Source organism: Myodes glareolus, chromosome 6, assembly GCF_982192425.1.
Source record: "Myodes glareolus chromosome 6, mMyoGla1.1, whole genome shotgun sequence".
Taxonomy (NCBI): domain Eukaryota; kingdom Metazoa; phylum Chordata; class Mammalia; order Rodentia; family Cricetidae; genus Myodes; species Myodes glareolus.
In genome coordinates, this window is record NC_142031.1 from 5804367 (window position 1) to 5875339 (window position 70973).

Below are 70973 nucleotides of genomic sequence, written 5' to 3' on the forward strand. Positions count from 1 at the left end.
GTCAATTCTAGAGTTTTGGAAGTTGCTTATAATGCACTTCCTGTTTACTTAGGTAATACTATATCCTTCTGGGGTCTTTGATGGAGTTGAGGACAGATAGTTACAGTTTTCCTTAGTTATGATAAAAGATAAAGTAGATACAAATATTGTAACTGTAATTCTTGCTTGACACCTATTGTGTTAAATGTAATTTTACTATGTTAAAAGTTAAAACCTTCCTTTTTATTTAGACAAAAAAGGGAGATAATGTGAGAAGTCCTTCTGTATATGTGTTGCTTTTAATTGGTTAATGAATAAAGAAGCTGCTTTGGCCTATGATAGGGCAGAGTAGAGCTAGGCAGGAAAACTAAGCTGACTGCTGGAAGAAAGAAGACAGAGTCAGGGAGACGCCATGTAGCCACTGGAGCAGACAGACGCTGGTAAGCCATAGTCACATGGTGATACACAGATTAATAGAAATGGGTTAATTTAAGATGTAAGAGTTAGCCAATAGAGCTAATAGACCAAGCAATCATTTAATTAATACAGTCTCTGCATGATTATTTCCGGAAAGTCAGGCTGGGAAGCAAATGAGCAGCCTCTGCCAACACTCAGTGACCATTCTGTGTTGGCTTCTGTCACATAGATCTTTCCTGTTAAAACTGGCTTGTTTTAAAGGTTGAGGGATAGTTTTCTTTTTATTCTAGAATACAGTGGGCACACCCTACATGAATGGTTTTAGGCCTTAGGAATAATTCTTGTACTGGATTGTTTTATGTCAACTTGACACAGGCTACAGTCATCAGTTAAGAGGGAGCCTCAATTGAGAAGATGCCCCCATAAAATCTAGCTGTAGACAAGCCTGTGGGGCATTTTCTTAATTAGCGATTGCTGGGGGAGGACCCAGCCCATTGTGGATGGTGCCAGCCCTGAGCTGGTAGTCCTGGGTTCTATAAGAAAGCAGGCTAAGCAAGACATGAGTTCAAACCAGCAAGCAGCTCCTCTCCATGACCTTTGCATCAGCTCCTGCCTCCAGGCTCCTGCCCTGTTTGAGTTTCTGCCCTGACTTCCTTCAATGTTGAATATGTTTGTGAAAGTGTAAGCCAAATCAACTGGTTCCTCCCCAGGTTGCTTTGGTCATGGAGTTTGATCACAGCAATAGTAACACTAACTGGACTGGCTTCTGTTTAGAAGCATGTAAACATCTGAGTGAAGACTTTTCACTAATGGCTCACAGAAGCTGTGCTTGTCCCCTAGGGGCTTCAGGTGCTGCTCACTGTCTTTGGGATCTGATGTCAGGGTGGTTGCTGCCAGAACACTAGGGGGCTATTTCAATAGAGGTATCTCTGGTCCAGGTCCATGAATGCTGATGTCATGATTTCTCAGGAGGCATTTAGATAGTCATAAACACTGACTGTCAGGGCAAGGCCCCGGGAGAGACCCCTTGGAAAGCATACAGCGGTCCCCACTCGCTCCACACCATCCATGTGTGTCCTGTCACTCACACCACACCCCAGCCTTTGCGCCACTTTCCATTGCGGGGACAGACCACATCCTCACTCCGCTCCCTTCCCATGGTGCCTTGTGCCCCACGCTGACTGCTTATCAGTCCCTGCAGGTCAGTTGAGCTGAGCTTTGACTACTAGGTGCCACCCTAGTTATGCTGCTGCTGGGGCCACGTGGCCCGGCAGTGGATGGCAAATGCAGCAGGGGCCTTGCCTGCTACTCCTTTGCCTTACATGCCACTGTCATTCACCTGGAACAGGTGCTTGTAAGGTCCGTGTTACAGTCATATAGTCTATCAAATAGTTTAGAAAAATAGCATTTTGGAAGAACACTGACTGATCACTTTATGATGTGATTTCCACCAAGAATACTCTTAGGTCATGAATTAAGGGTTCTGTAAGATTGGTTATGAGAACTTCAGCCTTTCTCCCTCAAAAACCAGAGTTCCTTACCTTTCTCAAGCTTCCCCTTGGGGTGGGAGTATCATCACTGGGATCTGGAAAACAGTTTGACAGTTTTTCTCTTTTTAAAGCAAGGACGCACTGTGCAGACCAAGCTGGCCTCACAGAGACCCACCTGTGGCGTTTGCCACCACACCCAGCAATCATGCTTATTTTAAAACCTACTAAATCTAAGATTCCAAGGCTGGGGAGGTGACCCATAGTGCCCTAGTTGCACAGGCTTGAGGACCAGACTCCAGGTCCCCAGAACCCATGTAATAGCTGGGTGAGCATGGAGGCTGCCTTGATCCCTTAAACACTTGGAAGGTAAAGACAGGGTCCCTGGGACAGGCTGGCTAGCCAACACAGCTGGAGTAAGCGGTCAGAACTCCGGTCGAGACCTGCTTCAGTAAATGAAGAGAGCTAGGGAAAACACCCAACTCTGCCCCCCCCCTTACTTGGGCCCACACAATACATGCACACCACACAGGCAAAGAAGAAAAACTACAACATTTCTAAATTATGTGTAGTTTCCAGCCCTGTCCATGCTGAGGCAATGTGAACTTGAACACAGACAAGGATTCTGACCTCAGCATTTTGTTTTTGTCATTAACCGTTCCTAGTTTGTCAGAAACACAGTTGGACTGCCCATCAGAGTGTCTCCTTAAAGACCTCCGTATTGTGCCCAGGCATGCTGAGCACTGGATCGGTGTGGAGAGAACGGTCGAATCTGTCATTGTTTCCATCAGGTGTTGTTTGTTGACTGGGGTCTCAGGCTGTCTGCAGACACATGGGCTCACAGTGTGAGTCACCACGTCTGGCCTTACTCATCGCTCTGACCTGCTAAACATTTTACTTGCATTTTTTTGCATTGATTTGTCAAAGTCACCCCAAGAAGTCAATTTTTTTTTTTTGCTGTTGTTGCTTTAGTTTGGGGTATATATCATATTATGTGGCCTAGACTTGTCTCAAACTCCCAATCCCGCCTCAGCCCCTAAGTGCTGAGATTACAGGTGTGTGTGCACCATCATGCCTGGTATAGACTGTCCTTACCATTCCTGTGTACTGATTCAGAAACTGAGATACAGAGAGATTAAATTGTTTGTAAAGTTGGTAGTAAGTGGGACACAAAGATTACCAGTTGGCCCCAGTGGCACTTAAACAGTCCATGTGCAAAGAGTTCTGCCCAGCCTGGGGAGCCTGGGCTTGCAAGCACTTGCTGAAGCTGGAGGGCTGGACAGAGGATAGTGGACAGATGATGGAGGATGACTAAGAAGGGTTTTAGGAAATTTCATACAGTTAGCTTTGCAGAGCTTTCCCTGATAGCTAAAATAGAAGGCAGTTTTCGTAGCTATGGAATCCACCCATACGCCCAAGAATGCCTTTACCTGCTTCTCTGAGGCCTCCACCTGCCTCTGTGCCCATTGTCTGTCGCAGCGTCTGCAGGAGGGCAACCCTCTCCAGCTCCTCCAGAGCCAGCCGAGCATCTTCTTCAAGCACTGTGGGGTAGAGACAGGCAAGTAGCCCACCCCGGCCTTCACATGACCATCTCTATTCCCCATCTTTGGTGAGTACCAGGACTGGGAGGTGGATGCTGGGACTCCAAGTGAGGAATTGGTGATCTGTCTTGGTGGCATTTAGCCGAAATAAAGGTGCTACCCAAGCCACAGGAGTCCAAAAGTGAGGAACATGTGGGCCACCCATCCCTGCCATCGTGGCCACCCTACCACCTGCCTTGAGCAGGAGGGGACCCCAAATGTCAGTTTGGCTCAGAAAGTCTGATTGGTCTCATCATCTCCATTTATCCCCTTACTTTTGAGGTACATGAGTGGGAGACAGAAAAGGAGGGTGGCGCCTCCCCTGCACCTCACAGCGGGGATTCACTTGAGGCTTCAGATGCTGCATTGTGACTTCTGTGTGAGGTGTGACTGACACCCAGCCTGTATAGGGTATGTATAAGTGAGGGAAACGTGGTACTACACAGACGTAAGGAATACATGGCAAGTATCTTTGGCGTATGTGCTATGTGCAAGCTGTGTGGGCAAGTGTGTGGTGTGAGGGCAAGTGCATGCAGCATGTGGCAAATGGGTGTGAGGAGTGAGAGCAGATATGAGGTGTGTGCTTTCTGTACAGGGTGTGTGGTAAATGCGCTGGTTGTGTGTGCTTTGTGTGTGCAGGATGTATGTGACCAGTAGAGGCTGGCAGTGGGACATGTCTTGGGCAGGTGCCAGCATGTTGAGCTGCTTGGGGAGTCTGACTGGAAAGTCACACACGACACTGGATGCTGCAGGCTGACTTCCTCTGCAACCTTGGTGGGAAGACAAGGAACAAAGCATTCTAACAGCAGCCGGTACACTCACGGAACTCCTTGAGAATGCCAATGGTCACCTTCAGACTTTGATAATATGCACGTGTCTGTGCTGCAGGGCATTTGCGGAGGGACGAACCCAAGGAAGCGTCCTGGCAAAAGTGCTAAATTTCCACCTGTTGGGACCCTGAGTAAGAGGCTGCCCTCATTCAGCTTTTTTATTGTAGACGTTTGAAGCGCTGTCAGCACCTGAACATCCTGATTTCTTTTTGCGGTGTGTGCTGGCCCTTTTAAAATAGCAGAATTGGTTCCTGCCTGGTTTTAAGCAGCAAGCTAAGTGCCAGTGTGGATCCAGTGACGCCAGCAGATGATTGGCAGACTGTGAGTGATGCTCAAAAACGATCAGAATGCTGGCGGGAGAGTGGCGCAGACTAGGGAGTGTGACAGCGCTGGCTTGGAAGAGCACCTACTTAAAGAAATGTCTGAACTCGCTGGCCCCATGGAGGACGGTATTACCACCAAGCCTTCCCACATACTAGAGAACCAGCTCCTTCAAATCCTCTGACTGCCTTGGTGTGTGCATGCACACATAATGAACATATAGGAAATTGTTTGGAGTAGCCAAACTAAGTATTAAATGCAGTTAAATATTTATGGAATATAATACACAACCTAATGCCAAATTAAGGGGTTGTGATAAAATTTCTAATTTAGTTTAACTTGGACTAAAGTAGAACATTAAGTCAAAAAGAAAACATAAACATGCTTGGCTGTCTATAAGGTCCCCAGCTTCAGCAGCCACTGTGTCTTTCATTGAGCCATTTTGCTTCATACAACACAGATAATGGCTCTCTAATTCTCATGACAGAATAAGGACCCTATTAGTCAGTCTGTAGCTGGAGAAACCACTCCGGCCCTCAACCAGTCCTCTCAAAATTGAAGGTAATGTTCTAAACTCGGTCCAATTTTTATAAACAAAAGCTGACCACTACGAAAGTTTGAGTTACATTTGTGACATAAAATAAGCAATGCTACCTGCCTGTGTTTAGAGAAGATGGTACCCATTGCTAGATCTCAGACACACAGTAAGAGCCCCCTGGTGCTCTCTTCAAAGCATTGCTACGCTTACAGAAGAGCCCTTTTAGCCGGAATCCCCTTCCTCCTCCTGAGTGCCACCTAGAACTGATAAACACAGTCACCTCACCTGGAAGCTGAGGAGCCTTCTCCCCAGTGTCAGGGACGGGAAGGGACAGGAGTGGGTTCAGGAGTCCCACGAAGAGCAGGCAGCAGAAGGCCAGCCTATCCATGACGATGGAGAGAAGTCCTGCCGGGCTTCTGCTCAGGAGAACTTCCGACTCTCCTCACTGAGGGATTGCCCGTTTTATCTATCATCCTGTGACCTCAGATGTCCCCTCCAAAAAAACAAAATGAATTTATTGGCTAGGGAGGCTAAAAGGCAATCACTTTGCATTGATGTAATTTTTCAGAGTAGCAATTCATAGACAATAAATTTACTGGCTTGTGGACTGGTGTACAAAGTGGGCATTCTGGAAGCCCTGCAAAGTTTATAAATCTGGCAACATAAGGAACTCAGCCATAAATCACAAGTGAAAGACAGGGGCAGACATGATGTGGCCAAGGCAGAAGGACGAAGATTTATGAGTTGTAGAAGAAGTGATGTGGGGGTATGACGGCGGCTTTCTTTATTTAAAAAAAAAAAATCTTCCACTTGTGAATTGATGAGTTGTCATGTTGTGTTAAACAGGTCTGAAACAGCATAGCAGGCACGGCTCAGCTCGAAACTCAAGTCCAGCGTATGGACTTGGCTTCCGGTAAGATCCCGAGCACTCACACTCGCGTCTTCAGAGCGAGATTTCCTTAGAGTGGGACGACATGATCAAGAAGGAAGTACATCTCCTTGCTGCCTGGCCAGGAGCAAAGTGGTGCTGTTAGCAGCTAGTTCACATCACCTCTGGTGTGTGTGTGTGTGTGTGTGTGTGTGTGTGTGTGTGTGTGTAAGAGAGAGAGTGAAGTAGCAGACAACTGTGGTCCAGCATGCCACAGGCTGAGGCAAGATAATCCTGAATTTAAGGCCAGTCTGGTCTACATCTCTGAGTCTTCATTCAACCTACAGTTACCAAATTTACACCCCAAGCCCCGGTTGAGTCTGTCAGTTAGTAGATGGTTAGAGAGTAGCTACCGGGAAATGAGGGTAGAAGACGGTCAACCCAAGATGTGCCCGATGGGGTCGGTATGGACTGTTATGAAGCTGAAAGTAGTTGTCTTGGGAAAATTTGATTTTCTTTTCCTAAAGCGCTGTGCCGCAGGCTAGGGGTGCACCTCATCTGGAGTGTTTTCATGAGGCCTGGGTTCAGTCTTCAGCATAAACCAGGTAGGTGGTGCGGTAATGCCAACACTTGGGAGATGGAGGCAGGGGCATCAGAAGTCTAAGGTTTGTACGTCTTTTTAAAAGTCTATGCTGGGGGGCTGGAGAGATGGCTCAGAGGTTAAGAGCATTGCCTGCTCTTCCAGAGGTCCTGAGTTCAATTCCCAGCAACCACATGGTTGGCTCACAACCATCTGAAATGAAATCTGATGCCCTCTTCTGGCCTGCAGGCAGACACACAGACAGAATATTGTATACATAATAAATTAATAAATAAGTAAATATTAAAAAAAATCTATGCTGGGATCAGGCATGGTGGCCCACACTTTTCATCCCAACACTCAGGAGGCTGAGGCAGGCAGATCTCTGAGTTCGAGGCCAGCCTGGTCTACAGAGCAAGTTCCAGGACAGCCAGGGCTACACAGAAAAACCCTGTCTTTAAAAAATAAAAACTAAACTAAAAGTCTATGATGGATGTGTTTGTGTGTATGACATCTGTGCTCATGTTCATGTATGTTTGCGTGTATGACATCAGTGTTCATGTTCATGTATGTTTGTGTGTATGACATCAGTGTTCATGTTCATGTATGTTTGTGTGTATGCCATCCATGTTCATGTTCATGTAAATCATTCATTTTCTGCCATTGCCAACAGGTGGGGAACAGGCCAACCAATCTAGGGGTCTTTGGTGACCCTTGAGGACAGTTGTGTGAGGAAGCTGTGAAGTCACCCTTTTCCCTCCCCCAGAGGCTGGTGGCTTGCCAAGCTTTGTCACCCCTGGTGACTCAGGGTCCTCCTGACAGTTTTACTGCTTGGCCTAATTAAGTTACTATGGAAGGCCTAGGCCTCAGTGAAAATTAGCATCCTTCCTCAGTAGGTTGTCAATGACGGTGCCACCTTGTCCCAGAAGTGCTCTGAGTTCTCACCCCCCACACACAGTTGGTGTGTGCCGGTGTAGAAAGCCCGATTGTAGATGCTGTCCTCTGAGCTTCAGAGCCTTCCTCAGAGACCCTTATCCCTCAAGAGTCACACAGAAAGTGGGGGTGACGTGGGAAAGGTCTCCAGACCTCGTCGAGATCCCGACCACTCGACCACTCGCCCTGCCCACCCCCACCAACTGCCCCCCCACCAGCTGACCGACTCTGGCCGCTGTGCACAGTCTCAGGAGGCCCTTAGCACCTAGAGCGCAGAGGTTAACGGGAGGACTCCACCTATCATGGGGTGAGTCTCGTCACTGATGGGGCTCCTGTTTGCCATCCCTCACTCATTCGCTGTAAGCCCAATATATTCATTGGTTTGCCAGGTTTAGCTTCTATGGAACCGCAGCTTTGGTCTGCGGTTGGCGGGAGCAGATGTTTGTCGGAACTTCCTCAGGAAGAGTTGGAAGTGCAGGAGTTGTGGCTCACGTGCGGTGGCACAAACCTGCAGTCCCAGCGTTGGGGAGATGGTGGCAGGGGACTCTGCCTCCTGGACCTCAAAGCAAGACCTTGCCGCAAAACAAAGTCATAGGCTGCTGACACACAGAGACTTTCAATGCATAACACCTAGGTAAGTCATTGTAGGGCTGTATTTCAGGTAGCTGGTTACTGGTTATTCCCTCTGCCCCAAATGCTGTCCCCCAGACAGCTCTATAGCTAACTCATTCCCCTACTTTAATGGGCAAACTTTATTTAAAATTGCAATCTGTGTTTCTCATCCTCGTGCTGTATGTGCGTGTTGCATGTCTGTGTATTCACATGTGAAGGGAGTTGTGCAGATGTCCCAGAGTGAACATGGAGAGGTCAGGGGCAACGTTAGGTACCATCCTCAACAGCTCTTCACCACTCTTCTGAGGAACTCAGCAATCACCTGGACTAACTGGCCAGCAAGCTCCAGGGATCCTCCTGTCTCCGCCTCCATTACCTCCTAATGTGATCTGCCCAGCATTGGGGTTATAGGTGTGGCAACTGCACCCAACTCTTTATGGGAATATGAACTCAGGACCTCATACTTGTCTTGTAAGCACTTTACCCACAGAGCCATCTCTCCAGCCCCAATTCTACATTCTTAATGGGAAAACATGCTCAAATTTGCAAGTTGGGATCTCCTGTGTTCTCACCTCCCTCCAAACGATTTCAGTTTGTCATGGTCACGGTTCATGTCATGTTCTGTTGTGTTTTGCTTCCTGGGGCTATGATCCACACAGATGATAGCTATCCCAGGTGCCTGCCCACTCCTCACACGCAGCAAGCGCCTAAGCACCGTTAGTGCCTGCTCCTGTAGCTCGCTAGCACAGTGCTTGGCTTCTGTGTGTCCCTTTCAGTTGAAACCTGTAGCCTGGTTAGAATGGCCCCGTGGACTCATCGTATACTTGAGTGTTTAGTTCCCAGCTAGTGGAACTACTTAGGACGTGATGTGGGATGTCCTTTTGTATAGTGTTGCTTTTACTGATTGATTTGGCCAATGGCTTAGCAGAGTAAATCCAGGCAGGAAATCTGAACAGAGACAGAGAGAGAGTAGGCAGAGTCAGGGAGACTCCATGTAACTGCCATAGGAGTAACATGCCAGCACCAGTAAGCCACAGCCTAGTGGCAATATGTAATAGATTAATAGAAACAGGTTAATTTAAGATATAAGAGCTAGTTAGAAATACACCCGAGCTATTGGCCAAACATACACACCTCTACCAGCAACTTAAGAGACCATATGTGAGCCTTCAGCTGCTGCTCCAGCACCATGCCTGCCTGCACACCCCCACGTTCCCCGCCATGGTGATCATGGACTCGTCTTCTGACTCTAAACCCCAGCCACAGACTATTGAAAGCCTATTGCTAACCTGAGGAAATGACCTCACTGCCCACTTGGAGGCTAGCCCAGGCTAGCCACTGAGCCTCCCTCCCCTTATATCTTATCCCCAGCAGTTTAAGCTGGAGAAGTCACAGGGCATCTTGAGACAGACTGAGGACAATACTTTTGAGGGCAAAGCGCAAGTTCACTGCCTTCTCTTGACCCAAGCCAGCCCGCAGGCCAGCCTCAACTCCAGGACTGACACGCTCTTCTGTAGGGCTGCTCTATCAGAGCCCCACTGATAGGGCCGTGGAGACAGATGAGGCCAACGTATTGTAGGGTTGCTTTCTGATGTTGGCAGGTAGTGTCTGCTTCCTGGTGTATGCTTCGATTGTCTTCTCCGCTTGTCCCTATTCTGCTCTCTTACATGCATGTGTGTATGCACATGTGGAGACCAGTGGTCAACCTCTGGTGTCATTCCTTAGGAGCCATGTTGTTTTTTGAGACAGTTTCTCACTGGCCTGGGCTTCACCAATTTGGCTGATAAGATGACCCATGAGCCCTAGAGGTCTGCCTGTGTCTACCCCCCCGCCCCGCCCAGTGCTAGGATTAGAAACACATTGCCAGGCCGGATGGTGGTGGCGCACGCCTTTAATCCCAGCACTTGGGAGGCAGAGGCAGGTGGATCTCTGTGAGTTCGAGGCCATCCTGGTCTACAAGAGCTAGTTCTAGGAGAAGCCCCAAAGCTACAGAAAAACCCTGTCTCAGAAAACAAACAGAAAGCAAAAACAAAAAAACAACCAAACAACAAAACAGGTCAGCAGGGTGCCATCCACCATGATTGAAGTCTGTGGATCCACCCTGAGCTTTGGCAGGAGGATGACTATAAGTGCACATGTGTGTGTGTGTCTGTCTGTCTGTCTGTCTGTCTGTCTGTCTGTCTATTCTTGTTTTGTTGAGTATGTGTGTGCCCATTTGTCTGTGTGCCATGTGCCTTCCAGTACCTGTAGAGGCCAGAAGAAGCCATTCGTTCCCCAGGACTGGAGTCACAAATCGTTGTGAGCTGTCATATGGGTGCTGGGAACTGAACCCAGGTCCTCTCCAAAAGCAGCCAGTGTTCTTCAACCACTGGGCCAACTCTCTAGCCCCACGCATCTCTTTATAAAAAGATTTTTTAAATGAATCTTTTAGGTTAGTAAACAAAATATTGTGTTTCATCATGGTGGCTTCATACATATGCATCATTGTTGTTTTTCTCATTATTCCTCTCCCTAGTGCCCTCCCTTATCTCCCCCCCCCCCCGCTTCCCACAATGTCTTACTGGGTTAGCACACAAGGGCTCAGTTCCAGTTGCCAGGCAAGCACAGACATAAGGGAGCCAAGTTAACAAGGGCATCCTTAGAGGACTCCCAATTTTACAGTCAAGCCCAGAGGCCCAGCCTGTCTTCCCCAATCTAGTCAGGATGTCCACGCCCCCACCACCCTGCTTGAGTGAAGCAGATGGCCTAGGCCATATTCAAGCTTTCCCTCTAAGCGGGGGAGTTTGGGCATTTCATGCCCCTGGGCTCTGAGCATAGCCTGCGTGTATGCCTGCTGAAACTTCCAGTGTAATGGGGGCCATGGGAGAAACAGTGTGAGATCAGATCAGGAGGCTGGGATTCTCAGAGGATGGCCGGTGCCCTCTTTTAAAAAGAGAGAGTCTTGAGACTTCTGTGCATGTAGAGATGTAGGAAAAGAAGTCTGCTGTCCGCAGAGCAGGGCCTGAGCCCTCTCAGGACTGACTGCATCGACGCTTTGGATCTGGTTATGCAGCTTCCAAGACAGGGAATGCTTGTCTGTGTGAAGTCCCTCAGGCTATCGTATGCTGTTCTGGGAGATGCAACAGGCTATAGCAAGCAACAAATGCCTCCTCCAGAGCCTAAGAGTGGGTGCAAAGCTGTGATAATATCCCTGCTTCTCAAGGGACAGATGCTGGCTCAGGCCGGGCAGGACCATTAGTTGTTCAGCTGACTTTGGCATGACCTTGACCATATTGGAAGGTAGAGGTGTGTACCCTTTCAAAGACAGGCCGTAGGCTCAGGGGCCCCTCCACTGCAGGGTACCCAGAAAGAGCAGCTTTGTGCTAGTAGACCAGGTGGCTCTAGCCGTCACCGAGAACAGCTGAGCACACAGGAGCAGACAGCCACGGTTCACGATCGGAGCTCTGTTTCACAGAGCCTAGCTCACATGCAGAGGTTGCTGAAAGTCTCTAGCACGCTCAGCCACCACAGGGTGCTTCAGGCAGAATATGTGAAGTGATGCTTCAAGTTGGGACATTTTTTTTTTTCAGGTGAGGTATCTATAGCTATCCTTGTGACCCAGAAGGCCACCTCACAAAGAACAGTGGGCTGCCAAAGGGACGGTGCCGCGTCTGGGCAGAATCCAGCATCGATGTGTCACCCACCCGCGTGACGGGGACAGGAAGGGTGACGAACTGTAAACATCCGCTCTAGTTATTGATTTGATTCATCCGATGACTCAAAATGTCACCTCACTGATGCTGGTACAGCTTCGCCAGTGCTTTGTCCTATTATCGATATTAAAGGAAACTGAGAGCCAGCTGGGGAGCTAAACGGAAATGAAAAGAATCAAAGCACAGCCGCACCACAAATAATACTCAGAGGAGTGTCGAGGCTCAGCCACCTGCATTGTTTACTTTCATGATTAGTGTGTGTGTATGATGTGTATGATGTGTGTACACACTCATATGGGTGTGTGTGCGTGTGTGGAGGGTAGAGGCCAGTGTTGGGCATGCTCCGCAATTGTTCAGCTCCTCGGTTTCGTTATAGTCTCTCTCTGAACCTGGCGCTCACTGGTTTGGCTAGATGATCTGGCCACTGTACTCCAGCCTGTCTCCTGTCCTCGACACTGGGATTCTAGGAGCGTGCCACCATGCCTGGCATTCACATGGGTGCTGGAAATCCACACTCAGACCCTCGTGTTTGCATGGCACCCACAGCACCCACTGAGCCATCTCTCTAGCCCCGTTTCATGATTTCTAACTATTTCCTGTCTATAACTCAATGAAATGGAAGGGTTGGGCTGAGATATATTTCCTAAAATCCATATGTTAAAACCCTAAAACCCAGACTCTTCTAAAAAAGATGTTGTTTGGAGACAGAGTCTTTGAGGAGGTGATTAAGCCAAAGCAGGCCTTTAAGGTGGACCCTGATCTGAGGCCATTAAGGTGGACCCTGACCCTGAACTAAGATGGATAGTGTTCTTGCAGGGAGATCAAGAGCCAGACAAGAGGGACAGCTGTGAGCGTACCCTGAGGAAGACCCTGTCGTCAAGCCACGGAGGCCTTTGGAGGCCTTACAAGGACCAACCGGCAGCATCTCACACTTCAGCCTCCAGAAGCTTCGCTTGGTTGCTATGAGAAGACAGATTTGTTGGTAAAGAGGCCCAGCCACTGGAGCCGACTTCAGTAGTCTAATGATAATTCTCCTGGGGTGGGGGAAGGAGCAGGGGTTGGAGTCCAGAGGACTGCTTTGGATATTGTTTCTCAGGTGCTGTCCAACTTGTTGTTTTTCTTTTTCCTTCTTTGTTTTCCTTCTTTCTTTTTTATTTTTTAAATTTTATTTATTTATTTACTTATTATGTTACAGTATTCTACCTGCATACCAGAAGAGGGCACCAGATCTCACTATAGATGGTTGTAAGCCACCATGTGGTTGCTGGGAATTGAACTCAGGACCTCTGGAAGAGCAGCCATCTCTCCAGCCCTCTTTCTTTCTTTTTTGAGACAGGATTTCTCTGTGTATCAGTTTTAACTGTCCTAGAACTTGCTTGTAGACAAGGCTAGCCTCGAACTCACAGAGATCCACCTACCTTGCCTCCAAAGTTCTTGGATTAAAGGCATCCACCATGCCTGGCTGCAACCTGTTTTCTTGGGTCAGGATCTGTCTCTGAATCTGGAACCCAGTGACTAGGCTGGTGTCAGGATTTGAATATGAAATGTTCCTCATAGGGTCATGTGTTTTCCCACCAGGTGGCGCTGTCTGGTTATGAAACCGTTGCTGGAGGAAGTGTGCCACTAGGGGTGGGTTATGAGGTTGCACGCCCTTGTCCCACTAACTGTTCCTTCACTCTTGCTTCCTGTGTGGATGAAATAGGACTTCACACATTCCTAACTGTGAGGTTGTTTCCCTCTCCTGCGGCCATGCCTTCCTCTAGCACAATAGATTCTATCCCTCTGGAACTGCAATGCCAAAACAAACCCTCTCTTCCCAAAGTTGCTTTACTCATTGTGTTCTGTCAGAGCAACTGAATTCGACTGGGCCAGCTACGCTAGCTGACCAGCACACCCTGGGCGCTACCTGTTTCAGCCTAGCGGCACTGGAATTACAGGTATGTACACTATGCCTGGAGTTTTACATGGCTTCTGGGGATCAAACTGAGGTCCCCACATTTTCATGGCAAGCACTTTGTCAACCCACCTATTTCCCCTACCTGACAATTCTGTTTAATTTCAAATCTCATCCTAATCAAAAGAACGAATCCTACCCAGTCCACCAAAGCAGCTGACTCAGAGACAGAATGCCCTTGGCCCTTGGGTAGGGTCGTTGTTTGGGTTTCTGTTGCTACGATGGAACACCATAACCAAAAGCAACCTGGGGAGGTTTATTTCCACAGTTCCATATAACAGTTCATCATCAAAGGGGGTGACGGGAGGAACCTGGAGGCAGGAGCTGAGCAGAGGCCATGGCGAGGTGCTGCTTACTGGCTTGTCCCCATGTCTTGCTCGGCCAGCTTTTTTATAGAACCCAGGACTATTCGCCCAGGCGTGGCCCCACCCTCAATGGGCTAGGCCTCCCACATCTATCACTAATTAAGAAAAGGCCCTCCAGCTTGGTGTAGTGGTACACACCTTTAGTTCCAACACGTGGGAGCCAGACACAGATGCATCTTTGTGAGTTCAAGGCCAGCCTGGTCTAGATGGTGAGTTCCAGGACAGCCAGAGCTACATAGTGAGACCCTGTCTCAGAAATTAAAAATAAAAGCCATACAGGCCTGCCTTCAGCCTGATGTAATGGAGGCATTTTCTCAGCCGAGGCTCGCTCCTGTCTGATGATTCTAGCTGTGTCAAGTTGGCATAAACTACAATCGCGGGTACAGCTGAAGCTTTAATTGTCAACCTCTTCCCTGTGGTTCTCGACTGTTCAGAATTCACCTGAATGCTGACGTCTACGGAAACATGTCTTCAAGTTTCTATACAACGCTGGGTCTTCTGTCTTGTTCATCTGTTTCTTCTTATTCCTTTCTTATCTTTAGCAGAAATCACTAGAAACGTATCTGTAGCCAAAGGAAATTGAGTTTCTGCCTCATTCACAAAACTGTGCATCATGGGATGTGAATAGGGGGTCATTCTTAAGAGACTTCGAAAGAGCTCATTGGACCTGCTGGGCTTGTGCTGGGTGAGTGAGGGGCATCCAGGAAGCAAGGCTGAGCTGAGGAGTGGATGCTGGGGGTGGAGCCACAGGAGTCAAATAGTCTATGAGAGATTTGGGAGTTTGTTTCTGTTTTTACATTTCATTTGTTCATTTGGGGGAGAAGCATGAACTTGCCCCAGTGCCACCGTGGTTCAAGGACGACTTCTAGGAAGATTCAGTTCTTTCCTCCCACCAAGTTGTTAGGCTTGGTGCCAAGTCCCTTTACCCGCTGTACCAGCCACTGGACCCAAGCCAGGGTGTCTGTGAGCATCAGTTTTAATTGTCAACGTGACACAACCTAGGTGCTCCTGGAAAGAGTGTCTCAGTGAGGGACTGTCTAGATCAGACCAGCCTGTGGGCTTTCCCTAAGGGACAGCCTTGGTTGCATTTGGTGGTGTAGGAAGGCCCCTCCTGAGTGTGGGAGGGCCCATTCCCCGGTTTGGGGCCCCAGCTGTGTAAGAAAAGCTGATGAGTAAGTACACGAGTGAGCATTGCTTGCTCTTAACTGTGGTCGTCGTGTGACCGGCCGCTGTGAGTTCCCTGAAGTGACGGACTGGAACCGCGAACTGAAGTAAAGCCTTGCTCCCCCACCTTGCTCTCCGGTGGGGTATTCACGTGTCGTCAGAAAGGAAATGGAGACAGTGCCTCATCGAGAAGCCAAGGTGAACCTTCTACAGCCCATTAGAGGCTAAAGCCAAAGAGAACCTTCCATAGCCTGTTAGAGGCTAAAGCTCTGGGTGGTAAAGAAGTTGTCATACATGGAGAGGCATTTCAAAAACATTTCCAAGACTTATTTTGAGTACATGTATGTATGTGCACCATGTGTGTACAGGAACCCAAGGAAGTCAGAAGAGGGTCAGATTCCAGGTCCCCTGGAACTGGAATTACAGATGGCTGTGAGCCGCCATGTGAGTCCTGGGAACTGAACCTGGGTCTTCTGTAAGAACAGAGAATGCTCTTAACTGCTGAGCCATCTCTTCAGCCCACAGGGAGTCATTTCTTCTGTTCAAACAGTCTCTTGTTTTTATCTAGTCAGGACAGGATCACAGGTGAAATGGTCTTGGTCTCTCTCTCTCTCTCTCTCTCTCTCTCTCTCTCTCTCTCTCTCTGTGTGTGTGTGTGTGTGTGTGTGTGTGTGTGTGTTTAGGCCAGTGGACAACTTCAACTTTGGGTGTCATTACTCAGGCACCATCTTTTTTTGGAGAGAAAAAGAAGGTCTGTTCTTGTCCTAAAACTTGCCAGGGCGGCTAGACGGCCAGCCAGAAGGCTCCAGGGATCCCCCTGTTTCTGTCTCCCCAGAACTGGGATCACGAGCACCCACTGCTGTTGCTGCTATTCCTGCTACTGTTTGGTTGGTTTTGTTGTAGTATGTGGTGCTGGGAATTGAACCCAGAACCTAAGCGCATGTTGAGGGCGTGCACTACCATCTAAACTACACTCTTCTTATTCCTCCATTGTCCCCTCCCCCCATTTTCTGGGACCATTTGAATGCTTTTTAGTGCCTTAGTTGATTTACTGTTACTATGCGTTTGTTTTTATTTACTATTAATGTGTGTATGAGTGGGTGTGTGTTGTGGCCCATGTGTGGAGGTCAGAGGTCAGCTCTGTAGCGTCAGGTTTTCCCCTCCACCTTGACATGGGTCCTGAGGATTGAACCCCGGTCCTTGGGCTCGCATCGTTGGGTGGCAGGCAAGCGCCTTCACCTGCTGAGCTGCCTTGCTGGCCAAGGTCTGTTTGCCTGGTGTCTGTACTGATAGAGCTGGTGAGCATGACCCAGATGGCTGGCCTGTCTTTCTGTTCTCCGCTGAGCTGCTTAAGGCTTATGTCTTTCAGTTTGGGAAGCATCCTGGCTAGTTTTATGTCAAATTGACACAAGCTTGAATCATCCAAAAGGAAGGAACCTCAATTGAGAAGACGCCTCTGTGGCCCCAAAGGGAGGGGCACTAATGGGAGGTGTGGCCTGGTTTGTTGGAGGAAGTGTGTCACTGTGGGGTGGGCTTTGAGGTCTTCTATGCTCCAGCCACGCCCAGTAAGGGAGACCACTTCCTGTGGCTTGCAAGCCAGGACGTAGGATGCTTCTCTAGCACCATGTCTGCCTGCACGTCACCATGTCGCACCATGATGATAATGGGCTGAACCTCTGAACTGTAAGTCACCCCAATTAAATGATTTGCTTTATAAGAGTTGCTGTAGTCATGGTGTCTCTCCACAGCAATGGAAACCCTAGCTAAGCCTCTGGAAGATCCAGCTGTGGGGAATTTTCTTAATTAGTGATTGACGGGAGAGGGTCCAGGGTCCAGCCCGTTGTGGGTGGTGCCATCCCTGGGCTGGTGGTCCTGAGTTTTATAAGCGGACTGAGAGGAGCCAGAGGAAGCAAGCCAGTAAGCAGCATCCTACCATGGCCTCTGCATCAGCTCCTCTCTCCAGGTTTCTGCCCCATTGGAGTTCCTGCCCTGATTTCCCTCAGTAACGGACTGTTAACCTGGAGGTGTACGCTAGCATAAACCCTTCCCTACCCAAGATGCTTTGGTCATGGTGTTCCATCAAAGCAACAGAAACCCTAACCAGGACGAGAAGCAGTCCATCATTATGTCTTCGTATTTTCTCCACTGTCACAGAATGAATGTGCCTTCCCCCAGAGAAATCACTCCGGCACTCAGAGATAAATAAGGAGGCTCTTGCATAGCACAAGCCTGCTTCTAGCGAATGCACAAAAGGGAACCAGCCCGAACAGAGACCCCATGGGCTTATTCAGCGTCGTGGCCCCAGCTTTGAGCAACTGAACTTTGAGCAACTGAACACTTTCACAGACAGAAATTCCAAGGTCGGCTGTTCGGACAAACGGACAGATTTACAGTGTACAATATTGTCAGTCACCCCTGAACAAACCAGAACTTCTGTCCCTAGACAGCCACTAGCCAGGGCTGTCCTGTCCGGCTGGCAGAGCTGCGCTCTTTCTAAGAGGAGAACTGGGGAGTACTCCTTTATCCAAATCCTACTTTGCGTAGTTTAGTGTTTCTAAGCCAGTCTAGTAGCGCTTTGGTAGCATCCGTTCATCACTCCCGGTTTGTCCAGATGAGAACCGGCGCCCTATCATTTCTACAGCTCCGAAAGCAGAACTGTCTAGATCTTTCTGTGGCCCTAGAGAGCTCTAAGATTTCTGTCTGACAGTTTTTGGTAATTTCTGATCTACTTTTCAAGTTGAAACTGTAATTTTGATTCCATCGCTTTTTTCCCCCTGTGTCGCCTGTTTCTGTCATGATGGTTCAGATACTGAATTTTCTATTTATAATGTTTCCATTCCTTTTCATATTTTCTGCTTTCTGTTAAAAACAGACCTTTCTGTTCATGGAGCGCCTTTTCCTCACCCTAAAGAGCCACGCCAAGGCCTTTGCCCCTCATCTAGGGCAGCTAGCGTTGGTATCGTCCATTTTCTTTTTCCTTGAGAAGGGCTCACATTTTCCCAGTTCTTCATGCATCAGATAACTTGATGCTTTGATGTTGCAGGACTCTGACTTCTTATGGCTCCCTAGAGTCTCTGAGCAGATCCATCCAAGTCCCATCTTGTCATTTCTGCCAGGTGTTCCTGTGTCACCCAAGCTGTTACAATCTGTCCTCGGCTCCTTTGGGTGTAGCCCTTGCGTGTGTCATTCAGAGCTTCGCCTGGGACCAAAGACGTTTCTGTCAAAACTTCAGCTCCTTCAGCCCTCATGTGCTGCTCTGGGCTTGAGCAGACACATTTTAGTTACTCTTCCTACTGCCGTGACCAAATGCCCGACCACAGCAAGGGAAGAAAGGAAAAAGGGTTCTTTTAGCTGATGGCGTAAGGGTTCAGTCCGTCCTGCAGGCAGGGTGGTGAGGCAGCTGCTCACACTGCGCCCACAGTCAGGAAGCAGAGGGAGGTGAACGCTGCAGTTCACACTCACCCTTTAATCCAGTTTGGGCTGCAGCCCGGCTAGGGCCCAGGCTCGTGGGACAGAGCAGTTCATACTGTCTGAGCTCCTGACCACAAACCCTATGAGCATTTTATTTATTTATTATTTGTTTGTTTGTTTTTATTTTGGCTTTTTGTGGCAGGGTTTCACTGTGTAGTCTTGGCTGTCCTGGAACTCTCTCTATAGACCTAGAACTCACAGAGATTCCCCTGCCTCTGCCTCCCCAGTGCTGGGATTAAAGGTGTGCACCACCACACCTGGCTCCATGAGCGTTATAAATGGTCACCCTGTACTTGTAACTGTTGGGGCTGTCTGCTACACAGCCTGGGACTGGGCTGTGGGTCAGCTTTCAGACCAAGACAGTACTACTGTCCCCCAAGACAGCCCAGGGCCACTTGCCATTGTCTGCGCTTCACTTTGGCACCCCCTTCCCTTTCCCTATCCCTTTAGATGTTCATTCCATTAGAGACAGTGGCCAGCCAGGTGGAGAGGCCAAACTCAGGGACAACATGGGCAACGTAGGAAAAGTCTGTCTTGAGATAAAAATCAAAGGTTCAAAGAAATGGATCCGTGCTCTTGCTGAGGACCTGAGTTCAGTTCCCAGCACCATTAAATGGCTCACCCCTTCCTGTAACACCAACTCCTGAGGAAACTGTTGCCCTCTTCTGGACTCTGTGGGCACTCACACACATGCTTGGCGCAATGCTGAGGTTAAGACTGTACCAGGCTCCAGGGGAATGGACGTGGTTCCCGGCACCCACCGGGCAGCTCACAGCCATCTGTAACTCCATCCTCTTCTGCCCTCCACAGGCAGGCATGCACGAAGTGCACAGACATAAATGCAGGCAGACACACATACACATAAAATAAATATAAGCAAATAAAATATTAACTGTCCTTAAAGAGCACAGCAGGCTGCGGGTGGGTGTCGCCCGAGGACCCACGTCACACTGGTTTGAGGTTAATCAGGATGGCTTTCTCCAGTTACTAAAAGTCACACCACGTCCCAAAGTCTCGGCTCTAAAGACGGTTGGCAGTGAGGAGAGTGGAGGCTTCCAGCTGCTGCAACATCAGGGCTCACAGCAGGAAGCATCCTCCCTCCTGCTCTCCTGCCTCTCCTGCCTTTCCTTCCGCCAGACCACGGTCAGCACACCCTGACATGCCTCGGACTATCATGTTGCTTGGGGTTTGTTCTTGGGCCGGGGGTTCAAAAAGTAATTTTCAAGAGAAGACTCAAATCTGGCTGTCCTTGTGGGGAGCCTATGTTCCTTTCTCTCTGCTCACTGCCCGTTCTTCACTGCCAAGCGGCATGGGATGGAATTTTGTGGGTATGACAGAGACAACGTTATAAAAATTGTCAGGCAGTTTCATACTATCCTCAAGAAGTTCCAAGTCAGAATGAAGTCACTGGAGGGGCCTTTCCCATCTGGGGTACCTGGAAGCAGCCTTCCATGCCAGGGACACCTTCATGGGTACCCAAAGGAACCCCGATGTGGCATGGAGCCAGAGAAGTGCTCATGAGGGGAACTGAGCAGAACTTGGAATGGAGGGAGTGGCTCTCCTGCATGATGAGGTGGACCACTTGCAGATCTGTGGCAACGAGCACACTGTAGGAAATGCTCCAGGCCTGGGGCATGGGCTCTGTTGGGAGTGCTGAGCTATCATGCATGGGGTCAAGGGTTCTGTTCCCACAATGGCAGAGACTGGGTACGGTGGTGCACACCTGGAATCCAGAACTAGGGAGGTCAGAGCAGGAAGATCAGAGGCTGAAGGGCATCTCATAGTCTCCCCCATCGTGTGTGTGTGTGTCTATGTGTGTGTGTGTGTGTGTGTGTGTGTGTGTGTGTGTGTGCAAAAGCACACTAGGAATGTATCTCAGTAGTAGAGTGCTTGCCTAGCATACATCAAGTCCTGGGTTTCAGTTCCAGCATGGCCACACATGCATGCATGCACACGCACACAAAAGTGCACACATACACCCCAAGAATTGAAAGTGGATTAAAAGTGAACTTGGGGCCAGTGATCATTATTTAAAAACGAAGCTTCTTCAGGGCTGTAGTGTAAATCTGTCTGGGAATGTGCCTAGCAAAGAGAGACTGAGTTCAATTCCCAGACCCAAAACTGAAGACAATGTTTTGACATTTGAAGAAATGTCACTTAGATGGCGGCATTGAGCTTCAGGCTCAGAGGGAAATGTGATCTCCCTACAGGAGAGCCAGGCCTCTTCCCAAGCCCCGTGTGTGTCTGCAGGAGAAGTATTACCCCTGCACTGCCTTAGCTGTTGCCTGAATGCACTAAGCGGGGATCAGCAGGAAGTGGCTCATGGGAGGGTTTCAGAGGCCGAGCACCAGCTTCTCATCTGGGCAGAGAGCAGAGTGACCCTCAGTCTAGGCAGGGTCCTTTCACTGTCCAACTGGGTCACTTTCCCTTCAAGCCTGCTTTTCCTTCTCTGCTTCCCTCTCCCACCTAAGCTGTTTCCAGCCACACACATCTTTCACTGGAACACCTTTTTCCTAAATGCAGCAGCTGCAAGTGGCTCTGCCACCATGCTGCCCCGCCTACCCTGCCTACCCCACCTGCCCCGCCTAACTTGCATACCCCGCCTGCCCCGCCTGCCCCGCCTGCCCCACCTGCCCCAGCTCCCCAGTGCCAACTGTGCTGCACCCAGGTTTGGACTCAGCCTCCGGTGTGTCACCGGTGAGTCATGGTTCTTATTCATTCTGTAGCAAGATTGGCATCCTGACTTGGACCAGAAGATGCCTGCAGTCTCTCCTCGTACTTGCTCCATCCGGGCATCAGCCCCATGCCATGATCTCCATCATCTTCAGGAGCTAGCCTGAGGACCCTGTCTCAAACAAACAAATCTTGATATGAGGGTAGATGGTATCCTAACTGTCCTTAAGATAATAATGGGCTGGAGAGACGACTCAGCGGTTAAGGATGCTTACTGACCTTGCAGAGAACCCAGGTTCATTGCCAACACCTACATAGCAGCCTACACTCCTGAACTATAGCACCATGGGGTCTCCTGCCCTCTTCTGGACTACACAGGCTTTTGCACACATTGTACACCTAAACACACACACGCACGCACGCACATTTTTAAAAATCTTAGTAATTGCAGGTCCTGATTTGGATTTGATTATGGCCTGAGATTTTACATTTCTAACTAATTCTTAAGGTGGAACCCATTTAAATATTAAATAGAATGTTCCTTTTTATTAAAAGATTTGTTTTTATTTATGTGCATGTCTAGATGTCTCTGTGTGTATGCCACGTGTGTGCAGGTGCCCACAGAGACCAGAAAAGGGTGCTGAGTCCCCAGGAGCTGGAATTACGGGAGTTGTGAGTTGTTGTACATGGGTTCTCTACAAGAGCAACACATGCCCTTAATTTCTGAGCCATCTCTCTAGCCCTGCCTCCTGCTTTGAAAAGGAACAGAAGAAGGAGAGAAGAAAAAAGAAAGGAGAGGAAGAGGAGGAGGGCTCTGCTATGTAGCCCAGGCCCAGGGGTGCAAGGCCTGTTGGAATCAAGAACTGCTCAATCATTAATCTGAAGATAACTACCATCTGACATGATTAAAACTGGCAAGTAGCTCTTTCAATAAGAGACAAGGGGTTGTATTGCCCAATCTGTTTCATTCAGAAGAATTCCTAGTTTGTTCAATAATTTCAGAACTGAGGGACTGGAGAGATGTCCCTCAGCATCACTGTCAGCAGTGATGACATCAGCATCAGATGTCAGCAGTTAAAACATTGGCTGCTCTTGCAGAGGACCCAGGTTCAAGACCCAGCATGCACACAGCAACTCACAATTGCCTGTAACCCTAGCTCCAGGGGGAAATCTTCTGCCCTCTTCTGGCCTCCTTGGGCACTGCACACAGGTGCACAGGGCAGACTCAGCAGTTATGGCAGTAAGTGGGCCACTTCCTCCACTTGCCAGGCCTGTGTCTGTGTCCCACAGAAGTCTGAACACATTGGAATACTCTGTTCTGTGACTGTGAAGGGCGAACTGGGCCTCTGGATTAGCTTGGCAAGGATTTTTACTTCTGCCTCAGTTTCCCCAACAGTGGTTTTATGCATGCATTTCCTGTCTTCTTGAGTCTGCTTTGGTCAATCGTGCTTTTCCTAGAACTTTAGTTGTTTTATCCTGGCAGGAATCTCGTCTTAGAAATCCTCGAGTGAGTGTGTGTGTGTGTGTGTGTGTGTGGTGTGTGTATCGTGTGTATTTACACACGTGTGTGTACAGACGAGTGTCTGTGGGGGCTGGAGGACAACATTGGGTCTCTTACTTCAGGAGCCATTCACTCTGATTCTCTGAGGCGAGGTCTCTCTTTGGCCCGGCGAACTCACTGAGTAGGGTAGGCTCTCTGGCCAGCAAGCACCATGTGTCCACTGGACCACTTGTCTCCACCTCCCCTGTGCTGGAACTACACCTGTATATCACCAGAGCGTCCTGGTTCCAGCTAACTGAGAACAAGTGAGCCTTTGTTGGACCCTGGCCAACAGTGTGATCTCAGTATGTCCCCGACTGTCTTTTTGTCCCCAGGAGAAAGGGTATGAACTAGGTGACCCCACGACTCCAGTTCATCCTGGAGTCCCCCATTCCCAGCTAGCTCCCACTCGCTGCTGGTGTCTACTGCCCTCTTGTGGTAGAGGTTCTTTCCAGTTCCCACCAGCCAGTGTGGCAGCATGTGGGTGTCAAATATTTATATTTGAGCGTCACACTTAAGTGACATCAGGGGAAAATGGGGGAGGGGAAGAAGGAGAGAGGGATCCAGAGCCTCCTGGAGACTGAACACATTTAAGCAAGATCCAGGAGGTCACTCAACAACCTGACACCTGTTTGTTGACGAAACCAAGTTTAGATCTCAGCAAAGAACTCCACGCATGACGTCCCCCACCAGAGAGAGGTTCTGTCCATGAGGATGAGACAAATATGGTGCTTGTGACTGCACATGGGCTCTTCTGGTTCTGTGATTCTTAAAACCTATGGAATCCTAGAGCGACTGTCTTCTGATGTTAATATCAGAATATATGCGTTACCACTTTTAAAACCTTTGAAATCTCAGAACGACTGTCTTCTGATATTTATATTGGAATATATGCATTACTACTTTTAAAACCTTTGGAATCCTAGAGCGACTGTCTTCTGATATTTCTATCGAAATATATGCATTACTACTTTTAAAACCTTTGGAATCTCAGAACGGCTGTCTTCTGATATTTATATCGGAATATACACATTACCACTTTTGTTGCTGTTCACATTTTACGGTTCTGGATTTCTTTTAATATTTTTCCCTTCTTTTCTGGTTTTATTTACTTATGCAAAAGCACACCCAGTGCAAGCAGGTGCCTGTAGAAGTCAGAAGAGAGTGTCAGATCCCCTGGAGCTGGAGTTACAGACAGATGAGCCACCAGACGGGGGTACTGGGAACTGAACTCAGCTCCTCTGCAAGAGCAGGATGCGGTCTCAGCCACAAAACCATCTCTCCAGCCACTCAGATGGTGGTTCTAGAGGAAATATTTCTAAATTATCATCATCATCATCGTTATTATTATTTGTATGGTGTTTTGACTGCTCGTGTGTATATACACTACATTCATACAGTGCCCAGGGTACCAGAAGTTGGCATCAGATCCCCTGAACTAGAACTAAGAGACAGTTATGAGCCATCATACAGATGCTGGGACTTGGGTCCTGAGCAAGAGCAGGAAGTGCTCCTAACGGCTGAGCTGCCTCTCCAGTCTCTACTGCAAACTTATTATGTTGGGTTTCTAAAAAAAAATTTTTTTTAAGTGAGAGTGTGAGTGCAGCCCCACCACCACCACATTTGGGGAAATCACAGGGGTCAGCACATCAAAGGGCAAATGGCGAGCTTCATTCTGGGAAACCACCTTGTGATCATGGTGTCCCCTGCCAGGCAAGTGTTGTGCTGGGTTTTGGTTTTACTTTATTTTTGTTTTTGTTTTTTGTTTTTTGAGACAGGGTTTCTCCCTGTAGCTTTGGAGCCTGTCCTGGAACTAGCTGTTGTAGACCAGGTTGGCCTCGAACTCACAGAGATCTGCCCACCTCTGTCTCCCGAAGGCACGCGCCACCACCGCCTGGTGTGTGCTAGCTTTTAACAACTGTGTCTAACTTTCACAGTTAAAGGTCACAGCGGGTGGTTTGTTTTCAGCACTTTTCATTTCATAGTGATTCTGATTCTTAAACGTGTCTGTCATGCAGCGTTATTAAAGCACAGAAAAAGAGTTTGGAGAAAAATCTACAGGGCTGAGATTGCGGTTCAACAGCTGAGCACTTTAGCCTGGTGCAGAGCTCAAATTCTACTCTAGATGTCGCTGTGGAGGCGTTTTTCCGATGCGTGTTGCAGAACGGGGGCGCTTACCCGGCCCCACGTCTCCCCGAGAACCTAAATGGGGGTAGGAGAACCCTTTTCCTCGGTGGTGTGGCAGCGCCTTTAAACATACCTAGTGGAGCCCGTTGAGTCATGCGTGGCGCATACACAAGGACACAAAAGAAAGTAGGGGGACTAGTTGGGACAGGAAGGGGATTCAAGGGACGGGGAGGAAGAAAAGAGCAAAGGGATTTGTGAACGTGTCAGAAAAACATTGCATACGTATAGATGGTATAATGAGCCCATTATTAGGGATAATTAATATACCCTAATAAAACATGAAAATAAAGTCATAGGGTAGTAAAGCAGAAGAGAGTGGGTCTCCTCCAGTCGATCAAGGGTCTCCAGAGAGTCTCCAGGGAGGGGGGACTTCTACCAGCCGTCCCGCAGACCGGAAGCTGGGACACAAGCTTCTCCCAGGGACACCCATCTTTCTCCTGTTTTTGAGGACAGGGAGCACACATATTGCGGGGTGCAGTCCTCTAGCCCCTCCGGACGCCGGCAATCATCTTTGAAGTGAGCTCCATTTCAGGAGCTTCATGATGTGAGCGGAGGGTGGCATCCTTGTCTGACCTAATGGAACACAGGATGGCCAGTCAGTGGTGACTAGGAGTTCAGTTGCCTCAGCTCGGGTGGAATTCAGAGAAGCATATCCGGCTCCTGGGTCTTAATCTGCCAGGGCACTTCCTGTTTTCTTAAATTTCGAAGAAGCATATCACAGTCGGTTGAACTGCCACACACAGATAGGAGGCGGCCACACCAACTTTCTGAACAGTCCCCAAGTATCTGCCTGAAGCTGGTACCTGCCCCTTCCTCAGACTCGGGGCTTAGTGGCAAGTGTCTACCTGCTGCTGACATTTCACCAGCTGTAGGATTTCCTCCGTGGCTTGCTTGCTTACCACTCCCATGAAGGAGGCAAGGGAACGTAGAAACTCTTCAAATTTCCCCACCTCAAACACAGCCTGGACAGAAATACTAAAGAAATATCAACACCAGGAACCAAATGCAACGCCAAGCCAATATGAACCCAGCACCAAAACCCTGGCTCCAATGCTCATGCCAAATCACACCAACACCCTAAACCCAATGCCAACCAATACCGACCCACTACTGACGTAGCGACCCCAGATCATATCAATGCCAGAAAAGGGCCTTAGCTCAGTAGGCTGATTGCCTAACATACACGATGCCCCAAGTTTCATCCTCAACTCTGCAAAGGAGCACACACCCGGAACCCCAGCACTTTTGAGGAAGGAGGATTAGTAGTTTGTCATCCTCAGGTACAGTGAGAGTTCAAACCCAGCCTGCGCCATGTGAGACCCTGTCTGGAACAAAAGGAGGGGAAGCTGGAGAGATGGCTCTGTGGTTAAAGACACTGGCTGCGCAGAAGATTGGCTCCCAGTGCCCACATAAGACTGGGTGGCTCATAACCACCTGTAACATAACCACCTGTAACTCCCTCTCCAGGGACCTGACACCCTCTTCTGGTCTCCTCAGACCCTGCACACACACACACACACACACACACACACACACACAGAGAGAGAGAGAGAGAGAGAGAGAGAGAGCGCTGGTTTAGCTCTGCCCAAGCGACCATCAGCCTGTCCATCCTCAAGAAAGAAGCAGTCATTTTATTGAAAATGACTTGTATAAATTAGGCTAAAAACATTATAGCCGAGGTACTTTCAAATTCTAGACATTAAACCTCTTAACTGTCTCCCAATCTGAGTGATCTGTGTGGACCTTGTGGGGCAATTCAAGTCTCAGGCTGGCTCTGTCTTTTTCTTCATCCATAGCCTTGTCAGAGGATTACCCAGAATGCTCCAGGAGGGAGAAAAATCTTTAGAAAAACACATCTAACACCTTAATCAACTGCTTCACTGGGTCAATAGAACTCAAACCCCCTGGGTCCTCACAGCCACGTTTCTTTCTTTGTTCAGACATTCCAGAATATACTATAAGAGATGGTGGCGGGCAGTCTTCCAAAATAACTTAGAGCTTAATTCAGGAGCTGCACCTCCTTCCCCCTGTAGTGTGTCTTACAGTGCCATTGAGGCTGACCAGTGACGCACATGAATAATCCCAGCACACAGGAGGCTAAAACAGAGGATCTGTCATATTGAAATAAGCGAGAACAGCAGCGATCAGCTGGGAAGAAAGCTGGCGTGTGATTCTTAATTCCCTTCAGGAGTGAGGTTTGTTGTGATCAAAGGGGCTCAGACCAAGATGGGGGCTCAAGCTGGAAAAGAGCGCCAGACAGAAGCAGCACTGTGTGTGGAGGACCAGCGCGGCAGCGGATCTCCTTCAGGCCTGGAGAGGAGCGTCATTTAAAGTGGGAAGGAGGGGGCTGGGGAGGTGGTCAGCTGTCAAGAACACTTGTTGCTCACAACCATCCATAACTCTAGTTTCAGGGGGCTCTTATACCCTCTCTGGCCTTTGCAGGCACTAGGCACACACATGGTGGGCATAAGTAATGCATGCAGGCAAACACTCACACACATGGTGGTGGGACACGGAGAGCCACTCGAGAATGTAATGTTAGACTTTCTGGCAGCAGAGAGGAACATTTCTGGGACCTGAACCTCAAACTGCCTTTCAGAAGCATATTTACTGATTGATACACAAGAGGTTGTATTTGGGGTACAGCAGGTTCCTTGTACTAAAGCCCCTTTGATCTCTCCTGTGCTCTCCGAAGGAAACCATTACAGCCTGCAGCCATTTGTGGCACCCAATAAGACAAGATGCTCCAAGAGACCAAAGACTTGCAGCAAGACAGCTGCCTGATTCAGGCTGTGGGATTTGACCTGCGTTCTAGAGTCTCCAGGTCAGGGCCAGCCTGAGCTGCATGTCAAGACCCATTTGAAAAAGCAAAAAAAAAAAAAAAAAAAAAAAAAAAAAAATCTCCTCTACTTACGGCAGCTTTAAAATGGTTGAAACATAAGGGATCTTTGGCATGTATGACGTGTCCAGGTCCCCTCCAGGGACTAGGAAGCCGCTCCTCACACAAAGGGCTTTAGGGTAATGAGGTGGGTAAAGTGAGAACCAGGAGAGGCGCCCAGGAGGGAAAAATGGATCCTCTACCAGGGCAGTCCCAGGGAGCCACCTTGCATGCACTGGAAAAGAGCCAGACTTTGTCAAGCCAGCTGGGGTATCGCCTTAGTCTGTTTGGACTGCGGTGCCCACTAGGGTTTTTGCCAACTTGACATAGGCTGTTGCCATCCGGGAAGAAGACCTCAACTGAGAAAATGCCTGCATCAGATTAGCCTGTGGGTCGGTCTATGGGGTGTTTTATTGACTGATGATTGATGGAGGAGGGAAGGTGGTGCCACCCTGAACAGGTGGTCCTGGGTTATATAAGAAAGCAGGCTAACTGAGCCATGGGGAGCAAACCAGTCAGCAGCACCCCTGTATGGCTCCTGCATCTGCTCCTGATTGAGTTCCTCCTGCCTGGGCTTGGTGGTGGACTTACACCCTGTAAGTCAAACCCCAACTTCTCCTAAGAGGTCTTTGGTTGATGTCAGATTCTCCTCTGTATGCTGCGATTGCCATTAATGAATAAAGAAAGCTGGCTTGAGCCTATAGCAGGGCAGACGAGAGGTAGGCAGTGAAAACTAAACTGAATGCTGGGAGAAAGTAGGCGGAGTCAGTGAGAAACCATGTAGCCCCTCCAGAGACAGACGCTGGGGATGAAACTTTACCCAGTAAGCCATAGCCACGTGGTGATACACAGATTAATGGAGACAGGTTAAACTAAGATGTAAAAGTTAGCCAGAAATACGCTTAAGCTATTGGCAGACAGTATTTGCAAATAGTATAGTTTCTGTGTGGTTATTTTGGATCTGAGCAGCCCGGAACAAACTATTGGCCTCCTACAACATTTGGTCAGTGTATTACCACAGCAATGGGAACCAAATGAAGACAATTGATACCAGGTTGCAGGGTGCTGTGGCGACAGACCTGACAACATTGTCTTGGGGAGGATTTTGGAAGTGTATAGAGCTATGGCTTGAAAAAGTTATTGAGTTCTCAGAACTGTTTTGTGGGATCTTGGAAGGAAAGAGGGTTGAGAGAATGAGGTGAAGGCGGCCTGGCTTGTGAGGTTCCAGAGGCAAGCAAAGGCTCTACCAGGGCCATTTGTGTGCTCAATTGGAATTAAGAATCTATGGTTTCTGGTCCGCTGCAGCCGGGACATCAGCTGGGATTAATAAGAGGCCAGCATCACTGAGGTGACCTCTCCAGGGAAGTTTCCTCAGGGTCAGCACACAGAAGCTGTGCCTCGGAGAGTGCCGAGGCTGCATCTCAACCTGGAAGTGAACTTGGTTACATGCAAGAGTCTCCTGTGGGCACGCGACTTGGTGGCACGAGGGGTCATGGAGAGTAGCTGAGGTTCGAACCTGTGCATCCAGGAGCAGTAATTGGTGATGATGGAGACTGCGGGTCTGAAGGGTCTGAAGTGGTCAAGGAGAGAGGCTGAGGCATCAGGGGGTAGGAAAGGCCACTGGTGAAGTACAACCTCAGATATGGTGAATATTTCTGCTTATTGGAGATCCTGGGACTGTGGGACAACCACCAAGGACAGTGGAGGACAGTGGCAGGTGTGGCATGAGCCAGCATGAGCCTATAAGACCAACGATGTATGTCGTGAATGGCAGAGCCAGCAGATCTGGAGTGGGGTAGGAGCTCATTTCGGGTTCTTAGACGGACACTTGTAGCTCTGTCCATTCAGACCCTTGAGGTGCTGCTGCTTCCATACCTGAAGGCTTCACCCTCAAGGCCTACTGGCCTTCTAATGCCGCCAACTTGGGATTAGATTGCAGCCTGTGACTTTGGACGGTGCATGGCAAACCACCCGCAGAAGGTGTTTTCTCAGAGGAGTGGCCTGCAGGGACACAAGATAGCTGCATTGCTGGATGTCGGCTTTTTGCTTTGATCTGTTATAACTGTGTCCTGCCTTTTTGGAATAATGAAGCGCATAAGTTATTTATTTTATGGGAGCCCACAGTTAGGAGACTCTGGACTTTTAAAAGAGATTCTGGGTATTTTAAAGACTGAACTTTAAAACTGAGTGTATTAAAGATCGTGGGACTTTTCAACATTGTTGTACCATGTTTTATATTGTGTTGGTAACGGAATGTTAGGGGTAAAACAGAGCCGGCTGGCCTCAAACAGAAGCAGATCTGCCTGCTTCTGTCTTCTGAGTGCTGGTATTAAAGTTGTGCACCACCACTCCTGACCAGGTTATAGTCTGATAGCAGTGTGTTTAGTGTGCTACATCAAAGGGTCAATTGTACCAGTTAGTTTTTAATACAAGTTAGGGTCATCTGGGAAGAGGGAACTTCAACTGAGAAAACGTCTCCATCCCACTATAAGCAAGTCTGTGGAATATTCTCTTGATGGATGATGGATGTGGGTACCATCCCTAGGCAATTGATCCTGAGCTGTGTGAGAAAGCAGACGGAGCAAGCCATGGGGAGGAAATAGGTAGCTGACGGCCAGCTTGAGTCTTACGCCAGAGACCAAATGAAGAGCAAACCTCAGTGCTGTCCCTGAGTCGCTTGCTCCCTTGCCTGTCCTTCCTGCACTCGACCGTAACCACTCTCAGAGGTGCCAGTGACCCGCTCTCCTCCACCCTCAGCTTACTTCTAGGGTGTCCGATGACTACCCCCGCCAGCTATCCCAGCCATGGCTACATTGTGATCCGCAGACAAAGCCCCCGGGCCCAGCTTCCATGTCCATCCTCGCAGTGGGCTCTCACACTGTCCCCTGGCATCGGTGCCTGCTTATGACTTTCTTGAATCCGTTTTTCTTACAGTTGAGGAGGTCGTTTTAAACTGTAAACCCCATCAGATTCCTCCCAGGGCTTCCAGAGCCGAACAGGTTAAGATCCCAGCTGCTGCCTTTAGTGTAGATGAAGCATGATGCCGACACCTGGTCCCTGCTCACGAGTTCTCTCCCCAGTCTCACCCTTCTTGCCTGACCTGGCAGTGCTCTGTGATATCCAACCCCAGCATACCTGAAGCTCCTCTCAGCTTGCTAGAAGGAGCTCCCTCTACCCTCAATCTGCAAACACCAGGCACAAAGCCACCGGCCAGCGTCCGTCGCCGCGTCAGGCTGCCCTGGGGCTGACTCACTGTCTGGTCCCAGCACCCAGGAGAGCCTCAGGAACACTGTGCACCACGAAGGGCCCTCCTAGAGGACTTGTGCCCTAGTGTGGCTCTGGTTGACCGTTCCAGTTCCCCTGGCTCATTTGCAAAGGAATTTGTCTTGGCGGCTCTTAAATCTTAGGGCAGTGCCATATGGGAAGCGGTTGCCTCTGTAGCCCTGACCGGATGCGGGAATCGACCTGGTTCACACCAGTTCTTTCTGTAAACGTGTCGGCATCGGCATTCTTTCATGTAGCGAAGAAGCTAGGTGTCGATGGAAAAAGAATCTAAAACATGAAGTGATTTTTTTTTTTTGAGGGGGGAAAGCTGAGAACAGGGTCTCACTTTGTGTCCCAGGCTGCCCTCTAATTCATGGGCCTCCTGCCTCAGCCCCTGACCCAAACTCTGGGACCCTAAGCACGCACCTTGCTTGGGTTCAGATCAGAATCTGTAAGATGGTACCAACAAGTCTCCAATATTTAGCAAGAATGGCATGTTGCTTCGTGATTCATCCTAGTGGGCAGATGTTGTACATGGCTTGGCATAGACCCGTGTGTTCCCTCAATATCACTCTCAGATTATCAGAAACAATGGATCCCATAAACTGGAATTTCCTCAGGAATCTCACCTGGGAAGAGGTAAAGATTGAAGCCTGGTGCGGGACCTTACCTTAGCAGAAACCGCTTAACTGTGCACATCCCTGGCCCTGTATGTGTTTCAGCCTCTCTATAGGACTCCTGAGGATGGCAGCATTTCTTTGTCCCTCTCCCCACTGCGGCTGCATTGAATTGCCTTTTCCTGCCTTTTTTTTTTAAGACAATCTCTCTGTGTAGCCCAGGCTGGTCTTGAACTCAGAGATTCACCTGCCTCTGCCTTCTGAGTGCTGGGTACACCACCAGTCCTGGTGTGATTTTTTTTAAACTTTGAATTTGGCTCCTTTAATTAGCTTTTCAAGGACAAATGACAAAACTAGGCCTCTTGGGGTACAGAGTGTGGCCTCAAGTTTGGGAATGTCGTTGCAATGATAAGACAAAGTTTTTTAACATATGTTGTCTTAAACTGGAGATATGGCTTAGTCAACTAAAGTGTGTGTGGTACAAGCACGCAAATCTGAGTCTGATTCCCCCTGCCCCCACAGAACAATCTGGGCACAGCTTCACACCTGAAATCCCAGTACTAGGAAGGGGTTCCTAAGGCTTGCTGGCTAGCTGGAGTAGCCAGTCAGTGAGCTCCAGGTACAGGGAGAGACCCTGTCTCAAAAACAAGGTGCAGTGCTATCAAGGAATACAGCTGGCTGTGAGCTGGCCTCCACATGTACTTACATGCACACATACCCACCCACCATGCACAACACTCTTTTTTAGCATTTGTTTTTCTTTAAAGATGATCTTAGGCTTCATGACAGCCTTTTTTGTAATGGCACCGATAATGATCACTGTTCCAACCCCAACACATGCAGAATGCTCTGGGATTCACTGGCCGTGGTCTGTGGTGCCTCCTACCCACAACGGAAACGTGTGAAGCACCCACTTGAGTATCCAGGCATCCCTGAGGTCTAAAGTTTCCATCAGAGTGCATCTTCTGCTAAGAACAAAATCAAAATCTGTTTCCGAAATAATGGGGGCTTGTTTTTAAGCACCTGAAAGCTTAAATGATTTCGTTTATTTGGGCCATTGAAATGTATATTTAGTCTATTAAAGCGAATCATTGGGTTGTCTAAACTACCTTCCAGACGGAACCATTTTCTCCCATCTCCGTTTTCCGTTGCTGTGATCTGCCGAGGGGACAGTGACACACATCCCAAGTTCCTGTGCTTTCCACTTACTCATATGCGATGCCAAAATACACTATGACAAGGGTGTCACCCAGTCTAGAAAGTGAACACTGTCTGCTGTGGGCTGAATCTGGAACGTTCCATACAGGCACATGTTCTGAGCACTTGGTCCACAGCTGGCGGTGCTGTTTCTGTAGATTATGGAACTTTGGGATGTGGGACACAGCTAGGAGATGCAGGCCATTCAGGGTGGGCCTGTGGAGCTTAGACCCATCAACAGGTGAGGAACCGTATAATATACTCCTGCCATGGCCAAAGACGGATCGCTCATGCTGCCATGCCTTCCCGGCCACAATAGAATCCGCAAACCTTCTCTCCCCTCAGTGTCTCTGAGGTGCTCTGTCTCGGGGATGGGAAAGGCAGCTAACACAGCCTCTATTTGATAAGCACAGGCTGTGTGTTTTCTGTGTTCCCAGTTGGGAACAAATGAGAGTCTACCTCAGTTACCCCAGATGCACCACACTGGAGAGGTCACATGTGGACAGTGGAGCACACAGACCAAGACCCCAAGTGCCCAAAGGCAAGAGGTGTCCCTTTAGAATTGGCAGGGTTCCAGGCAGGTGATTTATCTGTTGTCCCAGCTACTCAGAAAGCTAAGGCAGGAGAATCCTTTATCCCGGCAGTTCCAGCCTGGTAAAAACTGACAATCTGTGTAACAAAACAAAGAAATTGGTTAAGAAAAATAAGAACTGCCGAACTGTGGTGGTGCACACCTTTAATCCCAGCACTCAGGAGGCAGAGGCAGGCAGATCTCTGTGAGTTTGAGGCCAGCCAGGTCTACAGAACAAGTTCCGGGACAGCCAGGGCTACACGGATATGTAGCCTATCTCAAACAAACAAACAAACAAACAGAAAAGGAGGCACACACATTGGTAATCCCAGCCCGTGGGAAACTGAGGCAGGATGACCAAGATATCAACATCCTATTTTACTACTTACCAAGTTTAAGGCTAGCCTGGGCTATGTGGTCTCCTATTTCCTAAATGCCCCACCCCCTCAAAAAAGAAAAAGACAAAGATGAAGAAGAAAAAAATTCTCCGCACAAACCAAGAATGGGGAGTGTCCTAGCCTGCTCAAAGAATGTTCCCTTGTCTCTGTCAGAGCAGAAAAGACTATCCCACTGGAACAAGTCCTAGCGCTTCTGGAAAGAGTGAGAAATAATGGCCTAGAAAAGGAAGAAATTGCTGTCATTGTAGACAAATTGGCTGCCAATCAGGAAAGGAATGTTTCCCCTATCAGAAGTGATAAGAAAGGCCAAAGGCCTTCTGAGAGGTTGCTGGGCACTGCCTCCGACAACAAAACACACCATTCAAGAGCAACAGCAAAGCAAAAGTCTTAGAAATTTTTCTAAATTTCCAAGATTCTAAAGGGCCTGGATATGTCTCAGTGGATAACTTTATACTTATTCTACAGGGCATTTGGATCCGGGTGACTCACAACCAGCTGTAACTCTACCCCAGGGAATCTGATGCCCCCTTCAGGCCTCTGAGAGCAACTGCACCCACAGGCACATACCTGCACACAGACATACATAGACACGTACATTTTACACATAGTAAAACAACACAATAAATCTTCATCCTAACAAAACTGAGACCCAAAGTAGAGGACCCTGCTCTCCCTAGGGCATTTGACGGTGTAGTAAGTAAGTTCCAGAATATTGATGTTGCCCACAAAGTGTTTTTTCTTGAAATAACTTGAACTGTGTGAAACAAACCACTCAGCCATTGAGCTGGGGTGTCAGTTCCCTTCTGCCTGGCTGCCTCTAACAGGAAACCACCAGTCAAGAAAACACTTGGCAGACAACCAGACTGCCTCTAAGACAGCCCAGGTGTTCAAATCCTCCCCTCCCACTCTGAGGAACCCTTTACCCCAGCTGTAAGGACCCCTGCAGCTGAGTTCAGACTCACTCTCCAGGTGTGGCTCCAGGCCCTGCATTGGCCTTGGAAGACATACCCTAAGATTAGCCTCTGCAAACTGGAGGCCCAGCTCTCCCAGCAGCTATTTCTCAGCTATTTTCCTGCAGACCTGAGGGAGAACTGTCAACCCTGAGGGCTGTGATTGGTCTTTATGTAAAGCCTCTGATTGGTGGAAGCTTAGCACCTAACTAGCCAGTCGTACATTGTTCTGAAGTGACAAATCCCCCTTTGCCATAGATGTCCAACATTTTAAGTAGAAGCTGCTCCCTCACCCAGGTCCCAGAGACAGCTCACAGAGGACACAGGCATTGCTTATGGTGTTGCCAAAACAACAATCTGAGGAAAGAAAGGTTTGTTTGGGCTCATGATCTCAGGGGGATTTTGGTCTGTCACAGTGGAGAAGGCATGGTACCAGGAGCATATGGTGGCATTCATGGCAGCAGGAGCAGACATGGAAAGAAAGACCCTTCATGCTGAGTGGATCAGGACGCAGAGAAAGCAGGCTGGGACCAAGGGTATGTAGAACTCTCAAGGGGCTGCTCTGAGTCTCCCATCATCCAGGCTCATCTCCTAAAGGTTCCGCAGCCACCAGCTGGGAGCCAAGCGTTCAAACATGACCTCGTAGCAGACACAGAACCACAGCTAGAACGGGCCTGCAATCCCAGTAAGAGTCTGGGGGATGAGGGAGGTGCTTGGCCACCTAAGTGTTTGCTGTTCGAACACAAGAACCCAAATTCAGTGCTCAGAATGCATGTGAAGAAAATCAAGTGTGGTCACGCTTGCTTGCAATTTCAGCCCTGGGAGAAGTGGAACCCGGGAGAAACTTGGGGCTCCTGGACCAGCAGGCCAAGTCCTAGCTCAGTAAGAGATCTGAGGAACAGAAACTTGAGGTTGACCTCCAGCTCATACCACCACACACATTCCAAAGGAAATCTACCTCCACCTTGCTGGACTCCATTGGGATCTGTGGGGGTCGTTTGTTATTTCTGCATAACCTGGCCCATCCTAACTGATCAAGGCACCTGCTCAAAGACCCAGAAATTCTACTTTCAGGCTGTCTCTCTCGTGACTCTCCTCCCCAGGCAACAGTAAAAGAACATGGTAGCCGCACAGCGGCTGAAGAACCCGAAAGTAGCTCTGGAGAGGACAGACTTGTCAATGACGGTGGGCGGTCTCTGCAGAAGGGACGTCCTGGGTGCCACACACAACAGCAGGAGCTATAAATACAATTCTGATGACCACAGCAGCTCACAGCCGCCTCCACACAGCACAATAGGTACCACACCGGGAAGCTCAGAACACTCTGCACCGTTCCAGGGTACCTAACCACAGGAGAGGATTCTTGGAATCAAGAGAAAAATGAGAAAGAGGGAAGAGGCTCAAATTTTGCAAGATCCCCAATTTTTATATTTTTAAGTGGTTTCTAAAAATTGAAAGGCTAATGTGGCTAACACAGATAAGAATAATGGGCTAATATAAGTTGTAAGAGTTAATAAGAAGCCTGAGCTAATGGGCCAATTAGTCTATAGTTAAAAAAATTGAAAGGCTAGCTGGGTATGCTGATGCAGTTTTAGTTCCAGCACTTGGGAGGCAGAGGCAGGTGGATTTCTATGAGCTCCAGGCCAACCTGATCTATATAGTGAGTTCTAGTCCAGCCAGGGCTACACAGTGAGATCTGGTCTCAAAATAAATAAATAAATAAAATGGAAAACAAGTTTTAGCTCTTGTTGTACAGGAGCCATAGAAATGCAAGCAGCAGCCATGTTTGAGCATGGCAATGTATGTGTGCGTGCAGGGGTGGGGGGGGTGAGAGGCCTCGCTCCAGTGAGGTCACAGCTGTGTCCTTCCTAACAGTGCTCTGTGCCTTTCCTTCATGACCTGTTTACTGAGCCTGACACAGAGGGACAGGCAGAAGTGTGGGGAGGGACAAACACAGCAGACGTTTGAACTCCTCCGAAGAAACCCCTCAAACTCTGACAGGCCTTTCCAGACAGGGTCACAGGGCCTCCCCCTCACCAGACAGTAGAGGGAGGTGTCGTAGTAAGTGAGAAGCCAGGGGAATTTGGTGGGGGAAACATACTGCATCTTATAGCATGTGTCATATTTACACATACCACACACACACACACACACACACACACACACAAACTCACACATACACACCTACATTGATTTTTACAATGATTTTAGCTGGACCATTGGTCCATGTGACCCAATTGAAAGTTCCTTTTTCTTTAGATTAAATTATACATATCTATATATCCATATAATCTATATCTAGATATATCTTGGGGTTCTTTAGGGGAGTTAGTTTTTTGTTGTTTGTTTATCTTTCAAGACAAGGCTTCTCTATATAGCCCTGGCTGTCCTAGAACTCACTATGTAAACCAAGCTAGCCTTGAACTCACTTTCCTTGCCTCCCTAGTGCTGGGATTAAAGGTGTGCACCACCATGTCCAGCATTTTATATATATATATATATATATATATATATATATATATATATATGTGTGTGTGTGTGTGTGTGTGTGTGTGTGTGTGTGTGTGTGTGTGTGTGTGTATATATATATATATATATATATATGTATATCTTGTTAAGGAGATCTAGAAATTGTTCTTTAACTTCATTTTCTTCCCACAGTCCTATTAAAAATGTCAAGGGCAGGGAGGGAGATGGCTCAGTGGTTAAGATACTGGTTGCCCTTGCAAAGAACCCAGATTTAGTTCCCAGCACCCACGAGGCGGTTCACAACCATCTTTAGCTCCAATTCCCAAGGATTCAGCAACCTCTCTTCTGGCCTCTGCTGGCATCAGGAATCCACATGGTGTGTGTGTTTGTATGCACACACACATACATGCAGGCAAAACACTCATATACATTAAGCTTAAAGATAAAAATGTTTTAAATGGTAAAAACCAATACATTATCATTAGCAGAGGTTTGGATGGTGTTCACGCCTACGTATTGTCTGGGATGGTGTTTGAGAACAGTCCTTGTGTGGCTCCTTGCCTTCTGAGGATCCCCATGCCTCCTGGGATGTCATTTCATAGCTCGTAGCCTCCTCCTCCTTCTTCTTCCTCTGGAAATCGGCAGCTACAAGCATCTTCCTCTTGAGCTGTTCGAACTGCCATCTTAAATGCTAGGAAACAACAGAAACAATGTAAGACGCTTCCAGTCTGCTGTCTCACCCACAAACCTTCCCAACCCTAAGTTGAGCAATTTACCCACCAACCAGCGAACAGCATATATGAGCTTTCTGGAGATTGATTATTTTATCTTACTGTATTTTGTTTTATTATGTTGTGTTTTGTTTGCAGACAGGGTCTCTCAACTGGGATTCTCTATAGATCAAGCTGGCCTTGGATATGTGGTAATCTCCCTAGATCAGTCTCCCAAGAACTGGTGTTACAGTATGTAATCCCCAGCATATCGGGATTTCCTTCTTTCCATCCTTCCTCTTTGGTTGGAGTCTCCAGCTCTCTCCTGCAGCTCCTTCCTGCATGGTCTGAGAAGCCCCATTTCTGTCTCTCCAAACCCTGCCCATTTAGGAAATCTCTGAACAAAGGAAAGGCACCAAAAAGCCCATGTCCACATTCTTGGCAGCTATGGTAGCTCCTCCCCTGAAGTTGCCAGCAGTCCAAGTCCCCGCCTAAAGTGATCAGCTTTTGACCATACTTGGGCACAAAACTCAACTTGTGGCAGACACTTCATAGCCCCTTGCCTACGAGCTATATAATCTCCCTGCTTTTGTCTGGCGCGTGGCTTCTCTGACTTCCATCTCTGGGACTGGAGAACCCACCCGGCAGTTGCTTTGCTCAAATAAACCTGTTCTACTTTTTCAATTCGACTTGATCTGACTTACTGCATCAGTGGAGAAATATGACTTACTGCATATTATGGGGGCACAGAAAACCTATTCTTTCCTTCCTTCCTTCTTTCTTTCCACCTTTCCTTCATCTTTAAAAACCATTTTCTATATTTTATACACTGGCTCAACAACAACAACCCAAAGCTGGAGCCCAGCTCACAGCAGCATAAAGCATGGCTTACGCTGCAGGCACAACTGTGGATTCAATGCAGCAGCCCCTGCCCAAACTTGCTTTGTAGACCAGACTGGCCTTGAACTCAGAGATCCACCTGCTTCTGCCCCCCCCCCCCGTGCTGAGATTAAAGATGTGCGCCACCACTGCCTGCCTCTGCATCCCCAGTGCTGGGGTTAAAGGTGTGCACCACTACCGGCTATCAGCACCCCTGCTTTACTCTCACACATTATTTCAGACTGACATTTCCTTTCGGTGTGATCCTGTGGCTGTGTCCCAACTCTGTCTGCTCTGTGTAGCAGCAGAGCCGCTCTTACACACAGCTGGGACCCATCTGCCCTCACAGCTGAGCACTCTTCTATTTCTAGTTCCTTTAAACTTAACAGGCAAAGGCCCTGTTCCAAGGCCATGTCTTCTATGTTCTAAATCTTATTTTTAAAGGGAGGCATGGGAGGGGAAGGAAGTTAAGTCAAGACTGAAAAATATTGATGGGATATCTTTTGAAATTGTATCCAAGATTAACCAAAACAGTAGTGATTTGCTTCAGGTAGAAGAGACCATACTTCTCTGTATTTGCTGCTCTGTACCGTCCAAAACTCCATACATACACATAACCTATAAAACAAGCCCAAGATGGCTGGGAGGAGAGAGGAGAGGGCAGGATGGCCGAGAATCCCAGGGCCTAGGATGCAGCGTGGCAGTAAGTGGTGTGGGCTTTCTTTCTGCCTCCTGTTCCCAGAGAGGAGCTGAAAGAGTGGGGAGCCTGGGGATGCCAGCACAGAGATCGGGAAACCCCGCCCACTCCAGCTACCAGACTAGGGACAGACCAGCCTAGCAAGATGAGGAGCTTCTACACAATCAGGGATGGTTACAGTAAAGGCCAGGGCCAGTGCTAGGCCCCACAGGTAAGGGAGCCTGTTACCTTGGCTAGACTGTGTTATACAGAAAAACCAAAAAAAAAAAAAGAGTTAAGAACCAGATGTCTCAGTAGGTAAGAGCACTTGTTGCTCTTGCAAAGGACTCATGTGCAGTTCCAAGCACCCACACAGTGATGCATAACTACCTGTAAGTCCAGTTCCAGGGGATCTGGCCTCCGGGTGTTCCTGCATGCATGTGAGCCACTCACAACTCATGCAAGCAAACACATGTGACATAAATAAAATAAATAGTAAATACATTTTTAAAAAAACAGCCAGGAGTCAAAAATCAGAAATAGATGAGTGACCCCCAGAGAAAGGGAAGAACTGAGAAGGACGAGCAGGGCTGAGTGAGGAGGGTGAGCAGGGCTGGATCTTAGTTGTGAATAGTTTGGGGTCCTTGTGTTTGCTTGTTTGCTGTTGAGTTGTGTAACCTCTGGCCTTGACCTTGAGAGCCTCCTGTTTCTATCTCCCACGCACTGGAGCTCCAGGCAGGCTTTTCAGACCCACTTTTCAAGTCCTGTATTTCAGTTGTGTTGCTTGGTAAACAAATCTACAGACCTGATAAAGTGACGTACAGCTGTGTGAGTTCTGTGCATCGCTGTCCTGGCCTCACTGTGATGTTAGAACCTTGTGAACGGCACGTGGAACTATTCTGCTCCTTGTTTGTGACTGTCTATGTGTAATTATAGAAAAATGAAAAGTTTCTTTTTTAATGGCTACAAGACCCTCATTACTGATCGATACCTTTGAAAACGTGTTCACAGAAACCTTGTTGCCTCTCTAGGAGGAAATACGGTTCTAGGCGGCTTAACGGTCTCCTCCAGAGCCAGAAGCCTGGAATGGGGCGGGAAAGACTGCAGCTGGGGATAGGGTGCCCTTCATTGATAAAGAAAGAACAGTTCCTCCGTGGGAAGACTTCTCAGAGTAAGAACTCCAAACAGTCAATCAAAGTGAAACGGCATCCTAACCTCAGACATCGTCAAGGAAATGTAAATCAAAACCGCAATGAGCCACTCTTCCCCACCCACCAGACAGATAAAAATAGCGCTGCTGCACCCAGCATTCACACGGAAGTGAGGCGAATGGAGCGCTCTCACCCTCACCCCGTTGAAGAGGCGTTCAATGTGGCCCCCACTACTTTTGGAAAACAGTTTGACCTACCTACTTGGACAGGACTTAAGTTACTCATTCCCACGTCTTTCCCCCCCAGGTTAAAAAACAAAAACAAAGCTTGGAAAATGGTTTGGTAGCGAGTGCTCACCCTGAGGTAGCGAGGGCTCACCCTGAGGTAGTGAGTGCTCCCCCCGAGGTAAGTAGTACTCTCCCTGAGGTAGCCAGTGCTCACCCTGAGGTAGCCAGTGCTCACCCTGAGGTAGCCAGTGCTCTCCCTGAGGTAGCCAGTGCTCACCCTGAGGTAGCCAGTGCTCACCCTGAGGTAGCCAGTGCTCACCCTGAGGTAGCCAGTGCTCACCCTGAGGTAGCCAGTGCTCAGCATGAGAGCAAGAAGAGCAGGATTCAGATTCCCAGTACCACATAAAGGCCAGGCAGGGCAATAATCGTTGTGACCCCAGAAGGCAGAGACAGGATCCCTGGGGCAAGCTGGCTGGACACATCCATGATGGACTCTGGGTTCAACTAAGAGGACTGAGTGGAGGGCAGTCCATAAAGATGCCTGCCCCCAGCCTTGATGTCTACACATACATGTGTGCACACGTGAATGTACGCACATGCACACTATACATACAGACACCCACAGAACAGAACCATGCGTTGTTATTTTATAAGAAATGTAGAAGCCTGGATTTTGATCACAGGGGACTGGAACTCGACCTGTGGGTAAATCCCTTCCTTCCTTCCTTCCTTCCTCCCTCCCTCCCTCCCTCCCTTCCTTCCTTCCTTCCATCCTTTCTTTCTAAAGACAAGTTCTCACTATGTAGCCCTGACCGGCCTAGAGTCACTCTGTAGACCAAGCTGGCCTCAGATTTACAGAGATCTGCCTGCCTCTGCCTCCTGAGTGCTGAGATTAAAGGCATGCACCACTACCGCCCGGCCCTTTGAAACTTTTTTATTTCTGAAATAATCTACCTTACACCCACTTCAGCATCATCCAATTCTCCCCACTTCCTCAAGTATGGACCAGAGCTAAGACCAAGGCTATTTACCAACTCGAGAAGCAACACTGGGTGGGGTGATGTGCTTTATGGTGCTATGTATACAAGTCAGAGGTCCACCTTTGCTTGCTTGCTTTTGTGTGGGTCTCTCACTGGCCTAGAGTTTACCAATAGATGAGCCTGGCTTGTTAGCAATTCCCTGGGATCTTCCTGTCTCTGCCCATCTCTGCCCGTCACCGCCTGTCACCGCCTGTCTCCGCCCGTCACTGCCCGTCTCTGCCCGTCATTGCCCGTCTCTGCCCGTCTCTGCCCGTCTCTGCCCGTCTCTGCCCATCACTGCCCGTCTCTGCCCGTCTCTGCCCGTCTCTGCCCGTCACTGCCCGTCTCTGCCCGTCTCTGCCCGTCACTGCCCGTCACTGCCCCTCACTGCCCGTCTCTGCCCGTCTCTGCCCGTCACTGCCCGTCTCTGCCCGTCACTGCCCGTCTCTGCCTGTCACTGCCTGTCCTGCATTGGTATTTTACAAGCACATACACTTGCAAAGCAAACGCTTTACCAACCAAGCTGTCTCCCCAACTTCTGAGGCAATGTTCTTTCCTGATTCCTCTGTGTCGTGGGCATGGGCTGACTGGGTACCCACACTTATATGTGCACAGTTATCCGGGACCATAGCCTATGTGTCTGTTGTCTTCCCTACACTCTGGGTCCTGTTCCATCTCCATCTCTTCCCGAATGAAATGCAGAGCCCAATTCTTGTGGCTAGGGGGCCCTCCCTGTACATTGTGGGGGTGGGGAGGCTACTCCAAGTCACAACTACACATACCTCCCAGCACCAAGTCACAACTACCCCCACTGCCTCCAGACATTGTCAATCCCCTTGTGGGAACAAGCTTGTCCTGACTTTACACCTATGTGATAGCCTCCCCGCCTCCCATGATGTGTTGGCCTTACGTTGCTTGAACAAGTAGGGGAATTTCTTGCTGTTCCATTTGGCCACAATGGGCCCCAGAGTGATGCAGAGTAGAAACAGCAGTATGGCCGATGTCAGCGCCAGCAGCCAGGTAAGGACTTGCAAGGAGTTCCCTCTTTCTGGAGCAAGGAGAGAAACGCCAGAGTGAGGGTAAAGCTGACCTGCTCTCACCCTGCAAACACATGGGCTCCAGTGAGGCAGCACCCTGGGCACCCCAAGCCCATAACCTAACAAGCTTAGATGACTTTACTGTCTTTTGTTTGTTCCTTCTGTTTTGTTCCTGAGACAGAGTCTCATGGATCCCAGGCTAGCCTCGAACTCCATTTGTACCTGAGTGTAACCTGGAACTCCTGATCTTCCTGCCTCCACCACCAGGGTGGGGACTGCAGGCATGCAGCATCATGCCCAAATCCATGCCCAAATCCATGCCATCCTGGGCGTGGAATCCAGGGCCTTTCCAGCATGTAAAACAAGGGCTCTACCAACTGAGTGACGTCCCAAGTTCTAAATCTAAGTGACATTTTAAAATGAGCCCGAATTTAATGATTTTCCCAGCAACTAAGTAGCCTGGACTACTGAGCGTAACATATGAGGCCCTTTAGTTCCCTGGCCTTGGCCTTTGTAAGGCTATGTTATCTGTTTGGGATGAGGGGTCACCATTACTGATGACGACATCATCCAGGAATACAAGGCAAGCCGCGAAGAGGAGAGGACCCCAGAGCTGCCTGCTGTGGGCAGAGCTGGGAGACCCAGCAGCGCTGAGGGTATTCACATATAGTCTGCAGAGACATCATGCATTTGTTTGGATAAGACTTTTCAGAGAGTCTTGCTGTGTAGCCCAGGCTAGACTGGAACTTGCGGTCCTCTCACCACATCCTCTGCAGTGGTATGACTCTGATTATGATTCCTGCTGTGTGCCACCACACCCGACCATTAACTTGTATTTAGCAATAGCAATAAAACAACCACCTGATTTTCTCACCGGGGCAGTCACGGTCGGGGAGGTACCTGGAGAGGAGCTGACCAACGTGGGGCCACAGATCACATCTTTCTCTGTGGTTCCGTTCTCAAGCACAGACTTTCCACCTAGAGAGCAGCTTAGATGGTCAAGAAAAGGAGTCAGATGATTAATTTGGGTCCAGAGGAGCACAGTGAAGCAAGCACCTGTTACTTGTTATCCCTTGACGTAACCACATGATACAGAAGGTGGGCTTGGGCTCCCAAGCAACGGGCAGATGATGTGAGAAACTCCCGCTGACTCTCATACAAGACCCTGTGACTCACAGAGCTCCCCTGTCCCCTAGAGGTGAGTCACTGCAGGTCTGCACGCCAGCCAGCCACTAGGTCCTTTGTTTTTCAGTTTATCTCAGGCTCTTTACATTGGAAGAGACCTGAGAATACATACGTACTTCGTCCACGGTCGGCAGGTGCCTCCCCCATCCTGAGCATTAAATGTCCCGAAGCCACAGTTTTTACAACCTTGAAGGAAAGCTGAGAATCACTAGGAGGCATTTTACCATTTTACAATGTTCCCTTGATGAGCTGATGGCGTGGTGTCATAGGCTAACCTGTGCAAATTGCATCACGATGATTTTAAAACATTTTAATCTATTATCCACATGTATGTGTGCACACATCTGTGTGTGCACATGTGCATGTGAGTGCAGATGCCCACCAAGTCCAGAAGAGGGCGTCAGACCCCCCCCCCAGAACTAGAGTTACAGGCCATTGTGGGCAGCCTGAAATGGGTACTGGGAACTGAACTCAAGTCCTCAGCAAGCACTGTATTTCCCCTTAACTAAGCCATCTCTCCAGCCCCTGCTTAGTGACTCTTGAATTGAAACCCCAAGACTGATCAATTTCAGTCTAATGATATGAGCAATGTTGTCTGTAACCAAAATGTGCAAAAATATATGGCTTAAGCGATTAACAAAATTATTTCCGTTTGTGAAAACACAGACTACATAGTGGAATATCATTACAACACTGTTAGCACCACAAACTGCATCTCTGTCCTTCACAAACCTGGGCGGAGAAAGAGCAAACCTACCCTGCTCCGTCAGCTCTTGGCCTGGCTTGCAGTCCTTTTCACACCAGGCACACTCTGGCCCCAAGCAGTGGTATCCCTTGATGCATTCACACTCTGCATTGCTGGTGCGGGAGCAAGGCTTCTTGAACCTGAAATAACCTACAAAGTCCCGGCTCTGCATTACCCTTGGAAACAAATTTGTATTGCAGTTGAAATGTGTGTGTGTGTGTGTGTGTGTGTGTGTGTGTGGTTCTGTGTTCATGTATATATGTGCATATGCATACATATGTGTATATATGTGTGTGTGTATATATATATCCATTGCTCTGCTTATAATGTTAATGATTATGTTGTGTTCACCTATTTACTGTCTTTGTGAAATAGGGTCTCATTGTATATCCCAGCCTACACTTCAAATAAGAATCTTCCTGCCTCAGTCTCCAGTGCTGGGATTGTGTGCCTCAGTGCCTGGCTTATAATGTTTTATTTTCAATCCCCATTAAGATATTTTTCCACTTTGCTCACTAAAAGATTTCCTTGGGCTGGGGAGGGAGCTCAGTGGTAGCGTGCTTGCCTAACATGCCAAAGTCCTGGGTCCCATCCCCGGCTCCTCATACACTGTATGGTGGCAAAGTCCTGGGTTCCATCCCTGGCACCTCATACACTGTGTGGTGGCACATGCCTGTAATTTCAGCATTTGAGCAAGAAGAAGAGACGTTTAAAGCCAGCCTAAGATATGTAAGACTCTACTTTAGAGAAAAAAAAAATCCAGGCATGGTAGTGCACACCTTTAATCTCAGCACTCCAGAGGTAGAGGCCAGAAGATCTGAGTTCCAGGCCATCTTGGCCTATATATTATGTTCCAGGTCAGCCAGGGCTACATAATGAGACCCAGTCTCAAAACAAAACAAAAACAACAACAAAAACCTTTCGTTTCAAATGAGTATTTCCTCTATTATTTAAAAAACCAGCAAAAATAAATAAATAAATAATGACTTGCTGGTGGTCATGTCAGAGGAACAGCAGCTGGCGATTGACTTCAGGGGATTGACCCACCAGCATGCAAGGCGCTGATGGGTGAATCTCAGACCACCAAGGCCCTGAGAGTGTCAGCCCCAGGATGGCTGTTGTTACTGCTGTATCTTTCCATGTCTGCTGCTGCCATTTTTCTCTGGTATCTAGAGTGGTGTGAATGGGCAGAAATTCCCTGCTGCCTGTAATGTCGTGTGATTATCTCATGGAAATACCCCATTCTCCTAGGCATTTTTACCATGGATTATTATGAAGATGATTTCCTCCTAAGCTGTGCTGTTTAAAGCAATGATTGTACACAATAATAATGTTCGTTTCAATAGGATGTTGATGCCTGGGAGGTCTTCAGTAGATATAGTAAGGGATTGTGATCGAGGTTACCTTAGTGGGACAGCTAAGACAGGCAAATGCGAGACACGGTGTTACTTCTGCCCCTGAGAAAGCAGGGGCTGCAGAAGACAGAAATAAGAACAGGGAAATATCACACAGCTAGTTTCTTCTGAGGCATCACATGGACTTGGCTTATGTCAATGATTAAGAAAAACAGTTGTGTCCCAGGAGCTAAGTCAGCTCACGTTTTTTCCTCTTAATATTGAGAGATGTGGTCACGGGTTGCAGTGTGCACCGTAGCTAGAACACAGCTTTAAATAATGACTTAAGGGTAGGTTAAGATGGCTTTGTAAATAGCTTCAAGGCAAATAAAAAATCTTGGAAAACTATTTTAGAAAGCTTGCTCTTAATAGCTGAGTGAGGGGCACGCTGAGGGCAGAGACCAAGAACAATGTAGCCTGGCTATTGCTGGCTGACCTGCTAGATGGCTTGGTGGGTCAGGCTGATGAGGAGTCCCTTGTGCCCATTTCTGCCCTCAGCTTCCTGATAGAAACACTTGTTGAGTGGGTATGCACCCGGAGGATTTAAAAGAGAGCTGACTGATTCTTTTTCATATATAAAAACTTAGATTTGTGGGGGCTGGAGAGATGGCTCAGAGGTTAAGAGCATTGCCTGCTCTTCCAAAGGTCCTGAGTTTAATTCCCAGCAACCACATGGTGGCTCACAACCATCTGTAATGAGGTCTAGTGCCCTCTTCTGGCCTGCAGGCATACACACAGACAGAATATTGTATACATAATAAATAAATAAATATTTTTTAAAAATACTTAGATGTGTGATTCTCCTAAGATTTCTTATGAGATTACCTTTTGAGATAAATAATAAAATGACTGGTCCTTTGTCTGTAACCAAAAAATGTAGCCTGCCAGTCAGAGAACTGACTGAGAAAGATGTCTTGCTCGCTTACACTCTTAAACTATAACAAGCTGCTTGGACATTAATATATGTGAGTTCTTGGGACAACTTGCTTTTCACCTGTAATGTGTAGAATATTTAATTGTGTAAGGGATGTGGAAAACATGCTGTCTTTCGCTTGTATTCACTGTAATCATTTTCTTAAAATAGTGTGTAACTTCTTTATAATTTTTATACTGCTTGAAAGATTCTGCTGAGGTATATAAGCTGTAGGAAAAAAAATAAAATTAGTTGGAAGGAAGATATCACGAGAGACAGAAGGGATACACCTAGAGAGAGGTAAGAAAAGAAAGAACAGAGAGAGAAGATGATGGGTGTGTATGTGTGTTTTCCCTTTTTCGCCAGCCCCAGAGAAGTTTACTCCCTCAGTTAGAAAAGTCAAGTTGAGTGATTAGTCAGCTGACTTTGTGGGATCCCCCTTCGTTCCTGAACTGCTGGAGGCTGCTCCTCGAGGCAGCGAGGCAGCGACAGTAGCTAGTCCATGAAATACTTTGACTACACCTGCTGTGAACAGAGGAGTCAGCCCCTGTGAGGCTCAAGATTTTAAGTAGAGTTCAGTTAGTAAAGAGGGACCAAAGCTGGTCTCTCCCCAGATTTCCTAAAGATGGAGACGCCTCAGTGGAAAGCCGACCTCCAGTCTTGGAAGGCTGAAGATCACAAGGTCCAGTCCAGCCTGGGCAGCAGAAAGATTCTGTTTCAAAACAGACAGACTCACCTTCACACACTTTGCAGAGGTTGCAGGACGGCCGCCCGCCCGTGCTGGAGTATGTGCTTGGGGGACAGCTGGTACACACAGGATTGTCTTTCTTGCAGAAGGTACCTGGAAGGCAACACAGGTGTCCGTGTCTGACAACACTTGACCATCATTCAAAGCATTATGAGGACATCAGAGCAAATGTTCCATTTATCCTCTAGGCATCTTGGCAATAGGCATGTTTACTGATTGGCGTTTTAAGACTATACATTTGCAGGGTGACCCCTGGCATAACCCAGCAACTAGGAATAACAGTATATAAATGCTGCAACAAAGAAATCAAGAGACAAAAACCCCGAGTCTGTTGATCTCCTCTGAGAGATCAGTGTAACAGGAGGGACCCAGAAGAGCGATGCTGCCACCTACTTGCTCCTGGCTGCAGAGTACATGTACCGTGTGCTGTTCTGAGCCTGTCCCGGGACCCTCCAAGCACCCCTCTAAGACAGCTTCTCTGACTGTACTCAAGTGGCAAGGTTGAGGAGCTGAGACTGAGTGAGCCAGATCCCCAGGGCCTCTTTGTTGTACCCAAAAAGCCTTTTCAAGGGAGTGCGCGGTCTTCCGAACGGAATAACCGGAATAACCGCACTGAGTTTTCAACAGTCAGAAAACGCACCGGTGGATTTGGTACTTACCAGCCTCACACTTGGCACAGGAATCCTGCAGGGCTCTTGTACTTTCAGTGACCACCACCAACAGCACCGTCACCACCATGTTGTAACAGCAGTTCCCCATGACAACCTCTTGCACACATACGACACTAGCAAAGGAGATTCCAAAAGAGTTTTAATCAAACGAGCTGCTCTCTGGCCGGTGGTGTGGCTCACTTGGTAGAGTGCCTACTTAAGAGGCATCAGTACTTCAGAAACCACGGTGGAGGTCCATGCCCGCAACCCCAGTATTCAAGACGCGGAGGCAGGAGGATCGAGAGTTCAAGGTCATTCTCACTGGCAAAGTAAGTTCAAGGCCAGCCTGGACTACAGGAGCCCTGTCTTTAAGAGAGGGGTTAATTCACAAATGTCATTCCGCAAAATATAAGCAGGGTAGGTTGTCCTTCCATAACTATTTGCCTTGCCAGCAGTACTTACACAGTCCTTCAGGGTTTTAAGGAGAATTTTAAGGACTATCAGGGCTGGAGGGATCGTTCAATGCTTGCTTTAGAACACACACTGCACTTGTAGAGGACCCAGGTTTGGTTCCCAACACCCATGTTGGGTAGCTCACAACTGTCTATAACTCCAACTCCTGGGGAGCCTATGCCTCTCGCCATCCACATTCAAGTGTACATACCACATACAAACATACACACAAAATCAAATACAATCAAAATTTTTAAAATTTTTTTTAAAATTTTTTTTTTAAAGCCTAGAATGTTATGAAAACAGCAAATCTACAGAGAGTTCTACAGTGGCCACTGACTTGGTGCACACCCACCAAAGCTCAGGCTGAAATGGGAGCAGGAACATTAGGGACTTTCAGATTCCTGGCATTGGCACCGTGCTGCAACCATGCTGCCGCTGAGGCAAAGTCATGACGGTGATGCCATCCAATGCCCCCTCAGTGAGAGGGGAGCCCGTGGTTATTGCTCTGCCCTCTGTGGCTGGGCATTTAATTGCTCTGACTGTGAAAGACTTTTGCTGAAAGTCACCGTCTGAGAGCTTCTTAAGCACAGACCTGCACTTGCCAATTTTGAAATTTGAAGTTTGTAGAAAAAAAAAAGGTAAAAATGGCAATTAAAAAATTCTGGGGCTAGGGATGAAGCTCAGCTGGTAGAGAGTGCGTCTGGCATACATCCCCTGCTCCATCCTCAGCACTCAATCAGTCAGCAGACACAGTGGTTCATATCTAATCCCAGCACCCAGAAGGTGGAAGCAAGAGAATCAGAAATTCAAAGTCTGAGACTAGACTGAACTAAATGAGATCTGTCTTAAAAAAAAAGAAAAGAAAAAAGGAAAGATGCGTGTTGAATTTCATTTTTTTTGTCTTTATATAAATTACAACGGAAGAAAAGTCTAGAAATCTGCAGTGAGAACACAGTCCATCCTTACTTCTTTAGCCCCCACCCCACACACACAGCCCCAAGTAGACAAACCTTGTGATCTCAGGGCGGCGAAGAACCTTCTGCTCTGTGAGAAGCTCAGCGAGGTTCTGCCGCTCCAGAAGACCACAGGTCAAACCGTGACTCAACTGAGCAAAGCCTCCTGGGAAACCCCCTACGTAGCTCTGCGAGGTGGTTCTTTACCCCCGGCACTCTCAAAATACCCAGAACCCACTTGATAAGGTCGCTCTGAAGGGTTTCTTGGAATCAGCTGTCGACCATTAGGACATTTGCTAAACAACCTATAGGGAAAGGATTTGGTCACTTAACGTGGGGTGAGGTCAAACTAAGTAAACAGTGCTTTTGCCACAAGCCCTCTCCTAAACCACGCAAACAGAGAAGCATGCCCCTTAAACCCAGCACGGAGCTGCGCTGTGGAGTGCACCTGCTCACATCGCTAAGGGATCCAGGATCAGTCTCACCACACCACAGCTGTTATTAGGATGCGCGTATGCAAATGAGAGGATAAACGGGGGGGGGGGAGGGGATCAACGGGATGTATCTACTGTGCCTGTGTGCCTGAGACCAGGGAGGAGGGAAAAATACAGGGCAGGGTAAAGGGAGGGAAGTCAGGCAGGCGTGAGTAGGCGCTAGGTGATGTTCCTGGGCAAAGTGGGGACCTGTGAGAATTTTTAGAGAAATGTTAAATTGAGAGAGAGAGAGAGAGAGAGAGAGAGAGAGAGAGAGAGAAGAAGGAGGAGGAGGAGGAGGAGGAGGAGGAGGAGGAGGAGGAGGAGGAGGAGGAGGAGGAGGAAGAGGAGGAGGAGGAGGAAGAAGAGGATGAGGAAGAGGAAGAGGAGAAGGAGAAGGATGAGGAGGAGGAAAAGGAGGAGGAGGAGAACGAGAAGGAGGAAGAGGAGGACGAGGAGGAGGAAGAGGAGGAGGCGAAGGAAATGGAGAAGGTGGAGGGTGAAGAAAAGCAAAAAGGAGGAGGAAGAGAAAAGGAAGAGGAGGTGGGAAGAAGAAGGGGAGAAAGAAGGAAGAAAAGGAGGGGAGGGAGAAGTGTGGCATGAATAATAAAAGCCAGAGACAGATATTGGGGTTCAAGCTGAAGCTGAATATCAGAAGCGAATAGAGTTCTTACCTCTGCCAAGGCTCAGACAAACAAAGGGGCGATCCTGTCCTCAGGGTGACTGCAGACTGCAATGCTCCCTGTCAACCTCAGACTACAGTGAGCTCCTGTCTCCTCCTGCCTTATATTTCTCTCTCCACCCAGCTATATCACTACTGTTTCCACCTCCCTAGTGCTGGGATTAAAGACCTGTGACTCCAAGTGCTGGGATCACCTTTGTGTGAGTTCTATTTCTCTTTTTAGAGAGATTCGATCTGTAGCCCAGGGTGGCCTTGAGTCCTGGGATTAAAAGTGTGAGCCACCACTCTCTCGCCTCTAGTGGCTTAGCTCTACACTCTGATCTTCAAGCAAGATTTATTTATTAAAACACAATAAAATATCACTCCAGAGGGGGGAGGAAGAAAGAAGGAATGGAGGAAGGAGAAGAGGGAAAAGGAACGGAGGAAGTGGCTGTATGGAAGCTGAGATAAACTTGTTCATCAAAGGTGGGAGAGGGGTTCATAGTGAGAGAGACTGTGTTGTGCCCAGAGTCCGGACCCCTAAAGACCACCAAAAGACCAGATCCGACGTAAAATCAAAGAGTATCTTTAATTACAAGTTCAAACTTGGTTCTCTCTTCTGTCCATAGTAGCAGAGGAGCAGGAGAGACCCTGAGCCACAGTGGGGCAGGGCATTTTGGGGGGATAGAGCAAGGTTGGGGAGGGTGTCTGGGAGTTTGCAAGTTGCATAGTAACAGTCTCAGGATTGGCGCACCTCTGGGCTGGGGGAACCTGTACTGAGCTGATTGTTCAGCTGCAGCTGTGGAAAGGTTGCTATACCTGGAGGCCATCTGAAGACCAAAGACCATTGCTACGGTTACTGCAGGCCATCCTCACAAATAAAGCACTTCCAGAGCCTGCCAGCTAACTTCTGATTGGTTCCTAATCACAAGGAGAACACCTGGAAGTTTCTTCCCAGTAATTAGGGCAAAGTCAGGCAAGGGGGGTGACAGCTTAACACATCCTGCTGAGTCAGGGGCTTACATCCTGAGGGCCTGGCTCCTTTATTCCCCACTTCTAGAAGTACCCATGACAAGACCCAATCATGGGTCCTGCCTACCTAGGGGCTCAAGGGGGTGGTATCAGAACCTAAGAGCCTTTAGCTGACAGATTTTTCAAGGCAAACATCTGGCATGCAGGTGGTCCTAGGCTACCCCTCTAAGAAAGTTTTTTTTTAACCTCAAAGTGTTGAGACCCATTGAGACCCAAGGTTACTCCAAGCCCTTTGCCAGACTGCTTAGGTCATTGTCTTCTGCATCACAAGGAACGAACACCCCAGTTTCTGGTTAGCATTTGGGGTTTATGACTGTGACCCTAATTTTTAGCTTTTTATTCTAAGTCCAAATATTAATAATATAAAATGTTTTATAAGCATATATGCCCCATAACCTTCTAAATTTAAATATTTTTAAGACTGTTCTTAAAAAAAATTTTGAAATCTCTCAAATGTCTCCCTGCAATATCAAAAATAAAGTGCCCATTTTTAGCTCTAAGAGGGAGAAAGCATGGCACAACCACATCTGTATGAGGCCAAACCAAGCTCCAATAGTGTAAACAATCAAAGTTCAGTAACTGGGATTTATTTATAATCCTGGTAGGTTTTTTGGGGGGGGGGGCTTGGGTCACCTCTTTGGCCCCACCCTCACAGCACACGCACAACCCTGCCTTCTAGACCTCAGCCTGCTCCACTTCACGGTAGCTGGTGCTTCTGGTGACTGTCACCAGGCAGTGGCAGTTCTAAAACTGTTAGGGCCCATCCTTACAACTGGACTCTGGGACGCTGGTCTCAGCTGTTCCGTATAAGCCCTTTATATCTTTAAAACCATTAACACCTGGGTGACTCTTAAATTACAAAGTTTACCTGCCAGAGTAAGGCTCATTCTTGTGTGTGAAAGCCCTGAGGTGTGGCTTTAATACTTTAAATCCTATCTTCTTATAAACCTTGTTTTCAGGACAGGCCATTAATCATCATATAAAAATCTAACCCAATCCGCACTGTCTCCGAGATCTGTTGTTGCCTCCTTGCTAGGCCCACTCCACGTGGTCACCTTCAGTCAAGATGGTGGCAAAGCCATTTGACATCCATCTTTTCAAACTTCAGCAAAATGGCAACCAGTCATGTGGCTGACTAAAAATGACGGCAATTCAAATTGGAATCATGTCATACGGTTCTATAAAATTACCTATGCATAGATTTTAAGTGATCAGTTTCCAGTGTTACTAGTTTTAGCTCTTTAACTAGTTTCAATTTTAACAGATTTTAAACCATACCAAACAAAATAAGTTTATAAATTTTAAAGTACAGAATGTTCACATAAATCAAGTGCGGGGGGCGGGGGGCTGTTCTGCTTTGTTTGCTTCTCCTTGCCACTGTGTCAGGGTCTCAGACGGACGGAGCAACAGAGAGGAGACTCTTAAATAAGCATGCCTGACTCTAGGGAAGGAAGAGCCAGAATCCAGCTCTAGAGCCAGCTTTCCAACAAAAAACAGCTTTTATGCTTCAGCTCCATACTTGCAACAAAAATTATGAACACACCAAAAAACACAGACAAAACTTTCCAACAAAACAAGCAAAACTTTTTAACCAGAATTAACCTAATGTGGTCAAATTTTCAACTTATTTTTATGGTTTCTTTTTTAATTCACTATTTGCAGGTATGAAAAACCACAGCAAACATAGATCACATCCCCTCTGGCCTTCTACAATGTTTTATAGACCTTCAGTCCATTCTTCGGGTTTCTCAGACATTCTGACTTCAGACACATCCCTCTTTCTCTTTCCTTCTCCTTTTATGTCAGTCTCCTGATTTCTTCTTCCCGACAGCATAAAAACTTATCCCAAAGTCTTTCTTGTGGTTTCAATAACTCTAAATTTGCATCAACACATAAAATCCCGTGCCAGTATGAAGCATCTGAGACTAACAGTAGTGTTTTCTTACCCTAACCACTAATAATTTATAACCAACCTCTTAAAATGATGACAAGTATTTATAATGCCTGGGATCTGAATGACCAGAGCAGCCCTGGTGGAGGGAAGTCTGGCCACAGCATCACAACATCACCATAGCTTAGCACCCATTGACAGTGACTCCCTGCCCTAGGCCACCCAGACAAACCTATTTGGCTGGAAGTCAGGGGAGGCTGCAGGAACCCCATCCACTAGCATGCGAGGGGATGAAAGAAGACTGTTAACTTCTACAGCCATAGCAAGCAACCCTGGATTCTCTGTCCAGCATTCACGCAGTTTATGAACTGCAGGCAGTCAATTCCTCCCCACCTCATTCCTGCCCCCAGCAAGAGTCACAGTTGACTGCAGGCCAGAGAGCAAGAGAACAGCAGAAGGAGACTGCCCTCGCCCCTGCCTCAGGAAAATAAGGGAGGTTAGCATACAGAAACAATTAACAATGACACAAGACAGCCAGGTACACTAACACTGAAATGACTGCCTCCTTTGGTGTTAGCAAGTCCCATCTAACAGATGGCCTCTCTTGCAGTTCACAGGCCCCACCTGACAGGAGCTACCTCATTGAAGCTTTTCAGAGATATGAACACATGGAACAGAACAGCAGCATAGTAACAGTCGGATGAAGACAAAGAGCACTCACTGACTCCCAGCCAGTTTATCAGATTCTCAATGTGGTGGAGTGACTAGGAACTTGGTTCATGACCTTAGGGTAATCAAACCACCAAAACAGAGGAACAAACACAATAAGATACAAGCACACAATGACAAACAAGATAGATGGCCATGCACAGATCCAAAAATGAGACAACAGAGTAATGGCTTTGCAGTTGCAACCTGCTCAATCTCTCCATGGGAACTAGGAGGATTCAATCCTCCCCAAAGGGCCTCCCAACTCACCCGCAGGGTAACTGGGACATCTCCCAATCACCTCAGCCTGTGATCCGCCAATGCATTCATCTAGATCCTATGTAGGCTTCCCAGAAGGAGCTCCAACATCCAGAAAGACATACCAGAACTTGCCTGGGCAAAATAAAAAGTTACCTGATGATTGGCACCCTGAGACACAACAGAGGGTAGTCATAGTGGCTTTTGGAGATCCCAGATGAGCCCCCAAATGTTGTGCCCAGAGTTCAGATCCCCAAAGACCAACAAGAGACCAGACCCGATGCAAAAGTAAAGAGTCTTTTCAATTATGAGTTCTAACTCAGGTCTCTCATCCATCTGATGCAGCAGAGGAGCAGGAGAAACCCCAAACTGCAGTGGGGTAAAGGGGCAGAACAAGCTTCATTTTGAGAAAGAACTCCATTTAGGACCTAACTAAAGTGGGGTGGGAATGCAACCCAGCAAAATCATAAACATTCCCAAAAAACTGTGCAAGCCCTGGTCAAAGTGACCCACCAGGGTGTCCAAATAACATCTACTTGCTTTGAATGCCCTTGTAGGTACCTGATGAACCACTGTTTTGAATTTCTTGTCTGCTGACAGTCACTGTTTTGAAATTCCCCTATACCCCAACCAATAAATTCAAAAGTTGTATACTTTTACCCAATCCCAAAATGCCAAGGTTTGTGCCACCCTGCTTTTAGTTTTTCCCTTTGAAATCTCCTACCCTGAAGCCTCGGGGTCATTCTCCCTGACCCGCTGTGTTGGAGTGTTGGATTATGGTTCGGATTGGCTAACTTGTAATCAATGAACCCCAGTGTGTTTGCATCTGATACCGGTTCTGTGGTGGTCTTGTTTGGGGGGATCCTGTGACATGGGCACAACAGAGGCAGTGCATTTACTGGGAGTAGTGTGGGGCCCAGGGCAGCCTGGCCACACATATGGGGCTCAGGTCACACAGCTACCACGGCAGGCTTGATAGAGACCAGCTAAAGAGTAGATCTGAGATTCTGGGTTTACTGGAGGCAGCACTAGGTTCCAGGAAAAGCCATAAGCTCCCCGCCTAGAGAGAGCCAGCAACAAAAGGGAAATACCTGACATTCCAACCATTAGATAAGATCACAAGATGTCCCTGAGCCCAGGACTCACTCTTTAGCCAAGACCCCTAGACAAATGTCAGCCGACCAAGTCCTGCACCCTGGGAATCCCCTTATCCCAACCTCTACTATGATAAAAAAAAAAAAAAAAAAAAAAACCAAAAAAAAAAAACCAAAACCCTACCCCTACGGGCTGGGCACTGTCTGCTCTCAACTGTTCCCTCAGACAGACAGAGAGACCAAGCTCAAGCCTGAATAAAGGCTCTTTGCTTTGACATATGAATACGGACTTTGTGGTATTTGGGGGCATTCTGTGATCTGGGCATAGCAGGTAGAGCAAGGGCGGGGGGGGGGGGGGCGTCTGGGAGTCTGCAAGTTGCATAGTAACAATCTCAGGAATGGCGCACCTCCGGGCTGGAGGAACCTGTCCTGAGGTCAGGTCACAGCTGCAGCTGTAAAAAGGTCACTATACCTGGAAGCCATCCAAAGGCCGTTGCTATGGTTACTGCAGTCCTTACCAGTAAAGCACATCCAGAGCCCACCAGCTAACTTCTGATTGGTTCCTTACCACATGGAGAAGATCTAACAGTTTCTTTACAGTAATTAGGGCAAAGTGGGGCAAGGCCAGGGGTTCATGTTATCCGGCTGAGTCAGGGGCCTAAGTCCTGAGGGCCTGGGTGAGGGCCTGGGCCCTTCAGCTGGACATAGAGGCCCACAGCTATAACTCCAGCACCAGTGGGGCTAAAGTACTTGAGTTGCAAACCAGCCTGGGTTATGCAGCAATACCTTGTCTTTAAAAAGGGCGGTTTTATCTAAAACAGTTAGACTTCCCGCTAGACACTAGTGCTCTTACAGAGGACCTGAGCTTTAGTTCCCAGCATCCATGTTGGGTAACTCACACCTTCCTGGAACTCTAAGTCCCAGTGGCTTATACGAAGCCTGGTACCTATAGCTCAGGGCTCAAGGTCCTCTTGGACCTGACCCTAACAAGCCCATGTCCCATACCATAAATTGCTTTTTAAAATTAATTTATTTGTTTTTTAAAAATATCTTTTCTTATTGTATATACCAATCCCAGTTCCTACTCCCTCCCCTCCTCTGGGTCCCTCCACTTTCCCTTCCAACCCCCCCCCCCCATCTACTCCTCAAAGAGGCTAAGGCTTCCCAGGGGAAGTCACCATACAGTGCACTATATATGCTCACAGGCAAACACACATACACATAATTTTTTCTAATTTTTTTGAGACAGTGTCTCTCTCAATTGCCTGTAACTCCCTATGGAGACCAGGCTAGCCTCCAGCTGTACCTCGCTATGGAGACCAGGCTGGCCTCCAGCCCCCAGACATCCACTTGTGCTTGTCTTTGCGTCTGAGTGCTGGGAACTCCCAGAGATTCACTTGTGCCAACTTGCCCAGCTTTTAAGAAATATTTAAAAACAGAAATCCCTAAAGCCGGGCATGGTGGCACACACCTTTAATCCCAGCACTCGGTAGGCAGAGGCCAGCCTGGTCTACAGAGTGAGTTCTAGGACAGTCAGGATGCATGGAGCAACCCGGTCTCTGGAAAAACAAACCAACCAAATTCCCACATATGTCGCATCTCTCTGCAGCCTAAATCTCCTCCCTGAGACTAATCTTGTCTCTGTGCTGTTTTGCGCAGCAGCTGCATCGATTCGCAATCCCACCCATGGCAAACAAAGCTTTCAAGTTCTCCACACGTTAACACTCGTGATTTGTCTTCTGTCAAGGAAAAGTGGTAGACCAGCCTGGAAGGTGTGGGGTCCTCAGGATTCTGACTGCTTGAGTTCTGCAGGGGAGGGCGTGGGGGCATGGCACCATGATTACAGGCCCACACTTGGCCATCAGTCTGACCTGGGTGAATCCAGGCTCGGACATTTATGGGCATGTGACCTTAGACAGATTTTATTTTTCAAGAATCCTTAAGCCTCAGTTTATCCAACAGGACTTTATAGTATAGTAATTATGGTCCATTCTATGCATTGAGGACTATAGGAACAAACTAATATGAGTTACTTGATACCTGGCATGTGTCTCCTAAGAAGACAGAACTCTCATGAGATGAGGTTTGAAATATTCTACCTCCAGCCTCCCACCACAATCATCAATAAAGCAGCTACAAGTCTGACGGTGGTGGCTCACACCTTTAATCCCAGCACTTGAGAGGCAGAGGTAGGTGGGTCTCTGAGTTCGAGGTCAGCCTGGTCTACAGGGAGAGTTCCAGGACAGGGAGGGTTACACAGAGAAAGCCGGCCTCAAAGACAAAGCAAAACCAAAACAGCTCCAGGAGGGAAGCAAAGGGAAGTGGCCATCTAGCAGGGTATCCTGTGAGCTTTGCAGAGTCAACCTGCTCTGACATTCGAGACTGGAAGTCTGTCACACCATAAAAAACATGGCCACACTGCCAGTCAGATCACCTGAAGTTTTCAACGTCACAGGCTGACCCGGTGGCCTTTTCATGTATCAGATACATGTGCTCTGTGCCCCTACTGCACAGTGACATTTAGCTAACTGCTTCCTACTCCTGCTATCTAAGTGATTGTGGGCAGAGCTGTCACCTCCACTGAAGTGATGTCAGTCACTCCTTTTCCAGCACATGACATTCATCTGGGCCCCTCCACCTGTGACACGTGTCTTGACTGAGCTAACAGATTCTCAAGATTAGTGTTACCAGCCTGCAGCTGAGCCAGACCGACTACTTCAGGAGTGTTCTATGCAAGTTTCTGCTCGGCTTCCATCACATCGCTGCAGTTCTGAGTGATCACATCACCATGGCAACAGAGGGTAGACGGGAGCAAAGAGCTTAAATGGTCATTTGCTTTAACCATTTTGTCTTTCTAATCTTCCTAATGCAATTTAAAAAAAAACAAAACACAAAACTACAAAATCTTCTCAAGTCCAGGCAGAGAGCATCAGCCCTTGACAGTATCGATAAAACTGTTCCCGCTACATTCTGAGATTTTTGCCTGAGCCAGGGACTGGCTCTGTGTGGTTTAATTGCCTCTGTGTCTCTGAACATCTCAAGTGAGTCTCACCTACTCTAAGGAGATCGAGAAGATGCGGAGCACAGTAGTGCACACCAGCAAACCCAGTACTTGGAGGAGGATCAGGAGTTCAAGGTCATCCTCAGCTATATAGTTTGTCCAGGACCAACATAGGCTGTCTGAGATTCTTTAAAAGAGAGAGGCAGGGAGGGAAAGACAGGGGGAGGGGGGAAGGAGGACAGGAGAGAAAAGAGAACTGGAAAGGGTAGCAGCCCCTTCCTCTGAAAAAATGCTTCTGTCCCCTCGGGGACATTTTAGAGCCATCTAATCCAAGGACTGTTACCTGTCTTCGTGACCCTTACCCCATACCCTGGGCAACCATCCAGTAGGTAATCATCAGATAAGACATCTATTCACTTGTAATACCAACAAAAGCTGGCCTGGAAGAGAAAAAAAATCAAACAGAGCTGAGATAAAGAAAAGTGGGGAAAAAAACAAACAAAAAATCATGGAGAAGAGCCACCCCAGAAGGAGGCAGAAATTGAGGTGAGGTGTTGGCAACCAGACTACTGGGTTCCATCTGGCTTCTGCGCTCTCCCTGTGGGGTGTCCACTGCCCATTGGTAGCTTGTAAATATTTTTGCCTTACTTCAGACCAACCACATAGTCCCAATCCTGAGCAGTAAGAAACCCACACATCCAGATATTTAGAAGAAATCTGTCAGGTAAGAATTGCTACTAAGTAAGCTCTCTCCAGCCCAGGCCCACAGATGCACAGGTAGCAAGCATCTGTGTCTATGACTGGGACCCGGCAGGTGGTGCCCCTCATCACCATGCTGGGGGCGCTGGTGGCAGGGCTGCCCCTGCCTTCTAGACCCAGAGGGTACAGCATACTCCTGGACAACTGACTTCTTTGTAGGAATCTTCAGGAAGTCCTGGTTTCCACCTGTCCATTTTCTTTGTCCTACTATGTTCCAACTTGTAGCTCTAGAAGAAAAGGTGTGACTCACGGACTTTGTATCCACAGCAGCAGAGCCCTGCCCCTTCCACAGCAGCCTCAACTATGACTGTGTGGATCGCATAGCACAGAGACTTAACCTACCATGAAACTGAACTCCAGAATTGTAGACAAATTAAATTCTGATATAGTTAAAGGTGGTGACACACCTCTGTAACCCCAGCACTTGGGAGGCAGAAGCAGGTGGATCTCCCTGAGTTCAAGACCAGCCTGGTCTGTATAGCAGTTCCAGGACAGCCATGGCTACACAATGAGACCGATTCTTCTTTTTTTTTTTTTTAAGATCCTTTCTTTTTTTTTTAAACATTTATTAATTATGTATACAATATTCTGTCTGTGCATATGCCTGCAGGCCAGAAGAGGACACCAGACCTCATTACAGATGGTTGTGAGCCACCATGTGGTTGCCGGGAATTGAACTCAGGACCTTTGGAAGAGCTGGCAATGCTCTTAACCATTGAGCCATCTCTCCAGCCCGAGACTGATTCTTTTTGTTTGTTTTTTTGAGACAGGGTTTCTCTGTAGCTTTGGATTAAAGGCCACCATGGCCTGACAAGAGTGATTCTTGGGGGAAGAAAAGTAACCAACACAACTTAATAAAAGTTTGAAACATTAGAAAAATCCCCTATTTGCTGGGCATTTGTGGCTTTTAATCCCAGCACTTGGAAAGCAGACAAACAGATCTCTGTGAGTTCGAGGTCAGTCTGGTCTACAGAGCTCATTTCAGGACAGCCAGGACTACACACACACACACACACACACACACACACAAATTGTCTCAAAAAATAAAAATATTTTATTAAGTTTTAGTATTTAATAATACATATTTGCTATTCATTATAGTTTATATTTTAATTTTAATAGATAATTTTGAAGGCTTTAGAAAAAACATATTTTAAAGTCAAACGTGAAATTTAAATTATTTTAATTGTGCATCTGTCTGTGTTGAGTGTGTACACGCTGAACTTGAGTTAAAGGCAGTTCTGTGTTGCCCTTTTTTGGATGCTGGCACATGCTTTTACCAACTGAGCCATTTCTTTAGCCCCTACCAAGAATTTTAAATACCAGTGTGGGATTTGATATTGTATGAACTTCTTCATTAACATGTGCCTGCCATAATTTAAAATTAATCACAAAAGTGAAGCTGGGGCTGGTGGCAGACTCCTTGTGTGGATCCCTGCAAACAGCCAGTCGACAGACAAACTGCGAGGGGAAAAAAGGAAGACAGTTCAGCAGGACTTAGTCAGCTAGGTTGCTTCAAACTTCTGGTGTCTGACCCCAAGAGGTTTATTGTAAACATGTTTAAATACAGCACAGTTTGGTAAAAACGTTTCCTGGTGTAATCCAATCCCTGGTGCACAAGGAGACATAATTATATCGAAATTCAATTCAAAGTACATGCCATTTCTTCTAAGAAGATAGGTTTTAGAGTTAGGCTACCTGTATTAGCTTAAGGGCCTAAGGGAGGATCTGTCGTGGTTTTGGTCATACAAATACATAGAGGTCATTTGGGCTGTTAGCCACCTCCTGTCCTGCTTGTGGGTGCTTGTAGGAGCCCGTTGATATACAGATAATGTAAGGGTCATCTGAACTCTTAAGTATCTATGTCCCTGGCTGTGGGACCTTGATATGGCCTGGCCCTTCAGGTAACACAGATTAGCAGGCTGTTGATCAGCACCAATTCCTAGCCCTGTAGATGGAAGAACAGGTTAGGTGCATCCTTTCCTTTGAGAAGACAACCCTGTGGGCTGCACATGCCCGGTTTCCCTATTGCTCTGTGCAGACGCTTGCATTCCTAGCACTTGGAAGCCAGGCAAGTTTGTAGACCTGTGGGCAGCATGAGCATCTGTCTCCACTGTAGCTCAGGCTGGCCTTGGACCTGCAGCCATCCTCCTGCCTCAGTGTGGTGTGTGAGGAAGAATGGCCCCCCATAGGCTCATATATTTGAATGCTTAGTCACCAGGGAGTAGCACTATTTGAAAGAATTGAAAAGATTCCCAGGTGTGGCCTTGTTGGAGGAAGGGTGTCTCTGAGGGTGGGCTTTGAGATGTCAAAAGGCTACGCCAAACCCAGTCTCTCTGCTTGTGGACCGGGATGTAGTTCTCAGCTACCTCTCAGTCACCACACCTGTCTGCCACCGTCTTCCCGCCGTGATGAGCGCCGACTAAGCCCCTGAAGCTGTAAACCAGCCCCCAGGTAAATGACCCCTTCCATAAGAGTTGCCTCAGCAACAGAACCGTGACTGAGACATTCATTCGACTTCCTGAGTGCTGAGATTACAGGCTTCCAATGAAGCTCATGGCCACTCAGAGCTGTGGCTACCATTCTCATGTGGGAGGAAAAGAAGCCTGTGTTTATTGCAGGCCAGTGTTCCAATTGCTGTTGGCACCTCTTCATCCCCGTGACAAGACTCTGAAGTACACAGAGGCCATGTCAGTGTTCTATGGGCAGGGAGCCCGAGGCCTGGGGGTTTAGCAGTTTGTTCAGGGACACTCCAGGCTTAGGCATATCCAGGCTGCCACCAGAGAGAGTAGGGTTTCCAACTACAAGCCTGCCGGAGTTGAGGAAGGAAGATGTCAGGGATGGAACCCAGAACTTCTCATTCGGAAGCCACCTGAACCTGGGGCAAGGGTGATGACTCGGTGCGGCTTGGCAGGTTTTACCATGAATGAAAAAGTAAGTGTGTTGACTCAGCAGCCAGGAGTGATACTGCGGGCTCAGTGGTTGAGAGCTAAGACAGAAACCACAGCTACGTGCTTGACTACCCAGAAACGGATGATCCACGTCACCTTGGAGACAGGACAAAGAGCAGCATCAATGGCTACATGGGAGCCGTGCTTCTAAAAATCATGGGGAGAGAAGGCTGTATGGCTAGGAGGATTCGATGGCCTTCCAGAGGAGCCAATAATCCCACCACCCATATCAGGCAGCTCACAACTGCCTGTAATTCCAGCCTGAGAGGATCTGAGTAGCTGGCATTTTCTTTGGGCCACCGGAGACTTATTATTAATTATGGATGCTCAGCCTAAGCTTAGGCTTGCCCCACCAGCTCCTTTAACTTAACTGAACCTGTTTCTATTCATTTATATTTTCGCCTTGGGGCTTTTTAGCTTTCTTTCATTCAGTATGTCCTATCTTCCTGCTTTTTCTGTGTCTGTCTGTCTGGCCCTTGGAGTCTCCCAGGTGTCTCCTTTTCTTTCTTTATCCAACTCCCCCTCCAGTCTAAATTACTACTCTTATTCTCCGTGCAAGTTCCACCTATACCTCCTCCCTCACTACTGACTGTCCAGCTTTTTATTAGACCGACCAGGTGCCTTAGGCAGACAAGGTAAAACAGCAACACATCTTTACATAAACAAATATTCCACAACATAAATCTAACGCATCTTTGCATAATTAAACAAACATTCCACAACAGATCCTGAAGCCCTCTTCTGGCTTCTGTGGGTTCCTGCACACATGTGGCACACACACACACACACACACACACACACACACTGCCTTTTTGCTCAGTGGTGGTCCTACTTTCATCTCTGTTGCTGTAATAAAACATCCAGAAAAAAAGCAACATAAAGAACAGCTTTATTTTATCTCGGACTCCAGATTATAGTCCATCCAAGCAGGTCATTCACAGCAGCATGAGGTTGTGACAGCTGGTCACATCACATCCACAGTCAAGAGCAGAGAGAAATGAATGCACCCTTGTTCGCTTGCTTGCTTGTGCTCAGCTCAGTTTTTACTCTCATATAGTTCAGGACCCTTGCCTAGGGAATGGTGCTGCCCACAGAGAGCTGGGTCTTCCCCCACCAAGCAGACACTCCCCCACCTGATCAAGATTGACCCTTATTCAACTCTCTTCCCAGGTGAGTCAAGATTGGGTTGACAATTAAAGCTAGCACCACAGTGGTACAGTCTTACTTATATGTATAAGAGAGTCCAGGGTCCAGTTCTCAGAAATGAAATTAAAACATTAAAAAAATGCATCACCAAAAACTATTAAATAAAATGTGCTGTGTTCATTTTAGACAGTAGTAGAACTAGAACATCACTCAGGAGAGATAATGGTGGTCACAGCAGAATCACTCCCAAGCTACATCCAGAGTTGGGTGACTTTGTGTTTCCAGCAAATTCTACCTGTGAAGTGCAGGCTCCCCCTCCCAAACACTCACCACAGCATAGGGCAGGGTGGGGGTGGGGGAAGACTATCTAAATCAATCCCTAAATTCCCAGAATTACTTCATAGGTTCAGTTTTTGTCAACTAACATTCCATTTTTGTTGTTGTTCAAATGAAGAGCAAGGCTGCCGGGAGGCAGATTCCTCCCGAGCTGTTGACTCTTTCATTGAACCTGGCTCACCATTGGCTACAGTGGCTGGCCAGAGAGCCCAGAGGATCCTGTCCCTAGCATCCTAGGGCTGGGACTACAGGAACACGCCACAGCGCTCACCTTATTTATTCACTTTGAGTTCTAAGATAAAAACCAGGTCCTTGTACTTCTGCACAAGAACTGAGCCATGTGCCCAGCCACCCCCCCCCCGCTGGGCTTTTAAATGGCGATAGACAACCCAAACAATTGCAGACTATTCTAGTTCTTCCTGCATGTCTGTCTCCTGTTGTCTTGAATTTCTTTTATGATGGATCAATGCATAAACCATTGGTTTCTGTTTTGTTTTTTCAGTTAAATATCATCACACGAAATCAAAGTTCTAACTCAACTTCAAATAATCTCCAAGATCATGTTACAGTCATTAAGTTTTCTTGGGGCTCAGTGTCACTTGATAGCAAAGTGTGTGCTTAGCACGCATTTGACCAAATACCAAAATAGACGCATGAAGTGTTTTTCTCAAGTCAGCGAACTCAGTTCACCTAGCATCTGTGGACTGTGTCTGCACCTGGTGCTGGCCGTCCACGTCTGCTCAGCCTGCCACCACCAGTGCTCCCATCTTCCTTGCCGTCAGCACACTTCTGTGGCAGACTGGTCTGTTGGTTGCTGCTCTCCAGTTTGAAACGCTCTTCCAGAGCTGTGTGACTCATACCCCAATCTTACTCATATTTCCTCCTTGGAGGAAGTAAGAATGTTCCATGATGTGTTACAGATGGGCAGGTACACACACACACAAACACACATACACTTACCTGTTCATCCTCTTCTCTCCTTCACAATATAATACATACGAGAGCCTGACACACATACTCAGTGATATGCTGCATATAATAGCACCAGACCACACATAACGACATTGAAGTTGAGTGTGCAGTGCAGTGCATTGAAGTAAGTCTGTGATGTCCACCCAAACCAATGTTGTGGTTTTCAGGACACATCTCAGGTGACACACGACTGGATTTATCTATGCTGGTGCTTACCATCTTCCCCCACCGAACAGAATCTTCTATATCTCCAGGGAAGGACGACATTTGTCCACTGTTACACCCCTGGAACAATGAGCACAATTAAAAAACGTCACGAATGTGTTCCTGTCTGTGAGACAGACACACTGTTCAGCTACTTCACAGCCGGGAGAGAATGAAGCAACACACACTGCCTTACAATGTTGTTGGGACAAAGGGCTACAAGACTATAGATTTTTGAGCCTTACCGTGGCAACGGGGGACTGTGACTGGCATATCTACTATGGATTTTAATGCCTACATAGGAGTCGCTGCCTAAACCAGCAGATTCAGAGAACTACAATCAAGTACTCCATCACCCAAGTATTTTGTCTTTGTCCTGGTTCTAACCACGGCTTCACCTAGAGTATAAGAGAACTGTTTATATTTTCTGTAACTATATCCATCTGGACTGGGTGCCATAATCTGCTCGCCAATAAGGTCCGGCCACTTGTACTCAGTAAGCCAATTAAGACTTGAATGAATAGAGAAAAACAGAAAAGGATTTATTCAGTGTGGCCACACTGTGTAGAGGAACAAAGAGGTGCAGAGAACTGCCTTCTTAGTCATCTTTATGAAGTTTGATCAGTGTTTAATAGAGGGTCAAGGATATGCACACCTAAGCTGTCCGGGTCAAGCTGCGGTCCCGACCGCCACCGACCCGTCGCTGTCTGGGCTTCAGTCTCACCCTGTAAGGGTGACAGATGGTTAGAATTGTGCAATCGGTTACTGGGTAACAAATCCCCTCGGGCTGGTTCCTTTTCCTTCCCTTAACATGAGATTCCTGGGGACATTCCCATTTCTTTGGGGCCATTGTTTTAACAGTCCAATAGACTGGGACACAGAGTCTCTATTTAATATTTTCATTTCTGCCAGGCCGGTTACAAAACGCTAAATGTCGAAGACTCAGTGCCGCTTGAAGCAGCAGCTCTCAGTAACTTTGGAGCATGACGCCGTCTTCAAACAAGTCAAGACAGACCGGGCTCCAGAGCTGGGAATTCGCTAACAGGGTCACTTTCTGGCCATTTCGCCGCGGTCACCAGCAAGCACGTCACATCTTCAAGCCGACCTGTTCTCCTCCCCCCCCCCCCCCCCCGCGGAAGTCAGCAAGGTCTCAGCCCTCCGTCGGTCCCGGAACCGCAGCCAACGCTGCAAAGACTAAACCTCCCGTAGCTACGGTGAGAGCCCGCGCGGAGGCTGCGCAAGCGCACGGGGTCCTGCACGAGCCGCTCTGCCCCGCCCACTGCGGTTAGATTTAGCCAATCGCCGGCGCCGCGGCTGACGGAAGTGATCGTGCGTCTCTGCAGGTCAGCAGACCCATTTCCGGCAACCAATGGCTCGTTGGAGGCGTTCTGTGTGGTCCACCCCCGGGAGGCTTTTCTCACGAGGCGGAGCGGTGCTCGGCCGCGCACAGGGCTCCGAGTCAGAATTTCCCTCTTGCGCCAGCGCGGCCTCAAAGGTCAGGGCTCGCCCACTCTCCGGTCGCGCCGACCTGACCTTTCTTGGGCTCCGAGGGGGAAGTTCCGCGACATTGGAAACCCGTGTATCAGCAGGGCGTGGAGGCTCGGGAGTTAGAGGCAGGAGGATGGCCGCGAGCTCAAGTCTAGTCGAGGCTGAGCTGCAATGTGGGACAGTCTCAAAAAAAAATTTTTTTTTCTATTTCGGTAAATGCCGCCAAAATCTTTCTTCTGCCCAGTATCTGTGACTTAAATTCAGGGAAGCAAGAAAGAGGTGAAACCGTTAACTTCACGCCACAAGTGCAGAGGCACAGTCTGCCCAGATGACCTTGAGGTGTGAAAGAGATTAAATATGGTGATTTCTTCAACATACCTACTTCCTTGAAACCCGGGAGAAGTTTAGCTTCTTCCAACAATGCATAATGACTTGTCAAACGTTGAGTGAAAAGTTCCTGCATAGGACGGAGCTGTTCTGAGAAACTAATAGATGTCTTCATGACCAGTAGTATTACAGCAATATAGTGGTACGTGGTTGGAGGTTTTTTTTTTTTTTTTTGGCTTTGTTCAGTAGGTGTGTACTGAGAAATATGTTTGAATTGCCATGAGAGTTACTGGCACAATTAACTAATACTGGCAGCCTGCATGGTGGGTAGAATGAATCTTGGCATCATAATACCAGGGATTTTCCAGGACTGCAAGAATAAATTCATTCTCCTCCACCTCAATCTTCATATCTGTAAAATGGAAATTACTATACTGTATTACTTCTCTCCTTGCTGTGATAAAATATCTGAAGTCATAAGGAATGGAGGGTTTATTCTAGCTTATGGTTGGAGGGATGTGGTCCATCATGACAAGGCCACATGGCTGCAGGAGCTGGAGGCGTCTGGTCACACTGTATTGGCACTGAATGCCAGTGCTCAGTTTGCCTTGCTTTTGTGCGTTCAGGGACTGGCTCCCACCCCATGGAAGGATGCTCCCTACATTTATAGTGGTCTTTCCATCTCAACCCAATCTAAGTAATTCTTCATAGATAAGTCTAGAGGCTTGTTGCTGTGGATGCTACATCTTGTCACGCTGACAATAGTAACCGTCAAAGTCAATGACAAAACAAACATTAGCATTTTAGCTAAAAACACTGATATCAAATTGGGTATATGCCACCTACTTTTAACCCCAGCACTCAGGGGACAGATGCAGGCAGGTCTCTGTGAGGCCACCCTTGTGTGCATAGTGAATTCAAGACCAGCCAGGGCTACATAGTGAGACCCTCCCCCCCCCCCAAAAAAAATACTGAGCTCATTGGCAGAAAAGATAAACAAAAGAGTTGGGGTAGGAAGGATTGAGGGGCTCCTGTGTGTGAGTTAGCATCGTTTGAGGAGCCGTGGAAGTTGCTTTGGGGAAATGCTCTTCCCGTCAAGCCCCAGCTTTTCAAGGCTTTGCTCCATCCCGCCTTTATATTCCTTTGGCGAGACTGACACCCCGAGCAAAGAGAAGGAAAGCATGTTATACATGTGTGTAGGTATGTGTATGTGAGGGCAAATGCCCTTGGAGGCCAGAAGATGGCGTCAGAGCCCTTGACGTGGGTGTTTCAGGCTGTTGTGAGCCACCTGAAGTGGGTGCTGGGAACCAAAACCAAGTTTTCTGCAACACTTAACCACTGAGCTATTCCTTCAGCCCCAATATTTGAGTTTTAAAACTATGTGCAGGGTATCCATTGGATGAAAAAAAGGAAGGAAGGAAGAAAGGAAGAAAGGAAAGGACATGACAGCTCCTAGGGTATGGCGGAGGAGAAAGTTAATTGTTGATAAAAGGGAGAGCATAGCCAGAGGCAGAGACATCTGGGAGAGTCCAGGGTGCACATGACCCTGAGCCGTGTGTGCAGAGCGGGAGGGAAGAGAGGCCAAAGACTAAGAGGGGCAGCCTGGGTCAAGAATGACCAAGAGAATGGCATAGCCAAAATGGCTGTATTATATAGGGAAGGGCAGCTGGGAGAAGGGCAGCCCGGATGCTGTGCTGGAGAGTTCAGGGTAGAGGGCCCGTGCTGTAGAATAATCCCTTTGTACACTGAAGAGTTTTCGCTGTGACTGGTTTAATAAACAAGTGGATTGATTGGTCTATAGCCGAACAGAATAAGGTTAGGTGAGAGAGCCAACTAAGAATGCTGAGAAGGAGAAGGGTAGAGCCAGGGGTCGCCAGCCAGCCACAGAGGGAGCAGGAGATGACTGTACCATGCTAATAAAGGTCCCTCCATGTTGCAGAGCATAGACAATTAGTATGGGTTAACTTAAAAATGTAAGAACTAGTTAGTAATAAGCCTGAGCTGTTGACCGAGCATTTGTAATTAATATAAGCCTCTCCTCTGAGTGATTATTTGGGACCAGGCAGTTGGAACAGGAAACTTCTGAATACAGGCTAAGTATGCCAGCCACACCCTTAAAACGTAGGAACTGAAATGTTAGTGGACTTGTTTTCCCTGCCCACCAGTTCCCAAATAACCGACACAGAGACAATATGAATTATAAATGCTTAGCTGGTAGCTCAGGCTTATTACTAACTAGCTCTTAGGACTTAAATTAACCCATTGCTATTAATCTATGTGCTGACCCGAGGCTCCTGGCTTTTACCTCTCCTGCATGTCGTGCTTTCTCTCTGTCTGGCTCAAGACTCCTCAGACTTTCCAGCATCCTCCTAGGACAACTCTTCTGCCCGATCTCTTCCTGCCCAGCTATAGGCCAGTCAGCCCTTTATTAACCAACTAGAGTAATACATATTTACAGTGAACAGAGATTGTTCCACAGCACTGACAGATGCTAGGAGAACTGCTTTGATTTGTTAAGTAGACATCTCAGCCATTTACCCTAGGGTTTGAGACTTAGCATTCATTGGCTAAAAAGCTGTGCTGTCTCAGCTCCATTTCAGTTCTTGGTGGTGTAGAGATTTCAGGAGTGTGAGCTTCTCTGTGTGTTGCCCTCAAACTATCATCATGGTCACTGCAGCCACCCCACCACTCTCTGGCTTACCATTTTTTCCCCCTTGGGTTTGTTTTATGCCATAGCAGATAGCCAGCTTTTTGAGCCTGGTACTCAAAATAATCCTCCCTTTGTCTGTTTGTTTTTCTTTTTTGGAATGAGGGGCCCTGACTCATGCAACACAAGCATTCTACCAATTAGCTACAACCTCAGCCTTATTTTGTTGTTGCATTGAGACAGGGTCTTGCTAAGATGCCCAGACTGACCTGAAACTTGAGATCCTGCCTCGTTTTCTCAAGTGATGCATAGTGGTATATGTGTTTTAATAAATAAAGCTTGCCTGAAGATCAGAGTTCAAAGCAGTCACACAAATCAGTCATACAGGTCAAGCAGTGGTGGTGAGCACCTTTAATCCCAGCACTAGAGAGGAATATAAAACAGGAGGAGACAACTCTCAGTCTGAGGATTCGTGGAGGCTGGTGCCCATTTTAGTCTGAAATAGAGGTAAAAGCTAGTGGCTAGCTGCTTTGCTTTTCTGATCTTCAGCTTGAACCCCAATATCTGTCTGTGAGCTCTTACAGAACCTTTGGGTTTTTATTATTTGTGCTACATAAGGCTGTGTAGGGATGCAGGAATGGATTCATGGTCTCTGCCAATTAAAGAATTAAAAGGCAAGAAGATTACCACAAATCTTGGGAAATCTCTATGGAACTGGCTTATGACCCTGAGGAAATTACTAAAATA

The 70973-nt window shown here is 47.9% G+C and overlaps 2 protein-coding genes across 5 annotated transcripts in view; both read right to left on the bottom strand.

Annotated features, from left to right (window-relative positions):
* Positions 1-5641, bottom strand: part of Uts2 (urotensin 2) — a 6367-nt gene extending 726 nt beyond the window's left edge. Inside the window, exons 1-3 of the mRNA XM_048418165.3 lie at positions 5438-5641; positions 3314-3424; positions 1938-1981 (exon numbers count right to left, since the gene is read on the bottom strand). Coding sequence (XP_048274122.3) covers positions 1938-1981; positions 3314-3424; positions 5438-5540 — 258 coding nt within the window. The 5' untranslated portion in view covers positions 5541-5641. The remainder of the gene's footprint in view (positions 1-1937; positions 1982-3313; positions 3425-5437) is intronic.
* A 27335-nt stretch (positions 5642-32976) lies between these two features.
* Positions 32977-50493, bottom strand: Tnfrsf9 (TNF receptor superfamily member 9). 4 transcript variants are annotated; one of them, XM_048415652.3, is made up of 9 exons: positions 50336-50493; positions 48879-49003; positions 48208-48312; positions 45177-45314; positions 44536-44605; positions 44093-44223; positions 43108-43245; positions 38097-38226; positions 32977-33816 (listed from the first exon to the last, which is right to left on the bottom strand). In XM_048415652.3, the coding sequence occupies exons 2-8, from the start codon at positions 48976-48978 to the stop codon at positions 38132-38134; spliced, it is 777 nt and encodes a 258-aa protein (XP_048271609.1). In that variant the 5' UTR covers positions 48979-49003; positions 50336-50493; the 3' UTR covers positions 32977-33816; positions 38097-38131. The 4 variants fall into 4 exon arrangements, with proteins under 4 accessions (XP_048271609.1, XP_048271625.1, XP_048271618.1 ...); XM_048415668.2 differs by lacking the exon at positions 32977-33816 and having other exon boundaries at positions 37972-38226; positions 44135-44223; XM_048415661.2 differs by lacking the exon at positions 32977-33816 and having other exon boundaries at positions 37972-38226; positions 44096-44223.
* Positions 50494-70973: the final 20480 nt, after the last annotated feature.

Excerpts from the sequence above, each read along its gene's own strand:
- Tnfrsf9 (XM_048415652.3), bottom strand. The coding sequence starts at position 48,978 with ATGGGGAACTGCTGTTACAACATGGTGGTGACGGTGCTGTTGGTGGTG. Across the intron at positions 48,313-48,878 it reads CTGTGCCAAGTGTGAGGCTG|GTACCTTCTGCAAGAAAGAC; the intron begins GTAAGTACCAAA and ends GTTGCCTTCCAG. Across the intron at positions 43,246-44,092 it reads CCCGGTGAGAAAATCAGGTG|AAAGAGGGAACTCCTTGCAA; the intron begins GTTGTTTTATTG and ends TCCTTGCTCCAG.